General features: G+C 42.5%; 1 protein-coding gene across 10 annotated transcripts; it reads right to left on the bottom strand.

Annotated features, from left to right (window-relative positions):
* Positions 1 to 17,469: 17,469 nt before the first annotated feature.
* LOC308391305 (rab3 GTPase-activating protein catalytic subunit-like) lies at positions 17,470 to 71,442 on the bottom strand. 10 transcript variants are annotated; one of them, XM_080873886.1, is made up of 15 exons: positions 71,239 to 71,442; positions 70,373 to 70,500; positions 70,004 to 70,068; positions 51,573 to 51,702; positions 36,142 to 36,197; positions 34,096 to 34,174; positions 33,868 to 34,000; positions 32,822 to 32,900; positions 31,599 to 31,718; positions 28,302 to 28,446; positions 27,209 to 27,308; positions 24,937 to 25,018; positions 24,387 to 24,490; positions 20,864 to 20,979; positions 17,470 to 18,413 (listed from the first exon to the last, which is right to left on the bottom strand). In XM_080873886.1, exons 3-13 carry the CDS (start codon positions 70,021 to 70,023, stop codon positions 24,481 to 24,483), a joined length of 954 nt encoding a protein of 317 aa, XP_080730012.1. In that variant the 5' UTR covers positions 70,024 to 70,068; positions 70,373 to 70,500; positions 71,239 to 71,442; the 3' UTR covers positions 17,470 to 18,413; positions 20,864 to 20,979; positions 24,387 to 24,480. The 10 variants fall into 10 exon arrangements, with proteins under 10 accessions (XP_080730012.1, XP_080730013.1, XP_080730014.1 ...); XM_080873887.1 differs by having other exon boundaries at positions 70,437 to 70,500; XM_080873888.1 differs by lacking the exons at positions 70,004 to 70,068; positions 70,373 to 70,500; positions 71,239 to 71,442 and adding exons at positions 52,490 to 52,560; positions 52,866 to 52,998; positions 53,733 to 53,937.
* Positions 71,443 to 72,089: the final 647 nt, after the last annotated feature.

Here is a 72,089-nt window from a genome sequence, read left to right as displayed (position 1 = left end):
TGTTTATCCTGTCTGTCTCTATGTTTCCTTGTGATTGGCTGTCCAGGGTGTACCCAGCCTCTCACCTGTTGAAAGCTGGAGAGAGGCATCAGCCATGTTTTTGTTTTTAAGGAATTCAGTCTTAATGTAAGTAAATCACTCGACTTAGTCTTTTCACTAAATTGTATCTCCCTACAGACACAGAGCATTGAGAAGAAAAGGGATCTCCTTATCTGCTGCCTCATTAGCTACCTCGGGGAAAGACAAGAAGATCTTTTTCATGACTGCCAGGTTTGTCATATTGATAACAGTTCACTTATTAACTCAAGGGATCCTAATGTTCTTCTCTCCTATCCCCTGTTCTCCCCTTCTCTATCCATCGTGTCCACTCCCCTCTTCAGATCAACTGAAATATATTGAAAAAGCATCTTAAATAAAATAAAACATGTGTATGCTTTTTGTTTCTTTCTTTTTAACACGTAGGAATGTGAGGATTACACAGACAATATGATGAAGGTGATCGTGATCCACAACATCATGGCTGAGGAGGATCCATCAGATGTGTCCGTTGTGATTGAGGGAAACCAAGTGATGGAGGGATGTGGAAGCCGAGCAAAGGCATGTGTACTGCTGATATATGCCCTCAACCTCGAATATCCGAAGGAGCTGAAGAACACATCTGACACTTTTCAAAAACTGTTTTTGGAACTTGACGGGGCGAAACTACTGAAAAGGGTCCACGGCCTCAAAAATAAGCTTATGCAATGCACACACCTTTCCCCTCTTGTTCCCAGAGGACATAGCTTGGTGGAGCTGTAATTTTTCTTCTGACAGCAAGCACAGAAACTATTGCATGTTGGTGTTAGTGTTCTGTTCTATCTATCCATATGTTTGATAACGTACATGCACAGAAACAACTTGTAGAGTTTCTGTGCTTTTGGCTTTTAAAATGGACTGAGTGGCCTTTGAAAGTGTTGTCTGCATTAGCTGTTGTGTTGCACTTTATTCTGTATTTTTATGGAATAAAAACTTTGAGATGAGGAACCATTTGAATATATATATATATATATATATATATATATATATATATATATATATATATATATTTTTTTTTTTTTTTGGGGGGGGGGGGGGGGGGGGTGCATTTTACCTTATATGAATAGGTAATGTTTATCAACTGATAATAATTAAATTTTATTAGTAATTATCAGGTATTACCAACTAGCAAACAGGAGATAATTTTACCTAATTTCAATGAGTAAGTAGCTGTTGAATGTATACATAAATATGGGGTAAATTTTACCCAATTTAATTAAGTATTTCATAGCTTTTTATTGAAGTTATTTTATACACAATATATTGAACTAAATCTACCCCAAAAAAGTCAATGCAAATTGTTACCTCAGATTTATTGGGTAGATTCTATAGATGACTTCTTACAGTGCAGCCAGAAACATGTTTCCCCACTTTCACAATGCTGAGGTGTCAAATCCACAACCCCCAACAGATGATTTGTTACACGCGGGTGTGAAGGGCAAGCTTTACTTACACAGCCTCACACACAGTAGATTTTTAAAGTTTTTTGGGTGCAGTGGTTTAGCCACAGGTGCAACATCCACTTTTGATAAAGATCACTCCACCTGTTTATTTCTTAAGAAATGAAGCGTCTTTATTAAGCTCCTATTTATAAATGTCTACACAATAATAGACACCATGTGCTCTGTGACATTATAGTCTTCTACTTCTGCTTCCATCGGTTTGCATTTTAAACTCCCAACCTTTCAGGTTGTTATGAACGACTTATATTTCTAACATTTTGTGATGTAAAAGTGAACCATGTTTTTTTTTTATTTTCTGTGTGATGGAAGGATTAAGACACGAGTTATTTAAACAATTATAAATGACAGTGTGATGGCCATAGTACTTTATATGGGCCAAATGTGTTAAGGATAATGTTTATCAATGTAAAATTGCAAAGAACTTGTGGATAGAATATAACATTTTGTAAACAGTTACCTCAGAAGCTGTACTGTCAGCCCTATGTATGTAAGGTAAAACTTTCCACAGTACTTCCACTTAAGTAACTAAACACATAAAGTCACTCTTACCAATAATCCACTGCTCCTTGAAAAAAAGTAGCACAAACAGACAACTGACTGAGCAATGATAAGTAGAGCTACCCGAGGCCGATACTCAAGCAGAAGAAAATTAAAAGTTGTTGTTTTTGTGGCTCGAAAAATTAAAGAAAGTATGTTTAATAATTCAACAAGACCCGCACCTTCAACACATGTACATTCAAATTCTGGAACAGGCTCAACATTGCTGCTGTTCAATAGTTTTTATCCGTTCGAAAAAGTCATTTTACGGCTTTAATGTTTCCAGCTGATAAGGAGAATGAGTGCGTTTCAAATGTGCGTCCAAAGGCTTTAAACATCTGTGATAGGTTTGTAGCATAAACCTATTCGTTAAGGACAATTTAATTACACAGCAAAGCAAGACACGAGTAGGCAAAGTTCTTCCTGTTTCTCATGCACGGGAGAGAACCGGACAAACGCCGTTCCTTCGCTTGACCCCAGTTGCTCTCATCCGCTCCCCCGTAACACTGCTCTTTTATTGAGGTTACATGAATATGCATAGGTTCATTAACATATTACGTCTACATACAAACAAAGAGTACCTTGCCTGTGCGTTGTGTAAGTATGTGTGTGTGTGTGTGTGTGGGGTCAGAGTGTGACCCCATAAATGACTTCCCTAAACCTGCTGGTCTGGAAGTCCAACAGTTCATCTAAACAAAAGGCACTTAGACTAAAACAGATATAGCTACGTTTATCCTACCATAAAACAATAAGAGCAGGTACGACCTCTCCCATGCTCCCAGGATGTGGGCGTGAATGCCAGAGCACTCTGGAATGCACACAAAGCCTCTGCAGACTATTAAGGATCAAACCTCTACCAATCTACAACTAATTATAAAACTCTAAGCCTATATAAGTAGATATTTCTAAGCATAAATGACAATCAACAATACAAACCCTAACAATCTGCTTTGTCTGTAACGACAGTATCAAACTACAGAGCATTGTTTTTACTAAAATTCAACATTTTCAGATGAAAATTTGGCTGCTTTTTGTTTTTTTCACTGTAACACCCCCTCAATGCCATTTTTAGGATATTCTTGGTGATCCCATTTTTCATATTTATGCTTTTGGCACTGAGGGTATCTAATATACACATTGTCACTGTGTTTTGTACTACCAGCTGTGAGGACTCTGCTTTTGCTTTGAGCAGTCTGTTTTTATTTTGTCTCGTGAGTGTGTGTGTTTTTCAAACGAGATCCTCGTCAGTTTGATTTTGTTACCACAAACTTTGTCTGAAGTTCACAACAGAGGTGAAGAGATTTAAACACCCCAGTTTAAGGACGCAGCCAGGGGTTGGACCAGCTGCACAGGACAGGTGAAGCAGAGAGTGTCCGGGGAGATGTGCAACAGAAGCAGAGGGAACATTTTACAAGATGATAAATGGCAGATTTAGGTGATTAAGGATTTGTTGACAAGATTAAAAGACACGCCCGTCAGAGTTCAGATAAAACTGAGGTTATTGTAACGGGCGTAAAAATCTTAGAAACACTGTGGCTAACAAGATCCTTACTCTGGATGGCATCGTCTTGAGCCGCCTGTTGTAGTGATTTGGCACATTATAAGTAAAATTGAAACATACAATCCCATAGCACAACATCAACAAAAATAAAAATGCTTTTTACAGAAAAGAATTGTAACTTCACAATTCATCACCGGTTACGTGGGTACATAGGGTAAGTCCTCATCATTATCCCATAGCGGTTCCAGTAATCTCTCAGGGCCTTGGAAGGGTGGCCATGCCCGGTTTACCTCATCAATGTCGGGAGAGTCGCTGAAATACAAAAAAATATTCCTCGTTGTCAGTGTCCATAGTCCACAGTTGTGGTGGTGGAGCTCCACTCTGACACTGGTGAATACGGTGCATCTTCACTCCAATCTTCAAATGTAGGGTTCGTGGCTGGATCTTCAGAGACTAAAGATTGCTCAGGATCCCTGGTACCAAGTACCAGATATGTACCAAGTTCTGTCACTCTAACACTTAGAGTGTCAGAGTGACACTAACCACTAATCAACTGGTTAGTGACCCTAACCAGTTGATTGAGCAGAAGGGCTGGAAGATGCCATTTTCATGGAGAATTTCAAGCCCAACAGATGGGAATTACCGTTCTTTTCCAAAGTTGCAGCTGCTAGAGACACAGTGGCCAACTCTATGGTTTTTGAAAATTGCTGCCACTCCTACCAACACCCTTTAATAAGATCAACCCACTTCCAGATCACGCCCCCTTCTGTTATTTTATTTTGTATGAACTCAAAATCTTTAGAGTTTCATATTTATAAAGTATATCAAAGAATACATTTATACCATTGTATGAGCTACACTTCTTGTAAAAAAAGAAACTGATTGGAAATGCATTTGAGAAAAGCTCCTGCTGTGAGGGCACACACACACACACACACACACGGACACACACACACACACACACACACACACACACACACACACACACACACACACACACACGGACACGGACACACACACACACACACACGGACACGGACACACACACACGGACACACACACACACACACACACACACACGGACACGGACACACACACACACACACGGACACACACACACACACACACACACACACACAGAGAGAGAGGGGGGGGGAGATCATTAATACAAACGATTGGAGCTGGTTTTGGATTCTCACTTGTTGTTGGCTTTAATATGAACAGTCACATAAAATTCATTCCAGTTTTTTTGCCTTTGCTTCAATTAAGATGTTTCTTTAAATCTACAACAGCTTCCTTTTCAAAGAGTTTACTGACATAGTAAGGAAGTAGCTAGGGAACTCAGTAAGTATGAGCAACAATAGCTTAGGGACAGTTTCTCCAATAAAGAGGAATTCATCATCATCTGCAGTTCGTCAAAAAGTGGCGTATTAAAAACAATTCAGCAGACCCTCAGAGTGCGGATACAAACTGTTTTCAGCTGTAGAGGTAGAGGTACGCTTCATGTACTTATCAACATACAGTTCAGAGGCTTGCATTAGAGTGCTTTGGTGCTTGGGCCTCTTTTATTTAGCACGGTTATACCTTTGTGAATTTAGCTATCATATGTTTGACATGCAACTAAAAATTCGAAAATATATTTTTTAAATCAGTAACTTTGCAAATTTAGAGGAAATATTTTCGGACAACATATGTGTCACATTTTAAACAGGGTTTGAATAATCTGCGCTGACATACAGACATTTATGCCCTGGGTATAACAGACATGCTTACCTTGTGAAAGGCCCTCGGATTTCTTGGAGCAGAGAAACACGCTGTATTGTTGCTTTTCTCTATTGTATAAGCAGCGCCCGACTGTCAGAAACGCTCTGTACAGGTAGCAAAGTTGGCTCAATGCACATCCAGGAATTAAACTCTTATGAACAGCTATGAATTCTACCTCTCTGCTGATGTGTTCCAAACAAACTATGTTTTCTACATGGCAAAATTGTGTGCTAACTACCTCACACCGCTGTGTCTGGGATCTGAAAAAATAAAAAGTTACAACGATATACCTTGCGGCAGTTGTGAAGTGCTGAGGAAAATACTGTGTGTCTGATGGGGTGTTTTTATATAGGTGGACTTGGTTTCAGTTGGGCTCTGAGATGCAGATATAAAGAGCAGGTTGCAAAGAGAAAGGTGGAAAAACTATGGAGGTTCGGTTAGTCAATAGGAGGTGTAATTGTCAGCCTGCAGAGATAAAGGTGTGGGGTGTAAGAAGATGTGAAAAACCTTTGGAGGTTCAGTTGGACACGGTTTCAGTTGACCTCTGACATGATAAGATAAGATAATGGAACTGTGTCAATGGAAAATTGTACTGAGTAGTCAGTATAAGCTTTTAGTGATATAAGAGGGCTGCAGAGAGGATCATTGGTGTCTCTCTCCCTTCCCTCCAGGACATTTACAGCACCCGTCTCACTAAAAAAGCCCTTTGCATAGCGGCTGATCCCACGCACCCAATGCAAAGCTTCTTCAAGCTGCTGCCGTCAGGGAGGAGACTGCGGAGTCTCCAGGCCAGGACCAGCAGGCTGAAGGACAGCTTCATCCATCAGGCTGTCAGGAAGCTTAACTCCCTTCCGATTCTGCCCCTTCTCCCCTCCTCTCCTCCACGGTCTCACTGAACTCTGTCACACACACACACACACACACACACACACACACACACACACACACACACACACACACACACACACACACACACACACACACGTCACTGAACAAATGTATTAATTCCTGTTGTATAAATAAAGAAAGCAGACGGTGACAGAGCACAAGTCCGTGAGTGTCTCTTACGTGTAGGAGTGCTCTGTCACTTGTCCTCGCGAGTAAAAACGACTGCAGTGTTTGTGTTTTCTAACTCAAGTGTCTAAGCTGAAGAATTGCGGGGTGATTTAAAGAAATCCCCTGTCATTTAAATTGGTCCTTCGAGCTTAGCGATGGAAACAACAGACACATTTCTGTGACTCCAATCCAAGGTCTGACTGCCGTATCCTGGCGTCGTGGGAAGCCAGCACGGAAGTCTGTCGACAGCCCTCTCCAGGTAGAGGTGAAAGTAAAGGTGAAAGTAAAGGTGAAAGTCTAAAAACAATACATTTTATTTTCTAAAGTAACTTCTCAGTCAAGACGGTTTGTTTACATTTACGACGTCTTCCACCTTCCAGCAGGCGCCTCACTCGCTGTCTAATGCTGACGTTGCTGTCAGTGTTTGGATCCTGCATTATTACTGCATTATTACTGCATTATTACTGCATACTAGAATGATGGTCAGATCCCTTTGTTGGACTTCAATAGCTGCAGTGTCACATGACATGCAACGAAAACAAAAGCAAGAACGATGCTAACGATGTCGACTCAAGTTTCTCAATTATCAGATGCTAACATGCTAACAGCTAAACTACTGCCAGTTAACGTTTAAAGTGACCGTTTGTTGATGTTTGTTTGCATTCAGGTGTTGAAAGACGGTATGTTGGAGAATTTAACTCCTCAGCTTTATCTCGAAGTTAATAACCTAAAAATGACGGCACCATCAACCTGGACAGGTAAGTTAGAAGAGTGGCTCCTCCCTCTGTGTGTCACTGGGTACCATCATGAGCTGACCTCTGGATGTTTCCATCCCCTCTCTAGAGTAACAAGGAAACTGTGTCCAGAGCTCAGACACTTTGTGGCCTTCTCTTCAGTCAGCTGTGGCCGTGGCAACGCTGGCCAAAGTAATTATGGCTACGCAAACTCTGCGATGGAGCGCGTGTGTGAGAAGCGCCACTATGATGGCCTGCCTGGACTTGCAGTCCAGTGGGGTGCCATTGGTGATGTTGGGGTGGTTCTAGAGACCATGGGTGGGAATGACGTTGTGATCGGTGGCACCCTCCCGCAGCGCATGGCCTCCTGTCTGGAAGTGCTGGACTTCTTCCTGTGCCAGCAGCACCCAGTGGTGTCCAGCTTTGTGCTGGCGGAGAGGACGGTCGTAAAGAGTGAAGCAGGAAACCAGAAAGACTTGGGTGGACGCTGTAGCTCACATTCTAGGTAAGAGTCAGGTTATACCAAACTAGCGTTCATAAAGGTGTTATATAAGAAAAGACCGCCGTCCTGAGTCGCTTTGGTGATCTTTGAGGTTATTTTGTATCACAGACATCGACTCATTTCTTCGTTGTTTTTAACTTCTTCTCACTCACAGGTGTGCGGGATGTCAGCAGTCTGAATGCTGACACCTCATTGGCTGATTTGGGTCTGGACTCTTTGATGGGCGTTGAGGTTCGCCAGACTCTGGAACGCGACTATGACATCGTGAGGGATATCCGCCAGCTCACCATTAACAAGTTGCGAGAGCTGGCCAATAGCAAGCCAGAAGGACAAAGCGGTATGAAGAGCTGCTTTTTAAATGCAGAAAGATCTTTGAAAAGGTTTCAGGTTGTAAAAAAGCACTTATGTATTTGTTTAAATCGAGCTGTTAAGACTCTTGTTAATATGAAATGTGTTATCATGTGTACAAACATAACTGAGTACATCTCCACACACCCACCCACACACTGTGGGGGGGCCACAGCCCTGTCCTCCAGGGCATGGAGGAGATCAAGACTCCAGACATCCAGAGGCCCTCAGAACACAAGAGACCAAGGAAGACCAACAGAGGGGCAGCCGCGCCACTGTCCCAGTAAGAGCTGAGGAGAGTCCCAGATGAGGGCTCACTCAGCAGCCGCGGAGCAGAAGCCAGGGGGGGTTGCAGTGGCGCGCCCGTGAGCTCCGCCGGCAGCCAGCTGTGCCTGAGTGACCGAGCCCCAGGCCGAGAGGCGGAGGGCACCCCACCCCCCGAAGTGGCCCAAGCGAGCCCCAGGCTCCAGGCCCCGATAAGCGGCTGCCAAGGAGTGAGCTGCTGTGTACCTGGACGCCCATCCCCAGACACAAAGAACCACCAACGCACCGATGTCTGAGGGAGTCCGCCACTGGCAGGGGAAGTGGTGGTGGGGGGAGATAGGCCTCCAAACCTTGGAGGGCCTGAGATGTCCCCAGAGAGGTGGCGTCTGACACCCAACCTGACATATAGACACAGACATACAGGCACACACAGACACAAACATCCATTCCCACCCTCATGCTCTCACATGCACTTACTCCACACTCAACCAACGTGGAGACAGACATAAAGAGACGCTGTACACACGATCACACTCCCCAAGCGTACTCTACGAACCGGGTCTAGGTACCCTTGCCCCTGGAGGGGGGAACTGCACCCAGACCCAGGTGCTGTTACCCTTTTCCCTGCGGTGGGGGGAGGCAGACCGCCCCGACTCCGCAGCAGCAGGGAGGCCCCACACTCCAGACCGCAGTCGGACGGCCAACTCCTTCTCCTAGCCCCCCCGCTCCAGCAGGTCGCAGAGAATGGGGGTGAGAGAAGACTCCAAACCTCCCTCCACCCGCTCATTGTAGTGTTGATGCATGTGTGTTCTAAGGTGCATTTAAAACCCAGGAGGGCATGGAGCTACCTGCCAGAGAGCAGCAGGTAAGCGCATGGTCCCTCCTGCTAGCCCTCAATGTCTACGTGTATTTAAAATTGAGAGGTGGGCAATGACGCCAGGGGTGGGGTGAGGTTGTACACCCTGATGGTAATTTGGATTCCGTGCATCATGCCCACCCCCAAGATCCTATATGTATGTGTAATGAGAGTGTGAGTAATGTGAATGTCTAAGTTGTGGGATAAAATTGAGGCAGAGGCAGCCAGAAGGGGACCGGGGGGGGGGGGGGGGGGGGGGGGGGGGGTGTAGCCTCCTCTGCACCCTGGTGACATACCCCTACTCCAAGGCCCTGCATGTGTGGGTGATTGTGGTGGAGCGGGAAGAGGGAGGCAGCTGGAGATTGGGAGGGAAGGGAGGGAGGGGCAAGTGGCCCCTCCCTGGGGCCAGCTCCCCCACTGACCCCAGTAGGCACCCCCATACTCCACAACCCGCTTGGGAAAGGGGGCCCAGGCCCATCCAGACCAGGGCCCAGAACAGCAGCGCCGCCTGACCCCACCACAGAGAAAACTGCACCCACCCCACCATCCACTCATCTTCCAGACTACACAAGACAATAGACACCCAGGCTGAGATCTTCCTCCACTTCCCATATATCTCTCCCCACCTTCAGAGTGAGTTCCTGGAGAGAGGCGAGCTCCTGCAAGATGTAACAGCCTCCCCCACCAGTTGAAGAGCCCCCAGGTGGCTCGATGCACCAGTGGCACCCTGCGCCAGGGCTGTGGCCCCCCCACCCCCACTAGGTGATGGACCTCAGTGTGGATGTCCGGTGAATTGGTTTGGCAGTGTGAGCAGTTGTTGGTAGACGTAAAGCCCATCTTGAACATCCGATGACCTGTATAGTGCACTCTATGTAATATTTTGTATTGAATTAATTGAAGACTGGGATTTCTGATTAGATGAAAGGTTTTTAAGCAAATCTGAGACCAGAAGTTTAGGTCTAAGTTAACTGATAAATCCGCTTCCCATTTTGCAATAGGAAGTGATATTGATTCATCTGTTTTAGAAAGCATTCTGTATATTTTGGATAGTAATTTGGGGGTTTTAAGAGTAAGAAATTGAACCACACTTGGTGGTGTTTGTAGTTCAACTTGACCCGGTTTAAATTTCTTTTTTACTATGGATTTAATTTGTTGATATTCTAAAAATCTTTTCTTGTTGATCCCATATTGTGTAACTAGTCCGTCAAATGAAATAAATTCTGTTCCTTCTAGTATATGTTCTAAATATTTGATTAATTTACCACTCCAATCTGAAAAGTTTATCATATTATTGTTTTGTAATATGTCAGGGTTGTTCCAGATAGGTGTACGTTTGCATGGGATTAATGAAGACGCCGTCAATTTTAGAAACTCCCACCATGCTGTTAGAGAAGAGCTGATGCTGATGCTTTTGAAGCATTCATGTCGTTGGATGTTTGAGCTGATAAATGGTAGGTCTGAGATCTCTAGATTATTGCAAAGTGCTTGTTCTACATCTAGCCAAGGTTCATCTAAGAGGGTGTGTTTTAGCCATCCTGAGATAAACTGAAGCCTGTTGGCTAAGAAGTAGTGCTGAAAGTTAGGCAGTTCTAGTCCTCCTTTATCCTTGGTCTTTTGTAGTGTTTTTAAGCTTATACGTGGGGGTTTATTTTTCCAAAGGAATTTGGACATACATGAATCTAGAGATCTGAACCAATCTTGTGGCGGTTTAGTTGGGATCATTGAGAATAAATAATTTATTTTTGGTAAGACCATCATTTTTATAGCGGCAACCCTTCCCATGAGTGATATGGGTAGACATTTCCATCTAGCCAGATCATCTTCTACCTTCTTTAAAAGTGGGATATGGTTTAATTTAGTTAGATCTGCAAGCTTGGGAGAAACATTAATACCTAAATATTTTATATTTCCCGATTGCAGTGGTGTAGAAGAGGAATTATGGAGGGAGCAATTAATCGGTAGAACTGTAGATTTTGACCAGTTAATTGAGTAATCTGATATTCTTGCAAAAGAGTTTATCAATTCAATCACCCCAGAGATATTGGTTTGTGAATTTTGGAGAAAGAGTAACACATCATCCGCATAAAGGCTGATTTTATGTTCCACGTTCTTGCATTTTATGCCCTTAATTACTGAATTCTGTCTAATTGCTGCTGCTAGTGGTTCAATAAAAATTGCAAACAGTGAAGGGGAGAGTGGGCATCCCTGCCTGGTGCCCCTCAAGAGACAGAAGTTGGAGGATGTCTGGTCATTTGTTCTGACACAAGCTGTTGGGGAATTATATAATATTTTTAACCAGTTTATGAAAGAGGATCCAAAACCAAATTTGTGTAAAGTTGCAAACAGAAATTTCCAGTTAACTCTGTCAAATGCTTTTTCTGCATCTAAAGAAAATATTGTAGTTTCTAGGTTTTTACTGTATGAGTAGTCTATCAAATTAAGTAATCTACGTGTATTTGTTGATGAGTGCCTACCTTTTATGAAACCAGTTTGGTCAGGATGAATTAAGAGGGGGGTTATTTTCTCCAGTCTCTTTGAGAGAGCTTTGCAGATTATTTTAAGGTCTACATTTATAAGGGATATTGGACGATAGCTTGAGGGAAATAAAGGGTCTTTGTCTGGTTTTAGCAGGAGATTAATGTTTGCAGAATTCATATTTGATGGAAGTCTGCCCTTTTCTTTAATTTCCAACAACGTTCTGTAGAAAACTGGTGCTAGAATCGTCCAGAATTCTTTGTAGAATTCTGCAGGAAAGCCGTCTGGACCTGGAGCCTTATTATTGGGCATACTTATCAGGGCTTCCTGGAGTTCACCTGGTGTCAGTGGTGAATCCAGTGCCATTGCTTGAGTGTCCAATAATTTTGGAAGAGTTATGTTGTCCAAAAACTGATCAATTTCTTTTTTAGATGGGTTTATTTGTGGTGAATACAACGTTTTATAGAAATCCCTGAAAATGTTGTTTATTTGTATCGGATCATATATTGTGTTCCCAGATGAATCTTGAACAGCACATATAGTTGTTTTTTCTTTATTTATTTTTAGCTGGTTTGCTAGAAATTGACCGGATTTATTACCATGTTCATAATTTTGTAAGCGTAGTCTTTGTACTAAGAATTTTGTTTTTTTATTAATTATCTCATTTAATTCTAGTTTAGTTTTGCGTATTTTGTTCAGTGTTTCCTGATCTTGGTGGGACGCGTAGGCTTCTTCTAGTGATTTGATGTTTTTTTCTAATTCCTGAATATTTTTGTTTTCTTTTTTTTTTTTTTGTGATGAGAAAGAAATTATTTTACCTCTCATCACAGCTTTCCCTGCTTCCCATAGAACAGAAGCAGATATTCCGGGAGTGTCATTATAGTCTAAATATGAAGTCCACTCTTTTTTAAAATATTTAATAAAGTCTTCATCTTTAAGTAGCGATATATTAAATCTCCAGTTTTTACTTGGCGTAGTATTATTCTTGTGCATTAGTGTTAAAGATACAGGACCATGATCGCTGACAGCTATAGGGTGAATCTCAGTGTCTGAAATGTCGTTCAGCAGTGAGCTGCTGACCAAAAAATAATCCAGACGAGAGTAGGAGTGATGGACATGTGAGAAAAAAGTATATTCCTTACTGGTGGGGTGAAGGGAGCGCCATGCAAGTCGCTCATATACTGTTTGATTATATTTATGGACTGCCAATTACGCTGAGTTCCCGCTGTATTGAGCCTATCCATGTCTTCATTTAGTCCAAGGTTGAGGTCGCCTCCAAGAACAAGTGTGCCATCTAAGTGTTCAGAGAGTGCACTGAAAAAACCGTGAAAGAATGAGGGATCATCAACATCTGGACCATATACACTTGCAATACATAGCTTTTTATCAAGTATAGATAGTTTAATGATTAAGAATCTGCCCTCTGGATCTATAACTGTATCGAGTACTGTGAAATTAATATTTTTATGTATTAAAATTGCTACTCCCCTTTGTCTAGAATTATAACAAGCTGAGAACACATTAGGAAACTCAGGTGTTTTAAGTTCATTCGAACCTCTAAGAGGTCTGTGGGTCTCTTGTAAAAGGACAACATCTGCCTGTAGTTTTTTGAGTTGGTTAAATATTTTTAACCTATTTTCTCTGGAGCCAGCTCCATTTATATTCCATGTAATGAACCTCAGTGTACCCATAGATGTTTGTGTATAACTAGGGATGTATGCTGTGTGCGTCGCTTAGACAGGTGGAGAGAATACGTCACTTGTTCATAAATAAAGAGAAGGGGAGAGAGAAAAAATGTGTGGCGAGATGCTCCCTGAGTCTGACTATGTGTGTGCATATTTACTAATATGAGTAGGCTTGGCTTAAGTGTGTGTATCCTAAACGACTGTGTGCGCTGCGCTGTCTGACTGAAGTAAATGTGCTGCCGTTGAGCGCATGGTGCGTATGTGTTGAAATAAAGGATGTTGCTTGTGGATGAGTGTCGAAGCAGGTGATCGAGGCAGTGAAAGGAATAAAGAAAGAAACCAAGGACAGGGGTGAGCAGCATAAAACCGAGAGGGGGAAAAGAGAGGAAAAAAAAACGAGAAGAAAAAAACAAAAACAAAACGTAAACATTCCAATTAAATCACTGACGGAGAGTGACGGTGTTAATTCTGCTATGAAATCACACTTTAAGATGCGATTTGATACTGGTAAGTTAAACAGATGTTAATGCAAGTTAGTGTGAGTGGATAGGGAAAGGGTGTAGCTGATTCTTATCTGGTGTGAGGTTAATACAGCCACGGAGTGATGTTGGGGTCGCGGTGGAGCTGTCCGTCCACGTACAGCCGGTCCACAGCGATGACAGCGCGGGAGCCCTTCTGGATGAAGCCACGTCGGATTGGGAAGAGGACCCTGCGTCGTTCCAAGATCTCTTTGGGGAACTGGTCGTTCATGCTGAAGTCCGTAGGATCTTCTTCTTACAGTACAAAGAGCCTTTGCTGCAGCTGTTGTTGTGTTTTGGCGCCTCATGGATAACTTTTCATGTCGTTTGAGTTTCAGGCTCGTTGGTGTTGCTGAGCTGTGTGCATCGTCGTTGTGGGTTTATCAGCATAATGGGGCTCATATTAAAATGACTTTACAGTCACAGAGAAAAACTTTAAAGTACAAAATCAACACTTTGAACCATCGTCATCAAATGATGAGTGTGCGTCCTCACCAGGTGTCACAATCATGTGTATCAAAACGTGTGTAACTGTTAAACAGCAAAATGTGTTAAAGCTGAAAGTCTGACTGTTCAAAGGTGAAACTGCAAACACTTGTACATGTACAGCTCCCTCCATAGTGGCCTGAGGAAAACCAAAGACCTGATGTGATTTCATGTTTTCTTTGTTTCACAGTTTAAAAGTTTGTGGTTCTGTTCTCAGACCTTTGTCACTCACATGTTGTGCATCAGCTGTTTATGTCACTGTGCAGCCAGACTAACTCCCCTCATGTGTTTCCTTTGCAAATTTGGTCGCAAATGCGACCAAATTTTTCAGTGGTGCGACTAAAAAAAATATTTGGTTGCACCTGTGCGACCAACTGTTCGGGTAGCAGAAAAAAAAAAACTGCAACCTTCCCTGTGGTCAACAGACACACATTTTGCCCCTATCGTGGACTAAACCAATCAGAGATAGTAAGGGGCGGGACCTCTCTGATTGGCCGTGGTCCAGTTGAAAGTGCAGGTGGAAGTGGGAGGTGAGTAGCTTGAATAAAGCGATATCAATTCATTAAATCCTGACTTTTAAATATAACTGTGTTTTGCCAGAAATGCCAGATTCTCAGATTAAAGCTCACAAAACCATTTCAACAACAACCAAACAGCAAATGAGAGCAGGTACACGGACTCCACACAAAGACGTAAACACAGACCCGACGCATCAGAATCAGCTTTGTCTTTCTCGGCTTTCTCACCCGACGGCCCGCAGACGGACACGCTGTCGGAGCTCAGCGATTCTGATGCGTCCGGTCCGCGCTGTGTTTACGTCTTTTTGCGCTGATTCTGAGCTGCAGGTTTTGTCTCTCCAACCAAAATTCACCGAGCCAGCAGCAAAAGAAGCAGCAAACTGCGCTTCACATTTGATCAATGTCGTCATAAATTTTGCTGTTTTGCTTCCACGACTATTAAAATCACACTCCATGCACAGCTAGCTCTCTCCCTATCTCTCTCTGTACTTCAAGAACAGTTTCCCGTCTCCAATCTCTGTTTTCTGTATTATTCATTCGCTTATTACCCACCAGTCTACCGTTGTTTACAGCGCTGTGGCTGCTGTCTTTTTCTTTTTCACTTAAATGACCTGAGGGTGGGCAGGTGCTTCTCCAACAGCATCACCATCAACACAGGAGCACCTCAGGGATGTGTCCTCTCGCCACTGCTCTACTCCCTCTACACTTCAGACTGTGTGGCCACCCATGGCTCCAACACCATTGTGAAGTTTGCTGACGACACAGTGGAGTTGGGTGCCATCTCCAACAACGATGAGGCGGCCTACATGGATGAAGTGAAGAATCTGGCATCATGGTGCCAGGACAACCACCTCCAGCTGAACGTCGGCAAGACCAAGGAGCTGGTGGTGGACTTCAGAAGGAGTCAGCACAGAGACTACAAGCCCATTATCATCAATGGAGCTCCAGTGGAGAGGGTGCAGTCCTTCAAGTATCTTGGTGTCCACATCTCCTCAGACCTGACATGGGCTGCCCACATTCAGGTCCAGACCAAAAAGGCTAGGCAGCGCCTGTATCACCTACGACAACTGAGGAAGTTCAGGGTCTCTCCAAAGATCCTCAGGATTTTCTATACAGGCGCTGTGGAGAGCATCCTCACACAGAACATGACATCGTGGTTTGGGAACAGCTGTGTGAAGGACCAAAAAGCTCTCCAGAGAGTGATCCGTACAGCAGAACACTGCTGCAGGATTGCTCTCCCCCTGCTTCAGGACACCTACACCAGGAGATGCCGGACTAGAGCAGCGCAGATACTGAAGGACCCGTCCCATCCTGGCAACAAACTGTTCCAACTTCTGCAATCTGGTAGAAGGTTCCGCATCTTCCGGGCAAGGACAGAGAGACTCAAGAGGAGCTTCTATCCCCAAGCCATCCGTGCCCTAAACACACACACCCGCCCTCTCACATCATCTATAATTGACTGAGACAGGACTCTTCCAGACACTAAACCAAGGCACAATGTACATTTCAATTCCTTTAATTTTAAATATGTGTATATTGTCTATTCTGTAAAATAGTCAGATGTCTATTCATATTAATGTACAGAATTCACCTGCTTGCTGCTACTACTGCACATTCACCCAGTGTATATACTATATGTATGTATATATATATATAACACCCAGCACGCCCCTGCGGGCGGTTTATCCTTCAAGCTCGGGTCCTCTACCAGAGGCCTGGGAGCTTGAGGGTCCTGCGCAGTATCTTAGCTGTTCCCAGGACTGCGCTCTTCTGGACAGAGATCTCCGATGTTGTTCCCGGGATCTGCTGGAGCCACTCGCCTAGCTTGGGAGTGACCGCACCTAGTGCTCCGATTACCACGGGGACCACCGTTACCTTCACCCTCCACATCCTCTCGAGCTCTTCTCTGAGCCCTTGGTATTTCTCCAGCTTCTCGTGTTCCTTCTTCCTGATATTGCTGTCATTCGGAACGCTACATCGATCACTACGGCCGTCTTCTTCTGTTTGTCTACCACCACTATGTCCGGTTGGTTAGCTACCACCATTTTGTCCGTCTGTATCTGGAAGTCCCACAGGATCTTAGCTCGGTCATTCTCCACCACCCTTGGGGGCATCTCCCATTTTGACCTCGGGACTTCCAGGTTATACTCGGCACAGATGTTCCTGTACACTATGCCGGCCACTTGGTTATGGCGTTCCATGTATGCCTTGCCTGCTAGCATCTTGCACCCTGCTGTTATGTGCTGGATTGTCTCTGGGGCATCTTTACACAGCCTGCACCTGGGGTCTTGCCAGGTGGTAGTGGTGGTAGACAAACAGAAGAAGACAGCCGTAGTGATCGATGTAGCGGTTCCGAATGACAGCAATATCAGGAAGAAGGAACACGAGAAGCTGGAGAAATACCAAGGGCTCAGAGAAGAGCTCGAGAGGATGTGGAGGGTGAAGGTAACGGTGGTCCCCGTGGTAATCGGAGCACTAGGTGCGGTGACTCCCAAGCTAGGCGAGTGGCTCCAGCAGATCCCGGGAATAACATCGGAGATCTCTGTCCAGAAGAGCGCAGTCCTGGGAACAGCTAAGATACTGCGCAGGACCCTCAAGCTCCCAGGCCTCTGGTAGAGGACCCGAGCTTGAAGGATAAACCGCCCGCAGGGGCGTGCTGGGTGTTTTTTTTCCACCCCCCCCCCCCAATTTTTTTGCACATGTCGAGGAGCGTGTCAGGCTACATTTCACTGTGTGTTATACTTGTATAACTATGCATGTGACAAATAAAGAACCTTGAACCTTAAGATAAGATGGGGCCTGATTATTTAAGACCTTGAAGGAGCAGGATTTTGGATTCATGTTCCAGTTGATGCATCAGAGTCAATCTGGGATCCAGTGTGGCGCACATGGACACGTTTAAGGCTTAAAGAACAAACCGATGATTCGATTAGATACTCGGCTCCATCTCTGGAGTCACGGCCACCAAAGCTTTGTTTCTGCTAACACTGTAAACATATACAAATGCACATTAATAGTTGTTACAGCAGAAAGAGAAAAAGAAGCGTCAAAGACAGGAAGGAGATCTGCTCCACTGTGGAGAGAGCTGCACAACTTTGTTCCTGCAGAATTGTCACACAGTCAAACTGATAATTCTTCATTTTTCATTGATAGTTAAACAGACTGGTTCTTATAGCTCTGAACGTGCTTCACAGCACAGCAGCAGCAATTGTGTGTTTCAGGAAGAAACAACGTTACAATAGAGCAGACTCTCCTGACACTGACAGACAACACTGCGTCTTTACATCAGTGCTGACCACGTCCTTCCAGTTTCATCTACATGAAGTATATATAAATAAAACAGCGCTGACTTCATGTCTTGTTCTAGGACCGGGACACCGACCTATTCTTGATGCTGATATTGAATAAGTGGTTGACTGGTGTATGTGTGTACCTCTAAAGATGTCTCTATAGATGACAAATACATGACTGTATACATGAAACTGACAGCAAGACGTGGGAAGGACACGGAGGCAGAGTGAGAGTTACCCTCTGAGCACTGATGAAGAGTCTGTGGATTATACTGCCAGCCAGGCCCTGGCCTGCTCCTGTCACTACCACCTCTGGTTCCTCCAGCAGGGAGCTCACAAACCTAGAGACAACACACAATGTGGGAAATGTTACAATATTCCCACAAAACAAAACACTTAAATAAGAACATGTAAAACCTGAAGACACCAAAACTATAAATAAGACCACCAACATGAGCGAGAAAGAAACATCATCATCATCATCATTTATTTGTATAGCACTTTAAGAACACACCAGGCAGACCAAAGTGCTGAACAACACAGATCAAAACAACAACCAAATTAAAAATACCATAAAATCATTACATACAATAAAATAAATAAGAAGGTGTCAGTTTCCTACAGTTAAAAGCCAGGGAATAAAAATAGGTTTTCAATCTGGACTGAAAGACCTGCACTGATGACGCTTGTCTAATTTGGAGGGGAAGGTTATTCCAGAGCATCGGAGCCGCAATTGAAAAGGCACGGTCTCCTCTGCATTTCAGCCGCGACTTAGGGACCGACAGCAGCAGCTGCTCAGCTGAACGGAGCGAGCGAGGAGGAACATGTGGCTTCAGCAAGTCAGATAAGTACACAGGAGCCAGACCATTTAAAGATTTAAAAACCAATAAAAGGACCTTAAAACGAACCCTAAAATCAATGGGAAGCCAATGCAAGGAAGCCAGAACCGGAGTGATGTGATCGAATTTCCTTTTTTTTTTGTGGTTTTTTTTGTGTCCCGTTTGGATCTTTAGCCATCAGAATTGTTGTCTTAAGGCCAAGAAAGATGCCAAGCGGATTTATTTTACCAAGTGGATCATCATGGCCTTGCCATATTGGTCCATTTGATTGACCTTTATTATAATTATGAATTTATTTTATTTTCAGTTGCTACAAACGGGACAGACATGACTGGGGGATAGGACAGGGAGAAAGAATGAAAGAAAGAGAGGGAGAGAAAGGAAACCAAAGGGGAGAAGAGACGGTGAGAAGGGGGAGAAGAAAGAAAGAAAAACAAACAAAAAAAACAAAACACCTGGATCACCTGTATGGAGAAAAAAAACAGAAGAGAAAGCAAACAACAAAGAGCAACATAATAAAAAAAAACGGCACCATCACAATAAACTAGCTAGCAGTAGATATCAGTAGATACTAAATAATAAACGATATTGTGCAGCACGCAAGATAGACAGCGTACAATGTGCTTTGAGGCAGCAGCCAAGAAAGCTGTAGTCCGCGTCTGTGAATACCCGTGTGTACACCTGTGTGCATACCTGTGTGGATCAGCATGCTTGCATTCCAAAGGTTTCTCCATGTAACGATCTGCTAGGGAGTGTGGGGGGGGCCACAGCCCCGTCCTCCAGGGTATGAAGCAGGTATGGAGGAGATCAAAACTCCAGACATCCAGAGGCCCCCAGAACACAAGAGACCAAGGAAGACCAACAGAGGGGCAGCCGCGCCACTGTCCCAGAAAGAGCTGAGGAGAGTCCCAGATGAGGGCTCACTCAGCAGCCGCGGAGCAGAAGCCAGGGGGAGTTGCAGTGACGCGCCCGTGAGCTCCGCCGGCAGCCAGCTGTGCCTGAGTGACCGAGCCCCAGGCCGAGAGGCCGGGGGCACCCCACCTCCGAAGTGGCCCTAGCGAGCCCCAGGCTCCAGGCCCCGATAAGCGGCCGCCAAGGAGTGAGCCGGTGTGTACCCGGACGCCCACCCCCAGACACAAAGAACCACCAACGCACCGACACCTGAGGGAGTCCGCCACTGGCAGGGGAAGTGGTGGGTGGAGATAGGCCTCCAAACCTTGGAGGGCCTGAGATGTCCCCAGAGAGGTGGCGCCTGACACCCAACCTGACATATAGACACAGACATACAGGCACACACAGACACAAACATCCATTCCCACCCTCATGCTCTCATATGCACTTACTCCACACTCAACCAACGTGGAGACAGACATAAAGAGACGCTGTACACACGATCACACTCCCCAAGCGTACTCTACGAACCGGGTATAGGTACCCTTGCCCCTGGAGGGGGGAACTGCACCCAGACCCAGGTGCTGTTACCCTTTTCCCTGCGGTGGGGGGAGGCAGACCGCCCCGACTCCGCAGCAGCAGGGAGGCCCCACACTCCAGACCGCAGTCGGACGGCCAACTCCTTCTCCTAGCCCCCCCGCTCCAGCAGGTCGCAGAGAATGGGGGTGAGAGAAGACTCCAAACCTCCCTCCACCCGCTCATTGTAGTGTTGATGCATGTGTGTTCTAAGGTGCAATTAAAACCCAGATGTGATCGAATTTCCTACTACCGGTTAAAAATCGCGCCGTCGCGTTTTGCACTAACTGCAGGCGTGACAAGGTGAAAGGTGAAACGTGTGAACTGACTGTGATCCTTCAGACGGCGTCTTTGTGAAACGTTAACAGATTCATCGTGACAACCTGTTACTGACAAACTATCTATAGTGACGGTGAAGACGGTTACATGTTACCAACAGCACAAACAAAGCTGTCAGTGAGCGCAGCTCAAACTCTGCGACTCACTTCTTCAGTTCATCAGCAGCCTCTCCGCTGTCGTCCTCAGGAATGGAGAACTTGGCCTTGAGCGAGCGAGCTTGAGTGATGACTGTCTCCATGCTCAGCAGCTGGTTAATGAAATCCTGCACACAGGACAAGAACAACTGTCTGCTCAATCCTGACAGCATGAGACCCCAAGACTGTCACATTTATACACATACAGTGGGGCAAAAAAGTATTTAGTCAGCCACCGATTGTGCAAGTTCCCCCACTTAAAATGATGACAGAGGTCAGTAATTTGCACCAGAGGTACACTTCAACTGTGAGAGACAGAATGTGAAAAAAAAATCCATGAATCCACATGGTAGGATTTGTAAAGAATTTATTCGTAAATCAGGGTGGAAAATAAGTATTTGGTCACCTCAAACAAGGAAAATCTCTGGCTCTCACAGACCTGTAACGTCTTCTGTAAGAAGCTTTTCTGTCCCCCACTCGTTACCTGTATGAATGGCACCTGTTTGAACTCATCATCTGTATAAAAGACACCTGTCCACAGCCTCAAACAGTCAGACTCCAAACTCCGCCATGGCCAAGACCAAAGAGCTTTCGAAGGACACCAGGAAAAGTATTGTAGACCTGCACCAGACTGGGAAGAGTGAATCTACAATAGGCAAGCAGCTTGGTGTGAAAAAATCAACTGTGGGAGCAATCATCAGAAAATGGAAGACATACAAGACCACTGATAATCTCCCTCCATCTGGGGCTCCACGCAAGATCTCATCCCGTGGGGTCAAAATGATCATGAGAACGGTGAGCAAAGATCCCAGAACCACACGGGGGGACCTGGTGAATGACCTGCAGAGAGCTGGGACCAAAGTAACAAAGGTCACCATCAGTAACACACTACAACGGCAGGGAATCAAATCCCGCAGTGCCAGACGTGTTCCGCTGCTGAAGCCAGTGCATGTCCAGGCCCGTCTGAAGTTTGCCAGAGAGCACATGGATGATACAGCAGAGGATTGGGAGAATGTCATGTGGTCAGATGAAACCAAAGTAGAACTTTTTGGTATAAACTCAACTCGTCGTGTTTGGAGGACGAAGAATACTGAGTTGCATCCCAAGAACACCATACCTACTGTGAAGCATGGGGGTGGAAACATCATGCTATGGGGCTGTTTTTCTGCCAAGGGGACAGGACGACTGATCCGTGTTAAGGACAGAATGAATGGGGCCATGTATCGTGAGATTTTGAGCCAAAACCTCCTTCCATCAGTGAGAACTTTGAAGATGAAACGAGGCTGGGTCTTCCAACATGACAATGATCCAAAACACACCGCCCGGGCAACAAAGGAGTGGCTCCGTAAGAAGCATTTGAAAGTCCTGGAGTGGCCTAGCCAGTCTCCAGACCTCAACCCCATAGAAAATCTGTGGCAGGAGTTGAAAGTCCGTGTTGCTCGGCGACAGCCCCAAAACATCACTGCTCTCGAGAAGATCTGCATGGAGGAATGGGCCAAAATACCAGCTACTGTGTGTGCAAACCTGGTAAAGACCTATAGTAAACGTTTGACCTCTGTTATTGCCAACAAAGGTTATGTTACAAAGTATTGAGTTGTATTTTTGTTATTGACCAAATACTTATTTTCCACCCTGATTTACGAATAAATTCTTTACAAATCCTACCATGTGGATTCATGGATTTTTTTTTTCCACATTCTGTCTCTCACAGTTGAAGTGTACCTCTGGTGCAAATTACTGACCTCTGTCATCATTTTAGGTGGGGGAACTTGCACAATCGGTGGCTGACTAAATACTTCTTTGCCCCACTGTACATGGTTTTTCCTACGTGGAACGTTATAGGCTGAGTCTCGGGGTGTAAAAGGTGTGTTTGGAGTCACAGTGGATACATGGCATACTTAAATGTACTTTGAGAAAGCCAAGAATACTTTTACACAACAAGACTGTCCAATCAAGCAAAAATAACATGGTGGGGTTTAGCTGTGCAGCTGTACAGTGTTATTCAAAGAAAAGGGGCTGTATGGATACTGAGTGCTAGTGAGAAGAACATTTTTATATGTGAAGAAGTGATGATTGTTCTCAGACTTTAGGACAGTATTAAAGCAGGTGTTTAATGCACCTAACGTGTGATCAAACTCAATAATAACAATCTCAGTCTCTGTTTTCGATCACTGATAAACACATCCGATATCAGCAGAGTATAAAAGCTTTGAGCCAAGGTGGGAACAGCCGAAGGAATTACCTAGGTTTAGAAAAAAGTTAGCCATCACTGAGGAAGCACTGGAGTTTATTACTCCAGCTCCCACTACAATCCCACTGCACCACACCCCTGTTTTCATGGTTCAGCCATCAATGGCCATAATAATTATCAGCCAAGTTCTCAGCCATGGTGCACACTGTCCAATCACCTCATGTACAGCACATACTCAACTACAACTAGGGATGGGTATCGTTTAGGTTTTATCCAATACCGGTGCCAAACCGGTACTTTTGAAACGGTGCCGGTGCTTAAAGAATGGAGAACACAAAATTGGCCCAAAAACCTCTCGTGTTCAGCTGTTTTTTTTGTAAAAAGATAACAATGTTAGCCTTTTCTGCAGCTATGGGGCATATATGGTATCACTCTTGGCTGGAAGCAGTGCTTAAACAATGGAAAAACACAAACTTTGTCCAAAAACCTCTCATGTTTAACTGTTTTCCACTTTTTCTTTGGTCATTTTAGCCTTTTTGGCCAGGGTGAAGGGAGCATCTGCCATCAAACAAGAAGACAGCCGCATGTAACTATGATGATGTTTGCTAGTTCACCTTACGTACATTAATGTAATAACGTGGTTAGCCTACTCACGCAGAGAAGAACGGCTGCTGCTGCCATCATCATCTGTCATCATGTCTGCTAGACTGGCAGGGCTAGGGGCCAGGACTCTCCTCTTCGGGTTCTCGGGGGATGTTGCTAACTCCGGGTCCGATAACTGGCAACCCACCCACAGTAGATGTGCTCGGTGTGAGGTCTCGCAGCAAGCTATCATTTTAAAAAAAACGCTATGCGTCGCCAGGTGTTTCATCGGATTTGAGGTGCTACCTCCTTTGACAGTATCACAGTATCAGCTTAAAGCACTTGTTGCTGCTGAGTTTGCATCTTTTGCTGTGAAGTAGAGCCAGACTTTGACCGCTTCGCCTTGGGCATTTTGAATCTGTAGCTCTGCTCTAAAAGAACGTACGTACCTGGCCCCGCCTACTATCCTCGGAAACGTAAAATGATTGGCTAGAATCTAAAGTGTGTCACAGCTCAGGAAAAAAAAAAGCACCGAAATAAAGCACCGAAATGTGCGCTGCTTTTCGGTCTGGTTACTACCGTTTATGTCAGAACCGGTGCCATCATGGCACCGGACACCGGTACCCATCCCTAACTACAACACAAACACAGTTAACAATCAATTAATAATTTATTTAAAAACAAAACTTTTTTGGGTGAATCTAATGATACTTTCTTTTAAACTGAATTATTTGTGGAAAGTCCGGTCGAGTTTTCACTGACCTCTAACTTCTTGTAGTCCTGGTTGGGGGACTGCAGGAGCTTGCTCGCTTGAACTGTAGCTTCCTGAATGGTTTTTTGCACTGATGGAATATCTTCAGCAGACTCTGAAAGAGAAGAAATGACAGTGTTTCCAGAGTGACAGAAAGCTGTGATTAAAAGAAAGACCTGCCACGTTTGTAACCTCAATTACTGTTAACATGAGAAAAAGCCTAAAATCGAGTAAACCTGCAAACTATTATCTTACTAATACAGATCCTTTTGAAATAAACAAAACCTTCACAACATTTTATAATAATCTTTACAGAGATTAAAACATATCCACAAAGTCTTGATGGATTATTATTGGAGTTAATTATAATAATAATAACAATTATTATTATTATTATTACACAGTAACAGCAAACAAAGTAAGTCTTCCTCAGACCCACAGATAAGGATGATGATGAAGAGGCTCCGAGACCACGTGATAAGCAACAAAGCCGTCACACCGACTGCTCAGTGTGCAGAAAACATGTGACTGTAATTTTTAGAAAGTATCATCAGTTTTTACCTTATTGGCTCCTCACAGGCACCGAATGGAAACTTCCCAAACTCCACCCCCCCCACCTCGCCACCAAGGAGCGCATCAAAATCTGCCAGAAAAAACACAAAAAAACTGAATAATCGTTCAAACAGCAGAGCAGGCAGTCTGTCACCAGAGCCCACCCAGGGCTTCCTCACAGTCAGGGAGTTCAGTAACACAACCAACCTCTGTTTGTGACACACACACGTAAAACATATTGAACGCATCACCAATTGTCTACATATATTTCTAAAGGTGATGTTCACATGAAATTCTCACTAGATGTTGGTAACAACCCATCCAATCCACACATGCAGAGAAACAACTTTAAATCAAACAATATAACAAATAAACTCGATGTATTGTGAGTCTTTCTACGTACGATGGTGAAAATTCAAAATCCTGCTCCTCACATACAAGGTCTTAAATAAGGCTTTGCCAACTCCAGGCCTCGAGGGCTGGTGTCCTGCAGGTTTTAGATCTCACCCTGGGTCTACACACCTGAATCAAAGGATTAGTTCATTACCAGGCCTCTGGAGAACTTCAAGACATGTTGAGGAGGTGATTTAGCCGTTTAAATCATCTGTGTTGGATCAAGGACACATCTAAAACCTGCAGGACACCGGCCCTCGAGGCCTGGAGTTCGATGCCTGTGTCTTAAATAATCAGGCCCCATCTTATCTTAATGACCTTGTAGTACCATATCACCCTATTAGAGCACTTCGCTCTCGCTCTGCAGGCCTACTTGTTGTTCCTAGAGTATTTAAAAGTAGAATGGGAGGCAGAGCCTTCAGTTTTCAGGCCCCTCTTCTGTGGAACCAGCTTCCAGTTTGGATTCAGGAGACAGACACTATCTCTACTTTCAAGATTAGGCTTCAAACTTTCCTTTTTGCTAAAGCATATAGTTAGGGCTGGACCAGGTGACCCTGAACCCTCCCTTAGTTATGCTGCAATAGACGTAGGCTGCCGGGGGATTCCCATGATGCACTGGGTGTTTCTTCTTCACTCACTGTGTATTAACAGACCTCTCTGCATTGAATCATACCTGTTATTAACCTCTGTCTCTCTTCCACAGCAGGTCTTTATCCTGTCTTCCTTCTCTCACCCCAACCAATCACAGCAGATGGCCCCGCCCCTCCCTGAGCCTGGTTCTGCTGGAGGTTTCTTCCTGTTAAAAGGGAGTTTTTCCTTCCCACTGTCACCAAAGTGCTTGCTGATCGGGGGTAAAATGATTGTTGGGTTTTTCTCTGTATCTATTATTGTACGATACTGTGCAATATAAAGCACCTTGAGGCGACTGTTGTTGTGATTTGGTGCTGTATAAATAAAATGGAATTGAACAGGTAAAAATATGGCGACATCAGGAGTTTCAGACGGTGAGAGAATGAATCTCGCTGCAAAAGTAACGATGTTTTAAACCCTGCATGTCAACGTCTCCCTGCACACCAAGCAAACATTAAATAAACTGTTTTATAGTCACTGTCTCGACTTGTTTCTGTAATTTGATGTCATGCATTTTTTTTATTTTTGTCATTTTTATAAGAACAACAGAGCAGCTTTTTCATTTCAGTCGTTTTATTTTGACTCATGATTCTTTTCTTGACGTCGTTTTTTGTTGCTGTGATCTTTTGATGTTAAAGTCTAGTGTTGACCACAGAAAGAGACTTACTGTGATTATACTGTAATCAGTGAAAATCCTCTGTGTGCAGCTGATGGTTAAAAGAAAACATTTCAGTTCATTCAGATCATTTTTATGTTGACAATAGAAAACCATCCTGAATGGTCGGTTTGAATAAGTGCAAATTTATATGGTTTCACACAAGAAGCGTCTCATGATGGGTAAAACCAACAAGCTCTCTCAAGACCTTTGCACACTTAAGACTGATGGCATCGGCTACAGAAGAACTTCTAAGTTACTGAAGGTTCCAGTGAGCACTGTTGGGGCCATAAACCTGGCGTTGCCCCTGCAGGGTTTTTATTTATTTACGATAAACCAGCCACGACCAAGCGCTCCCCACACGATTTCAGACAGACGAGTGAAAAGACTTATCAGAAGAACGACCTGGAACCAGCAGGTACAATCGTTCCACAGGAAACAACAACATGACCTGCATCACACACACGACTCCTAAAAGCCACTGGCAGGGTTTCTGGATGTCAGCCACTTGCTGACATGTATTTAAAAAAATTTAATAATTTCTTAATAATAATATTACATTTTTTTTATTTGTGTATTAATACCATAACATGTACTGCCTACCTGGAGGCTGCTGTGGCCATGAATACTGCTGCCAGTCTTGGAGCACGTAGGTGAAGCGAATGGCGATGTTGACTGGAGGCAGAGGGAACAGGGAACAACCCTGATGACAACAGGAAGACATCAGCTCATGTTTATGGTAACAAGCTGCAGCATTAATCTCTCTGTACAGGCGTGGATTACACCTCGTCATTGTCGGCTGTTTCTGGGAACATACTGAACACATTTAACCCTCATGTGTGGATGATGACAACATCAATCAGGATTTTTATTCTTCTTTAGGAATGAATATAAGATTTTTGAACTTCATTTTTTAAATGTCCACTTAGGTGGACAACATCGGTTTTGACTTATGAAGGGTATGGAGACATCAGTGTGTAGTGTTTCTGTGCAAGTTTACCATCAACATCAACACAAATACAAGAAAACAGCCTTTGAATAGCTGCAGACCACTGTGCATGAAAGGGTTAAACAACGTGATGTCTGGGAATCCATTGTGTTTCCAGGAATAGGAATAAACAAAGTTCAAACAAACTGATCATTAAACCAACATCCACTTCCTAACAGTCTTTATTTTATTCACAAATTAATTTCACAAAAATCCAGAAACCGAATTTACACAGAATTAGACGTCTTCTTCTTCCTCTTCTGTTTTCCCAATGTTCACATAACTAAGCAGTGTGCTGTACTGTTATCAACCTGCTCGTTGATGAACTATTACAAGAATATATTCTTATTATAAGATAAGATGTTTGTGTTATTTTCAAGTTGAATACAGTTTTTGTGTGACTGTCAGAGCACAGCAGGAGGAGGAGGAGGAGGAGGAGAGACTGTACATGAGCAGGAAAAACCAGATGAATAAATGTTTTAGAAAATACATTTACATGCACTTCGTGGATGCTTTTATGATTATTAGTTGCATTTAACAGGATTCACATCGTCCTAAAATGGTCTGGAACAGGATGCTGAGGTGATACTTGTAGAACATGGGTACATGACGCTCTGTGGCTGCACAATTTTAATTTTTCTTTATTAAAAACAAACAAACAACCTTGAAATATGATCCATATAAAGATGTTTGTTCCAGAGCACTTACTATCTTAGATTTGAAGATGTCGAGCAGGCCGGACAGGTGGTTGTACTGCACGATCTCAAAGTCGGTGCGCACGCCTGGTCCTTTGCACTCTCCGGCATACATCCGCCTCCACTTCTGCTGGATCTGCACAAACATCGGCACCTGACTGAACACAAGATAAACAGCAGAAGGCATTACTAGCAGGATCTCTGGTACACGCCCGACATCCAGCTTCAGTTTCTCTCAACCAGCAACAATCCAGCTAAACTAAACAGTCCGACTGAAACACAGAGCAACAAGCTGCAGAACTGCATTGTACTGGCATGTATGTCAGCACTGTCACTGCACGGACCGCTGAGTGCTACACAGACTGGTTTTAATATGTTGTGTTCATTGGCGTAATCTGGGGCTGCAGCAATTCATCACTTCTAAAAAAAATCCTCCAAACCAATTCTTTGCTGCGATGCTGCGATGCTGCGATGCAGCGTGCTCTGTAGCACAGACTTGTTCAACGATGTAAACGTGTGTGAGGGATAGGTCAGTAGGTAGAGTGGCTGCCCCGGGATCAGAAGGTTGGGGGTTTGAATCAAGTGAAAAGCTAAGCTGAGGTACCCCTGAGCAAGGTCCCTACACACTCCCCAGGCGCTGCATTGGGTGAATGGGTTAAATGCAGAGTTATTTCGCTACGGCCTACGGGGACTAACACATATACATTATTCAGCCACATTTGTGAGTATAAACAGCCATGCAAACCAAACTTATTTAGGAGCAGCATGTGAATAAAAGGTCTGACAACATTAAGCCCACACATCCCCAGTGTTAAACAAAAACACTGATAACACAGCAGCAGTGATGATGACGCTGCAGTTTGACGTGGAGCTGAAGTTTACACACTGACAGGAGCAAAGAGGCGTTACTGAGACGGTGAGCTCAGGTAAAGTGAAAGAAAACTTCTTTCAGCAGCGCTGCTCTCGTGATCATCATTAAAACCTTTATTCTGAAAGAGCTCGTCCTCCATCACAGCAGGAAAGCTACAGAAGTCAGGCTACATTCAAATATGTTGATGAACTATTCATTTAGTCTGATACCATGTTTACATGTCACAGCCTGCAACCGTCGCATTTTACCTGCAGCAAACAGGGGTGAGTCTAAAGGGGGGGCATGGGGTGGATGAGACCATGTTAATTTAAAGGCTTTTTAACATTTTTCAGATTGATAGTGAAATAATATAAAAAATAAAAGCCAATCTAAATGTAAAACTCTTCTTCCAGTAGAATAACAATAATAATAATAAATTGTATTTATAAAGCGCCCTTCAAGACACCAAAGGACACTGTACAATAGATAAAAACACATAACAGAACACTGACACAATGAAGAGCAATAAAAACAAAAGTAAGAGATAAAATGAACAAACAGTGGATTCACAGTGAACATGCAGATTTGAACAGATGGGTTTTGAGTTGAGATTTGAACTGGGGGAGAACCAGTGTTTCTTATATGTGGGAGCAGAGAGCTCCACAGCCTGGGAGCAGAGCAGCTATAAGCTCTGCTTCCCATGGTGGTGAGGCGGAAGGGAAGCACAGAAAGCTGGATAGAAGAAGAAGATCGAAGTGAGCGGGCAGAACAGGTAGTGCTGAACAGGTCAGAAAGGTAAGGAGGAGCGAGGTTATGAATGGCCTTGAAGGTGAGCAGAAGTTTGTATATTATCTGGAACTCCACTGGGAGCCAGTGAAGTTCCTGAAGAACAGGTGATGTGCTGGTAGGAGGGGGTTCTGGTGATAATGCGAGCAGCAGAGTTCTGAACCAGTTGAAGCTTATGGAGGGATTTATGGGGGAGACCATGCAAAAGAGAATTGCAGTAGTCAATACAGGAGGTAACGAGACTGTGGACAAGAATGGACGAAGACTGGGTGGAGAGAGAAGGACGTAATCTGTTAACGCTGCATACCCCACCTCTCAACTTTAAATCCATGTAGACATTGAGGGTTCTCGGGAGGGGCCGTGCTAACACCTGCTGCTCTCTGGCAGCAGCACCATGCTCTCCCATGTTTTAAATGCACCTTAGAACAACACGCAGCAACACTACACATGAGCGAGAGGAGGGAGGTTTGGGGTCTTCACACACCCCCGTTCTCTGCTGGCCATCGGGGCCTCTTCCTGGGCAAAGGGGGCCCTCGGGCCTCCGGGCCTGCGGCTCGGTTCACTCTGGCACAGCTGGCTGCCGGCAGAGCCGGTGGGCACGCCACTGCAGCCCCCTCTGGCTTCTGCTCCGTGGCTACTGGGGTGACCCCTCGTCTGGGGCTCTCCTCAGCTCTTCCCAGGAGGGTGGCACGGATGCCCCTCCGGTGGTCCTCCTTGGGCTCTCACACTCTGGGGCCTCTGGATGTCTGGAGCCTGGATCTCCTCCATGCCTGCTTCATGCCCTGGAGAATGGGCTATGGCTCTCTACATCCTCTTGCAGACCGTTACATGGGGAAACCTTTTGAATACAAGCGCGCTGATCCACACAGGTGTGCACACGGGTGTTCACTGTTCATAGACATAAACTACACCTTTATTGGTGCTATTTCCAAGCACATTGTGCGCTGTCTGTCCTGCGTGCTGCACAACAACATTCAATATTTAGTATTTACTGCTGTTTACACTTAGCTAGATTAATGCGATGGTGTTGTGTTTAGTATGTTGCTTTGTTTTTTTTGCTTGTTTTCTTTTCTTTTTCTCTCAACAGGTGATCCAGAAGATTTTTTTCTCTTCTTTCTCTTTTTAAGTGCCCTCTCTCACTGTCCCTCTCCCCTTCTGTTTTTCTTTTCCTTCCTCTTTCTTTCTCCCTTTCCTATCCCTCAGTCATGTCTGTCCCGTCTGTAACAACTGAAAATAAAATAAAATAAATAATAACAACAACAAAGGTCGATCAAATGGACCAGTACGGCAATGCCACGATGATCCATTTGGCAAAGTAAATCCATTGGGTCTCCTTGTTGGTCTTCAGACAACAATTCTGACGGCTAAAGAACCAAATGGGACAGGCAAAAAAAACAAATGCTGCATAGATGGAAACAGGCAGAATAGGTGAAATTATTGATGTGAGATTTATAGGAAAGTGAACTGTCTAGGATGACACCAAAGCTCTTAACCTGAGGAGAAGGGAAAACTGTGGCGTTATCGATAGTGAGAGAGAAATGGTTCGCCTTCAAAGGGTGAACCATCACTCCTTCAGTTGCACACTTAAAACTCAAACATGAACACACATCACACCGTCAGGAGGCACTAATGTGCTCACAAAACCTTCCACGCAGTGCGATGACCGTAACTTACCAGCCACTGTTGGCCAGAGAGATGGAGATGGAGCTTAGAAGCAGGTTGCATTTCGACTCACTGATGACGGCCTCACAGTTCGTTCCAGGGCTGATGACCACAAACTCTCGTATGCCAAACCTACCAAGACATACAGCATCACAGCAGACATTTATCCACATAGGATGGAAGAAACATTTGCTTCATTCTGTATGCTGTTAGATCCCTTGGTAACAATAAAGACCATCACTAATCAATGGGATATTATTTTACTATTACACTCTGAAGAAAAATAAAATATTCAGAAATTGTCTGAATTACCTCTTTGTAGACGCATCTATGATTCTCTGCTTATATTTACGAAGTCTTTCTGGCAACTCAAAGCCAGAAACACTTGCACTTTCTGGACTTGCTCTCTTAAATGAAAGACACACTTAAACTATATGTTCATGTTGCACTTTATGCTATGCACTGTATCTAGCTCACATATCCATTTAACCTGTGGGATTATAATATTATTTTATGCCATGTTAGACCCCTAATTAAAGATTGTGAATTATTATGTAGTTTTAGTTTGCATTATTCTCCTGAATTAGACGAAGCTGATAACTATTGCATTTGTTAAACTGATTTGCATTACATTAGACTGCTGATTTACTGTGAATGAATGATATTGTTTTATGATGCATTATACTGCTGAGTTATAAGAAATAGTGTTCGCAGAAAGTCATCGCCTTATTTGTCTGATTAGAAGAGAACAGAACATACTGGAGAGGTTTTCTGCCCCATCTCAGCAGGAGCAGATAAACAGGGAGCCAAGGTCGTAGCTTAGGCGCCGTGTGAGGGAAAGAATGTGAATGTTTAGGCTTTATGATTAGGTGGGGGCCACTAGAGGCTATAAGAGTTTGATCAATGCTCCACCATTTTGAGATCTGATGCTGTCTGCGTACGGTGTCCATCTCCCACGCGTGTGATCATTAAAATCATCGTTTGACTCAACCCGGCTGGACCAGTGTTGTTATTTTGGTTTTTCCTCTTGTATCCATCCCCAATATTTGAATCCGTAACAAACCTAACATGCACATCTTTGCACTGTGGAGGAAACCTGCGCAGGCACAGTTACAGGATGCATCTCCACACAGATTTGATCCGGGACCTTCTCGCTGTGAGGCGTGCAGATAAATGACTCCACTCCACTTTGAGTGAAGCAGTTTTTTAGCATAAAAAGTAAAGACTAAACTTACCATCTGACCAGGCAGTGGGCTCGTGGAGGGAAATCATTGTTCATACAGAGAAGATCCTGCATTGCCAACGGTATAGCATCTGCCAATAGAAGAACTGTGTCAAAAACATTGTTCATTTTAAACACCATCTGAGGTGCATATGATTATTAAAGTGGGACATCTACCAAAATAACTGTACTGGGTTGACTTTCACAGATGCTCATTTCTGTTGCGGCCACAAGGTGGCAGTAATTTACTGTCCTGTACATCACTGGTGTCTCTAGTGATGTACAGGACAGACCCAGCTGACTTACAGGCCAATCTCCAACCTTCCTTTCATATCAAACATCCTTGAAAGAGTAGTTGTCAAACAGCTAACAGATCATCTGCAGAGGCTTATTTGAAGAGTTTCAGTCAGGTTTCAGAGCTCATCACAGCACAGAAACAGCTTTAGTGAAGGTTACAAATGATCTTCTTATGGCCTCTGACAGTGGACTCATCTCTGTGCTTGTCCTGCTAGACCTCAGTGCAGCGTTCAATTTCAAAGATGGAGCCTTGCTACCCTCCTCAGTGGACGCCCACTGCCATTCACAACCAAATAAGCAAGTATCCAGGTAACATTTCTGCTTTGCCTGCTTTTATTTGTACAAAGAAAAAAGGTGTTTATTCCTTTTTTTAAGCGGATACATCCAAACCTCGTGCTTTTTCCAAGGTTTACTTCATCAGTGTTTCAACAGTGGTGTGGGAGCAGGCTGTGGTACAAGCCAGAGTCAAAGCATGAAAACCAGAGGATGGAGGCCCACAGCTGTGCCCTGGGATGATGTTAATAATAATAAATATTTCTGCAAACCTGCAGGATAATAAAAACTAAAGCTACATAATAAAGGGTGTGGAGTCTGGATGTCAGCTTGTCATCGTTCTGATAACAAAATTCTGAAAACGTGACGGTCCTTCCACCACAGCCTGCATGTGCACTGAGCAGGACTGTCCAACACTGTCGACATCATTCACAACAAACAGTCAATGAAAAGCTGATGTTGATAATAGTGCAGACAAAGTGACTCTACCTTCCTCGAGGTTGTCCTTCCCATCATCCTCTTCACACTCTTGTTTCAGAAAGTAGTGGCTTATGTAGAACTTGAAGTCAGCAAAATTAATTTCCTGCGACTTCTCCGCCCAGGTTCCACTGGTGTATTCCCCCTGTGTTCAGATAATGCAGCATCATACGATGAAGGTGAGATACTTCCTTTCTGCATACTTCACACGCATGTAAAGATTTGATGAGTAAAAAATACCTTCTCTGGAGAAACCTTCCGTGCAGTGTTCCCTGTCAGCTTCCAATCATTAAGCACTTCCTCCACTCTGGACACAAAACTTCAGGCAGATGAACAGATTAGCCCAGCATACATGCACAGTGTCTGGTTCATGCTAAATAACCACTGAAACTAATCTTCAGAAATGAATTTCCCTCCAAGCACACTGTGCTTTAAATATTACATCTACAGTAAGCAATGAATATGACTGAATGCAAATGTTAACTGTGATTCGTTAAAGAGGCTGCAGCCATTTGAACTGCCTCTGCACACACGAGCTGCACCAACCAATGGATCAACATATTAGGACATGACAACGCAGTAATTTGCCGAGACAGTGCTTTGGTACAAACAACCATTTAGCCCCCCCCCCTCCCCCCTCCTCGTGACCTTTGGTTAGTGGCATTGTGATTTTGGAAGGAACCACTAAAACAAGAATCAATCTGATGCTAACATTGGCCAACCAGATCAGCTGCCTCAGTGTCTCAGAGTCCCTTGTTTTTTTTTCAGTGTGCGCTCGTGTTTCTCGTCATTTAATATATTTATTTAAGGGCTGGCTGTAGCTCAGGAGGTAGAGCAGGTCAGCTGCTGATCAGAGGGTTGGTGGTTCGATCCCCGGCTCCCCCAGTTTGCATGCCAAATATCCTTGAGCAAGATACTAACCCCGACTTGCTCTCCGATGCATCCATCAGAGTATAAATGCATATGTATGATAGTTAGAAAGCGCTCACCGTATAGATAATAGTGAGTGTGGCATGTTGTATAGACCACTTTGAGTACTCCAGGAGAGCAGGCAAGCGCTGTATAAGAACCAGTCCATTTATTTTATTACTGATTTTGAGGTTGAAAATTCCGACTTTTGACAGAGTGACTCTAATCTGTACCATCTAGCTATATTTAGTTTATTGTCACCTGACAAACACAAGGAGCCACAGCCTACTGGTTTACTGCTGTTTTGTTTAAAAAACAAAAACAAACAAACAACAAAAAACCCCAGCCTCCAACAGCACTGTAAACAACGGTAGACGGGTGCATAATAAGCAGCGAATAATGCAGAAAACAGACTTGAGATGGGAAACTTTTCTTGAAGCACACAGAGAGAGAGAGCTGTACAGGAAGTGTGATTTTATTGTGGTGGAAGCAAACCAGCCAAAGTATAAGAGATTTAATGACGATGAGTATCAAACGTGAAGCCTAGTCTGGATCTTCTTTTGCTGCTGGTTCAGTCAATTTTGGTCAGAGTGACAAAACCTGCAGCTCAGACTCTGTGAGCGGTCAGCTCATACGTCTGTGTACGTGCCGTCGGGTGAACGGTCCACGCTCTGTGTTTACGTCTTTGTGTGGAACCCGTGCAGCTGCTCTCATTTACTGTTTCAGCTGTTTGGTGATTGTTGAAATCGTTTTGTGAGGTTTAACCTGAGATTCTGGAGTTTCTGGCAAAATACATTTATATTTAAAATCGATTCAGGATTTAATGAATCAATATCACTTTATTCAAGCTAAAATCGATTTTAATTGGAATATCGATTATGGAAACCCACTCCTAGTTCAAACTTCTGGCTCAAGCCCTAACAAGCAGGTGAGTTCCTTATTGACAAATGTGTCTAATTACAGGTCAGTTCTTGGAAAATGCATTTTATTTAACGCACATTTTGTAATAATACATTTTAGTTGGCTATAGTTTGTTTGGTAATCAATATCCAGAAGATTATTTAAAAATGGCTCACACATATGGCATCAGTCTTCCTATTCATCTACACCGGAAGCACATCTATATCTGTGCAGTGTTATAGTTTTAGTGATGCTGGTGTGCGATATCAGAGTGGTGGTAAATGTATATGCACAGATACACAGCCTCACTCTTTAGCTTGACTATTTGAGGTTAGGTTCGCTGTAATATACAATCATGTTGTTATGTTTAGGCCTGAAGAAATAAATGCAGGTTCGTGTCTCCCGAGGGCGAGCTGTGCGGAACACGTAAAGCTGTGGACTAATCCTAGTTTTCAGAGTAATGACCAGCTGGCTTACCGCTCCCACTCGGACGCAGTGGTGAAGTCGGTGATCTCGAAAACCTCCGACTCGGGCTGCAAAACACAAACGTAAACGTAAAATCAGCTGTCGTATTGTTACAGCGCGCTTAACAACCACACTGACATGTTACAAAACAAACTCACATCGCTATCAGCAGCCATGTTGTTGCCTTTGGCTGCCTGATCGGTTCCGGAAACTAGGATGTTTTTCTACGCATGTGCGAAAAGGTGGTCGCTTCCTCTATAGTTCTTTCACAATAAAAGAAAACAAACAAATTCTAAATTCAGTTAAATTTTATTTGTGTAGCGCCAAATCACAACAACAGTCGTTGTGCAAAACTCATTCAGGCATTTAATGACAGGTTTCAAGATGTGAAGAATATCCAAAAGGAACTGGAGATGTTTGCTACGCCGTTTAATGTGCAACCATCTGTGCCAGACACTTTCCAAGTGGAAATAATTGGGCTGCAAAACAACTACGAGCTCAAAGCTAAGTATAACAGCCTCTCTCTGCTGGACTTTCACAAACTGTACGTTCATGCTGAGGCTTTTCCCATCCTGGCGAGACATGCCCTGAAATTTGCATCTCTGTTTGGGACAACGTACCACTTTGAACAGGTCTTTTCAAAACTGACTCTTGCAAAGAGGCGCTTCCACTCAAGACTAACTGAATCAAACTTGAAAAAGCAGCTTCGAGTGGCATCATCATCATCACTGCCAGCTGACATCAGACACCTCGCCAAAAAGAAACAGTTCCAGCCATCTCATTAGGTGAGTCTGATGAGCAGAAATGCAGCAGTAACACAGCAGCAGCCCAAGCAGAGAAGCCTCCTCCAGCTTGTCCGGGGAACGCCAACCCATTCTCAGACCAGCCAAGAGATGTTAATATAAGCAATTAGCAGGGTGTGTCAAAGAGTGAACAGAACATCGCCGAGTCAGCTGACAGCTCCATAAAATGTGTTTCCTACAGCAGCAAACAGGCTTCAAGAAGTGACAGTAAGGAGAGGTGTCAAGATCTGTGGGCCAGTCGGCCTCTTGTGTAAAGGACACAGTGATGCTGAAGTCATAGAGGCTGTGGTCAGGTCAGTCAGCCCAGGTTTCAGTATTCCTGACATGCCTGAGATAAAAGGACCTCACTCCCCGTTAGTTAAAGGAAATATTGAAAGCTCATCAAAAAACTGCTGACTTAACTCTTTGTGCTTGCATTTGCTCTCAGGAAGGCATCAGTGCAGCACCGTACCAGTGACAGTGAGGAAAGCTGCTCATCATTGGTTATGGCTCAAGAACTGCTCCAAAATCGAATTACCACCTCATTCCTGAACAGCAGGCAGTTTATGAAAGATTTTGAGAATATATCAGTGATTCTTGAGATAAGGGACAAAACATGTCCAAAGTTTCTGTCAACACCATCAGATTTTTTAAAAAGTACAAAAAAATCAGGAATTATTGTGGGTAACTTACACTGTGAGGACCCCTTTACCACTTCCTGTTTGATACACATGCCATGAGGTCACTGCTCTGGTGAGTTTTTTTTAATTTTTATTTCATTTATTGCATACCTTTCTGATAAAAAAAACTCTGTGTCACACCCATAGTGCATCAACACCACAGTAGAGGCCATAAGCAACTGATGAAAAACAAGATGGCGTCTGTCAGAAAAACGTGCTATGAGAGAAAGTAGGGTATTTTGTCAGCACCATCAGGATTTTTGCCTGACGGTGTTGACCCTTTTTCTAATGATTTTGGCAAATGTCACAAAAGTGTCCTATTCACTAATTATATTAAGTTATTTTTATTACTATTTCAGTCATATTACTTCCTGTGTATTTTACTGATATTTCTGCTTTACAGATGTGTTGAATATTATGGAATTTGCCTGATCTTGAATCTCATAGTTAATGTATACTTTATTAATCCTGTAGGAAAATGCTTAGTCCTCTGCATTTAACCCATTTACTCAGTGAAGCAGTGGGCAGCTACCAATCCATGACCCGGGGAGCAGTGTGTAGAGACGGTACCTTGCTCAAGGGTATCTCAGGATAGCCGCTGTTCAGTGGATTTGAACCCCCAACGATCATGGGGCAAACACTATCTACTGAGCTATCTCTGCCCCGAGAGCTGGTCTTTTAAGTGATGATGTATGAACCCTGCTTTCGGGTCCAAACTACTCTGTGTTTATTAAGGCTGTTGTGTTTTAACATGTTTTTATTCTTTTTTATCTTGTTCTATTTAATCTGAACAAGCCCCTAAAAACAGTCAGTGATCACTGTCAGCCTAACCATCGGGAACCCTCACGTTAACTTTTATCAAGTGGAAAAAAGTTTCACTGTGTTTATGTTACGCTAACATAGCTGTGTCGCTAGCAATCACGTAGCACATCATTATATACCAGCTAGTCCAACATCAGTAACCCTACAAACGCCAGTGCTGTTTAGTTTTGTCTTCATTTATGTTGGAAGTGATAGCAGAGCTGGTGTTAAGGTGGAAACCGGCGAGCTAACTTCTAACTCTGTTAAATTTCATATATTCTGTTTTCATGGATGCCTGGATGTTACACCTGGTAAAACAGCCACACTGATCATTTTATTAAAGATGAAAGAATTTAGACAGTTTGTAACTCTCAGTGATGCCGCAGAGTTCCTTTGACTTTGGGATCTGCAGCGGAGTTTGGACCTGGAAACGGCTAATGACATCAGACTTAAAGACCGGATAGCATTTCTGTTGCTTAATACATATTTGTGTTGTGAATATTCATCCTTAATATGTGTAAATGCATATGCTTCAGAAAAATTATAGCAATTACAAAATGGTACATTTCAGGCTAGAATAGCAAAGGGGAAGCTGTCAGTAGAGGAACAAAAGAGAAGGAACAGGGAGGATCAAAAAATAAGTAGAGAAAAAATTAACAGCCAGCCTGAGTTTCTCATAAAGGGAAAGATGGACAAATAGAGTGAAAGACGGAAAAATAAAGAACATCAGTGATCTGAAAGGAAGAGAAAAAAGGCAGAAGAGAAGGTTTTGGAAACTAGCACAGAGAGTCAAAAGGAGAGAAAGTCCAGCAGGGTCTAAACACACAACCACAGAGTACTTTAGGAATCAAGGAGTAGTAGGCAGCTACTTGCTGGTGAACTATTAAGATGTAGAACTTGACATGTGCAAAAACAGAATTGTTATGATGTGTCTTGTGATATTACAAAGGTTGTTAAGGTTTAATGGTCATTTTGAAAGAAATAATATCTTGCTTTCTACTCGTGTGTCACCACTTGTCAACTCCATAATATGGATTTTTTGTTTATTTTTCTGTTTTGAAGAACCATATATTTTCCTCCCTCATGATCTTCCAATAAAAATACGTAATTTTCTAAATAAATATGTAATTTTCATGCTGCTAAATATGATTGTTTCTTATGGAGATTAAATACAAGCTTCTGAAAATATGTATGACTGTAACTCTAATAATCCATCCATCCATTCATTCGCTTCCACTTATCCTTCTCAGGGTCGCGGGGAGCGCTGGAGCCTATCCCAGCTGTCATAGAGAGAGAGATGTTTCTCACCACATATCCAAACCGACATCATGACCAGCAGCTTTACAGCTGTGGCTCCAGCAAACATCAGCTGATACTAGAAAGTAATATTAAATAAATTCTAACAACAGCTGATCAAGCTTAAACGTGCTGCTGTTTTTTAGCTCGACAACCGCTGGCTTCCTCTTTCTGGCGCAAAGTGGGAGATAAACTAACGAGAGAGACGATCAGCTGATCATTGATCAGTTTCATGATTGAAGTAGCAACAGGAGAGGGAGGGTGAGAGAATGAGAGAAGAAGAGACAGCTGACAGTGTAAAGACACAGAATAACTCCAGCTTTGTGTCTTTTTCCATTGTAGCTGAAGTCCGGGACAAACTGTGCTCCTTTTCACCTCAATACGAAACGAGTAATATTTTCTCTGAATGCGGGACAATTCCGTTTTTTAGGGGACGGTTGGCAACTCTACTAACTAACCTTATGAATAAAATGAAGTTCACTATCAGTAACATCATAGCACCACCCAGCTGTAGAAACTCCATCATGCTGGCTAGTACGCAGTACGAGTTATTGTAACTGACTGTAAAAAGTCAGCACAACGAAAATAAACTCCACCTAAACTTGGTTTATATCTGACCCAGATAGACTGCAGGTCATAACTTCTTACCTGAAGTTCAGTTCACCTGACACTCGGACCGGCGGCCGCCTCGGGCCTCTGCTCCTCCTGCCTCACCTTTCCCTCATCCACCTGGCCTCTTGTGGCAGCTCCGCCATAGCCACCACCAAACAACTGTGAAAACGTAAAGTGGGCAGCATCTGACTGCATTTCAATGGAAGACTGCAAAGCTGAGTGCAGACTTGTTTTTATTTTCTGCTATTTTCCATTGTTTCAAACTTGTCCAGGCCTTAGACCTCAGGTGTGTTCTCCCAAGTAGTACTTAATGCATAAAAATACTATTTTCATGAAAACACTGAATAAAATGTTGCTTTGTTGAAAAAGAATATGTACATTTGAAAAATAACATAAAATCAAGTTATACAAAGTGTCTTTGAATGGCAGAGATGTGTGCACATACCACAGAGCCATGGCTCACTGTCTGAGTGTCTAAATGAGTTTCACAGGCATGAACGCTCGCTTGAAGTCGTTAATAATTCTTAACTTGTTGGATCTGCTGCTCACCACAAAGAAGCACAAGCATGAAATTTGGACTTTTAACCGTGTTTTTATAAGTTTTACAGCTTTTCCTAGTGATAAAAACCTCCTTTATTGCCATTCATGCTACACAAAGACATCAAGCAAATAACAATTAAATGACAGAAAAGTTTGTTTTTCACTTTTTACTACAGAAATCTCTGTTTTATATGACTACTGACAGGGGATTTTTAAAAATCACCCCGCAGTTCTTCAGCTGAGACACCTGAGTTAGAAAACACAAACACTGCAGTTGTGTTTACTCGTGAGGACGGTCACAGAGCGCTCGCACAGGAGACATTCATGGACTCGCGCTCTGTCACCGTCTGCTTTCTTTCTTTATACAACAGGAATTAATACATTCGTTCAGTGACATGAGCATGTTCATGTGTGTGTGTGTGTGTGCATGTGTGCGTGTGTGTGTGTGTGTGTGTGCGCGCGATGTCAGAACTGCTTGTTCAACTTCTTACTATCGCTGTGGAAAGATTCAGATACGAATATCAGAACACGTTTCATAAAGAACAATCAGTTCTGAGCAATGAAGAGATCATCATGCAGCATTCTATCACGAATAAACTTATATCATTAAAAGCTTATACTGACTAAACAAATACAATTTTCTATTGACATTCCCTCCTGTTGTCAGTATAACCTTTATACGGTTAATTTATGCGGTTAATCAATTTTCTATTGACAACTACAGTTTAAAAAACGAAAGGAAAAACTGTGCAGTTTGGGCAATGAGCTGTCAGGGCTTTTTTCTGTAATCTTACACGTTTATTTCTTACGATTTAAGTACAAAGAGCCGTGCCGACAGATTTCTGTCTTTGTCACATCAGCTTTTTCTTTATCATGTAGAAAAACAGTTAAATATGTCATCTTTACACTGACAGAAAGGAGAATTTCACTGGTCCAGCATACAGGGAGTGCAGAATTATTAGGCAAATGAGTATTTTGTCCACATCATCCTCTTCATGCATGTTGTCTTACTCCAAGCTGTATAGGCTCGAAAGCCTACTACCAATTAAGCATATTAGGTGATGTGCATCTCTGTAATGAGAAGGGGTGTGGTCTAATGACATCAACACCCTATATCAGGTGTGCATAATTATTAGGCAACATCCTTTCCTTTGGCAAAATGGGTCAAAAGAAGGACTTGACAGGCTCAGAAAAGTCAAAAATAGTGAGATATCTTGCAGAGGGATGCAGCAGTCTCAAAATTGCAAAGCTTCTGAAGCGTGATCATCGAACAATCAAGCGTCTCATTCAAAATAGTCAACAGGGTCGCAAGAAGCGTGTGGAAAAACCAAGGCGCAAAATAACTGCCCATGAACTGAGAAAAGTCAAGCGTGCAGCTGCCAAGATGCCACTTGCCACCAGTTTGGCCATATTTCAGAGCTGCAACATCACTGGAGTGCCCAAAAGCACAAGGTGTGCAATACTCAGAGACATGGCCAAGGTAAGAAAGGCTGAAAGACGACCACCACTGAACAAGACACACAAGCTGAAACGTCAAGACTGGGCCAAGAAATATCTCAAGACTGGTTTTTCTAAGGTTTTATGGACTGATGAAATGAAAGTGAGTCTTGATGGGCCAGATGGATGGGCCCGTGGCTGGATTGGTAAAGGGCAGAGAGCTCCAGTCCGACTCAGACGCCAGCAAGGTGGAGGTGGAGTACTGGTTTGGGCTGGTATCATCAAAGATGAGCTTGTGGGGCCTTTTCGGGTTGAGGATGGAGTCAAGCTCAACTCCCAGTCCTACTGCCAGTTTCTGGAAGACACCTTCTTCAAGCAGTGATACAGGAAGAAGTCTGCATCCTTCAAGAAAAACATGATTTTCATGCAGGACAATGCTCCATCACACGCGTCCAAGTACTCCACAGCGTGGCTGCAAGAAAGGGTATAAAAGAAGAAAAACTAATGACATGGCCTCCTTGTTCACCTGATCTGAACCCCATTGAGAACCTGTGGTCCATCATCAAATGTGAGATTTACAAGGAGGGAAAACAGTACACCTCTCTGAACAGTGTCTGGGAGGCTGTGGTTGCTGCTGCACGCAATGTTGATGGTGAACAGATCAAAACACTGACAGAATCCATGGATGGCAGGCTTTTGAGTGTCCTTGCAAAGAAAGGTGGCTATATTGGTCGCTGATTTGTTTTTGTTTTGTTTTTGAATGTCAGAAATGTATATTTGTGAATGTGGAGATGTTATATTGGTTTCACTGGTAAAAATAAATAATTGAAATGGGTATATATTTGTTTTTTGTTAAGTTGCCTAATAATTATGCACAGTAATAGTCACCTGCACACACAGATATCCCCCTAAAATAGCTAAAACTGAAAACAAACTAAAAACTACTTCCACAAACATTCAGCTTTGATATTAATGAGTTTTTTGGGTTCATTGAGAACATGGTTGTTGTTCAATAATAAAATTATTCCTCAAAAATACAACTTGCCTAATAATTCTGCACTCCCTGTACAGTGAGCCACAGCCGCCCTATTTTGAAACTTCTTACATTTTCTCGTTACTTTTGGTTCAACAAATTTACAGGGAGTTATTGTTTCTGTCACTCTGAGCCTTCATTTAAAATAATCACCAGGGGACGTCACATAAAAAGAGATGACGTGTGCCATAGTAAAGGGTCCAAGTGGGCCGCTGTGTGGTTTTGATTTTTTGGCACAGCTCTGGAACGACTGCAGGTGTCCATAAGTTGTGGCCGCGGTACTTCAGCATCTAATGAGCCCTACAGAAGACGATCAAGCATAAAGGGAGTAACATGTCGTGGCAGGTAATTTCAAATGCAACGTTTCTATCAGCTGTGGAGATCAGGGAAATTATTTCACTGCTATGGTTCATGGTCATCATCATTACCATTGCAGTAATGACATTAATAACATAATCTACAGCATTGATATTGTATTCAGATGTTTAAACATATTGGTAGCCAATTAGCCTTTATTACAGGTGCAGTTATAACCACGTTAAACTGTTGAGTTAAATCTATAATCTTAAATGCTTTTGAATGCTTGTTATAATCTTAAATGTGTATGTGCTGATTCTGTTGCATTATAAAAGAAAGGCCTAACTCTGAGTACACTCTGTGTTAAAGTAGACAGGAAGCACAGGCTTTTGCAGAGCGTGCTTGTCAAAGTGAAAGTGACTTTGAGGAGCTGTGTGGATGCTATTTGAATAACCAGGTTATTCATTATTGTCTTTTATTCATTTATATCTTTTGATTAGGTTATTATGCACATGAGAATTGGCCTCTCTTCTCATAAGACAAAGTTCGTGTGAGGTCGAGCCACACACACACACACACACACACACACACACACACACACACACACACACACACACACACACACCTGCACACACTGTAGGTAGGCTTATGTTCTAGGTGAGAGTTCAGATATATTTTCTTGCAACGGCATTTTTGTGCGTGCAGAATTGCTAGTTTGTTGCAGAGCATGGCCCGAGGTTTTGGAGAAGCGAGAGTCAGAAGATGGACCTGGCATGGAGACGAGGCGATGTTCTTTTCAAACTGTGTTAAAAGTCATTGTGGTTTTGATTTGACGTATGCATGTATTGTATCTGATGACGCATGAGGGGGCGTTAACCCTGATGAATCAAAAGCAATCTGAAGTGTCTTTTTGGGCGGAGATCTACAGCTGATGTTTTGCGTGTACATCTCACCACGCTGCGTGTGGTCATTAAAATCAATTGTTTGACCAAGCTCTTCTGGACCATGGTTGTTTTTACTCTCCTCCTAAATATTGAACCCTTAACACAGCTCAACAAACATCAGCAAACACACAAACTGTTTTTGTGCAGTTTGTTTCACAGTGTGTTGCAGCTAAAAGCTGCTGTATTTCACAGAGACAGAAACGAGTTTGAGATAACTTCACTCAGAGATGGAGGGAAAATACTCTGTGGCCTGTTGAACTATCTCTGCTGCTCGTCTGCAGAAGTGACGAGTATCTCAGCCTTCCACACAGTGAGCCTTGTCTCTTCCTTCAGATTGTATCATGGACTTAAGATCTGTGGTTTGATCTCTCCTGGTTTATTTCTCAATGATCTCACTTGCTACAGTGACTACAATAAAAACATCCCGTTTGTGGAACAGCACATATGTGTCTGATCACTCTGCACTGCACGCTCAATACAAATCCCACCGCCAGTAAGGACCTCAGTCACAAAGAGAAAACCTCAACACATGCACAATACATGAATCCCAGCTGTCATAATGTGCACCAAAAAGGGATTAATACTGTTTTTTCTGCCCTTGCAGCGCTTTCTGTCATCTAGAGCCAGTTAATGTTTCCAGACCAGCCCTAAAGAAGTGAAAATGAATCCACTGTGTGTGCACACATGTCATTGTTTTTAAGCCCCACAGATACAATCATAGTTTAACTGTACAATGCAATGTAGTCCAAATAATCCAGCACATATACAGCAGTGTTAGGGTTCAAATATCAAGGAGGGATACAGGAGGTAATCCAAAAAAATAACAACACTGATCCGGCCGGGTGAAGTCAAATGATGATTTTAATGACACGCGTGGAGAGACGACCGCTGTACGCAGACAGCATCGATCTCTAACTAACAATGCACAAGCAGATGTTTTATACCATTAGGGCTTAAATTTAATGACGCCCCTTCAACGTCAAACAGATACAATAGATACGTAGGTTTCACAACCAAAAAAGTTTCATTAACGATTTTAAAAAAAGTTCAAAAGAGCATCTTATTCGCCTCCGCGCCAGGTGTCTTCCGGTGGCTGTCTCCCCTCGCTTCTCCAAAACCTCGAACCATGCTCTGCAACAAACTAGCAATTCTGCACGCACAAAAATGCAGTGACCAGCAAATATTTGAACTCCTTGAACTCTTTCAAAATGCTATATTTTAGGTTTTACCTTTGGTAGAATCACACTTTTACTTTTCTGTGTTCGTGTATTTGAAGTGAAATTAAAGCTAATTATGGTTCAATGGCAAGAAAGTGAAAGTGGAAAGTGCTAAAAATAGAGAATTATCCTTTTAAGTGAATCTAAATATTTTCCTTCCTCTGTCTAAAAAAAAAGATTCATCTCCTCTCTCTGTTTATACCAACTCTACTGTCTGACTGGCTTTTGGAGACTCAGATTTGAAGCCAAACAGAAAAATCTATTTTGTTTTCACTGAATGTTTTCTAACAGTAAATATTTTTCTAACATTTGTTTCCAGTTTCTGTCTTTTCATGTGTTGTCCCTTAATCTGAACTGGAACCAAATGAAGCAGAGTGTAATCACCTACGAGCCATCCCGTCACAGTGAGTGGAAGCTACAGTATCATATACTGGCTCTTTGTGATTTACAATGTGAGCTATTCATGGTGGCCTAAAACAAACTGTGTGCATGCTCCTGTTGTTAAAGGGAATCCTCCTGCAAAGCCACAAGTCAGCGTCACCTCTGTTTCCTGGGCCCTATTTCAGGAAGCCGGTTTAGTGCAAACTCTGAGTAAGTATACCCTGAGTTAACGAAAACTCTGGGTTTTCGGTTTCACAAAGCGAGTTTAGATTAATTCTGAGTGAGTTACTATGACGACACACTCCGTGAAGCTAACCTGCCCCCTAGCAGGTTTACTTCAACTAACCCTGACGTTCTCCGCCTCTTTGTCAGAAACCTGACTGTAGGAAGTGTCAGACATGGCGTGTCCCTTCCTTGAAGAGCCAGTAGATGTTGAAGCCCAAATTCTCCGCAGAGCTCTCCGCCGGGAGAGAGTGATTAGAGCGCGTTCGGACATTTTATCATTTCCTGATGATTTTCTGTGTGAACGTTACCGTTTTTCAGCACAATCTATAATTTATTTGAATAACATCCTCAGGCCTAATATTGCTCATGTGACACATCGCGGACATCCTCTCTGTACATATTATTTGTATCGCACTTCGGTTTTTGCAAACGGGAGCTTTCTGTATAATATTGGTGACGCTGAGCACGTTTCCAAGGCTACCGTCTGTCGGGCAGTCAGGAATGTTACAGTTGCACTGAAACGTCTCCTGTACTCGTTTGTGGTGTTCCCCGGTCATAGACCCACAAGATTTATCAAAGAGGGATGCCACAAAATTGCAGGTATCAGGATGAACGAAACTTAATACATGATGTGGTGATACTTGAACTACTACTTAAATTTTACATTTATTCTCACGGTTCCCAGGCGTGATTGGCTGTATAGATGGCACTCACATTCCAATCATTGCTCCTTCAGTAAATGAAGGAGACTATGTGAACAGGAAGTCTTTCCACAGCATTAATGTACAGGTACATAGTTCCCTGTAGCATTTCAAACTAACAAATTATTTCATTATAGTAATGGATGCTAATTTGTGTTCTCTGCACTGTGAAGATCATATGTGATGCTGCCAACATTATCACAAATGTGGAAGCCAACTGCTCAGCCTCTGTGAGTGGTGGTGGTGGAGGACCCCCACCTGTTTTTCGGGCCTCCGCTTTTTTTCTGTTGGCTATAACGGGTCACATTTGAGCATACAGAGTAAGCAAATATGTACTTGTAATGTGCTCAGATAATTTCAATAAGTGCTTACAGAAAGAAAATTAATGTAGCCTCTAACTGCAATTGATTTACATGGGACAAACAGACCAAGCACTATGGCTCATAATACAATTACACCTTACCTGTTTGGACTATATTTTTATATTTCATTTTTACTTGCTGCCAGGAACGTTTGGGGCCTGTTGGGTTGCACCTGCGCTCACATCACATCACAAAATCAAATGTATGAAATAAAAAATAAAATAAAATATAATAAGATAACGTGTTAAATGGGTGGAAATCCCTAGATCAATGTTTAAATTAACACTCACGCATTGACTCTGTCGGCTATGTTTTGCCATGCATGCTCCCTTTCTTTTGCAGCTGAGGCTGTGTTACTTTTTTCCCGCAAAATTTGCATGTTATCAGCATATACTGCCATCAGAATTTCGGCCTGAAGCGCTGTAAAATACATTGACCGCGCCTTCTTTCCCTCCGTCTCCATGGTGACTCGCTTAATCTGTGCTCCACTAATCAGGGCTTTATGTATCCTCGTGCGCGCGCTTAACTTGGGGTTAAAGCAACTCCGCGTTGATTGAACTAATTGTTATCAGCCTTTCTGAAACCGAATATTCCGAGTTGGACAGTTCGGGGTTACTCAACCCTGCGTATCGTTTTTCACTCTGAGTTTTCTAAACCGGCTTCCTGAAATAGGGCCCTGCTTGTCCAAAGTGAACCGTGATGAAAAGATCAATTCATACAGAAGTGAAGCAGGAGTATCAGTCATGGACGCACGAGTTTGTTTGTTTTGTGGAACCACAAGGGAGCCTGGAGTGACTGGAGCTCCACTGGATCATCACCAGTAGGAAGAAAAAAAAACCCACCACGTGGAACTTTTTTGTAGAATCGTTGCAAATTTTCCAGCACACAGTGGATGTGATCTGGGAATGCAGTTTCTTGCAACGTGTACTCAGATATTTATGCAATACTTATGTAAGAATGCTGTTTGTTGACTTCAGCTCAGCATTCAGTACAGGCATTCCCTCCAAGCTGATCACCAAACTTGTGGATTTTGGACTCAGCAACTCCAGGCGACCATGGTTCAGGGGATTGGGAAGCTCATCTATAACTGGAAGGTTGCCGGTTTGATCCCCCTGGTCGTTGTGTCCTTAGACAAGACGCTATATAAATGTAATCCATTATTATTATTATTATTATCTGTACCTGGATCATGGACTTTCTGACCAACAGACCCTGGCATGTAAGGTCAGGCCATAACTGCTCTACCACCATCACACTCAACACTGGCACTCCACAGGGCTGTGTGCTGAGCCCGTTCCTCTATGACTGCAGACCTCGGTCCGGATCCAACTCCATCATCCAGTCTGCAGATGACACCGCGGTGACTGTCTCATCAGAGACAATGATGAGTCTGCTACAGGGAAGAGTAAAGCACCTAGCTGTGTGGTGCTGACAATAACCTGCTCCTGAATACCAGCAAAACCAAAGAGCTCATTGTGGACTTCAGGAGGGAGAACAGAGACCCCCATGTCCCCATCTACATAAATGGCACAGCTGTTGAACGGGTCTCCAGCTTCAAGTTCTTGGGGACCCACATCTCTGAGAATCTGTCCTGGTCAACTGACACCTCCAGCCTGGTCAAGAAGGCCCATCAGCACCTTTTTTTCCTTGAGGACACTGAAGAAGAACCACCTGTCTACTGACATACTGGTTAACTTCTACCACTATGTGATAGAGAGCATCCTGACCAACTGTGTCACACTCTGGTATGGGAACTGTTGCTGGCCACAAGGCACTGCAGCGGGTTGGGCAGTTTTCACCACAGGGACTCCACTTCCTGCCATTGAGGATGTCCACAAGAAGAGATGTCTATGCCGAGCACGCATCATTCTCAGGGACTCCTCTCATCCTGCCAATAAACTCCTCCAGCTCCTCCCCCCCAGAAGGTGCTACAGGAGCCTTCAGACTAAAACCAGCAGGTTTAGGAACAGCTCCTCCCCCACAGCTGTCACCCTACTGAACTCAGCCCCCGCTGAACCTTTCCATCCACACTCACTGAACCCTTCTACACTCCTCCTCCCAGTGACCATGATTTCATTCTCAACATTGTTACGTTCTAAGTCTAGGCGTGTCTTGAACGCAACACAACATTGGCCCACCACACTCCACCCAAAACAAGAACCCAAACAATAGTATCTTTTAAAATGCTAAGCAGCCATTTATTTGCTTCAGCAGTGAGCAGTGCCGAAAATAAACAAAACTCCCTAATGGTCCCTACGCTTTCCTACCCAAAATGAAAAACCAAACAAAAGACAATTCACTTACCTAACTCGCTACATGAAAAACAGGAGAAAACTTAATCAACAAAAATGGCTTCTCACGCCTACTAGGCTGCTGCAGTGAACAATATATAAATCAAATTCAAATTCAAATTTTATTTGTCACACACACACAACCATACACAGTATGACATGGGGGTGAAATGCTTGTAGCTGTACAATGCCCGACCATTAAATGACAGAAGAAAAGTTTTACAATATTTACAATTTACTACAAAAATTTACAAATTAACTTAGGAATTTACAGTAAAGAATGTGCAAATAGCAGAAGAGATTATAAAGATAAGGATTATAAATTATAGGAATTATAGAATTATAGGAAATGTGTGGTGGTGCGTGTGGTGACGTGTGTGAGAGTCCAGTCTTATAGTGACGTGTTTGGGAGAGTGGTGGAAAAAAGGTGGAAAAAATACAAGGTGGAAAAAAAAAATACTCAATTGCTACTTTACAAATCTATTTACAGCTATATACAAAACTACGATACCAACACCACAATGATCACGACGCATGACAAACTGAAACACAGGGCTTAAATACATAGAGGGAGCAATCAGGGAACGGACAACAGGAGGGAAACACAGCTGGGCAAATCAGAACTGACGAGACAAGGAAGCGTAACCTGAACACACTGAGATAAGACAGACCTTCAAAGTAAAACAGGAAACACATAACAGTCACGCCTAACACAAAACACTGACAACATTGGATCGTAACAACATTCACCACATGCTCACATTGGTTACTGCTATAGTTTTACGACACTGACAGAGTCTCTGTTATAGTGCCTACACTGTTCACTGTTACAGTCTGTTCAGAGAGCTACGCTTCCACTGCTGTAGATATATTCATAGCACTCTGTAGATCTGTTTACCTCACACCGATACATCTGCATATATGTAGCACATCTGTATATTTGTTCACAGTACACCTGTATATCTCCCCATCTGTACAGCAATACAGAACATCTGTATGCTACACCATCTGTATATCTGTACATATGTATACAACAGTACATCTGTATATCTGCTCTCTACTGAACTTATACATAATCTGCTCTTATTGCACTTACTGATTAGATGCAAACTGTATTTTGTTACCCTGTATTTAGACATGTGTAATGACAAACGTTGAATTCTAAATGCTATCCTAAACATTTAAACAGCTACAGGAGAAGTTTTTAGAAGACCAGTAAAGAGAGCATGGAGGCAGATGGAGGATGCCAAGTCCACTGTATCTACACACTTCCTGTTTCCACCTCATCCTTCCAGTGCTTTACTACTATGGGCTCAATTGTGGTCATAAATATTTTGTACTTGTAAATCAGGATTTGTGTGTGTAAAAAAGATTTGTGTGTGGACTTATCCAAAAAATATGTGTGAAAGTCTGCACTAAACTTTCAAGTTACAAGTACGAATTTTGACCCTATTTTTCTTCCTCTCATCTGATTGGCCAATGTCATGTCAATCACAAATTTAACTATCCAATCAGAGAACACGATTGCGTGTCCCGCGAAAAATTGGCAACACAAAAAAAGAGAAATGAAATGACTATTTAGTGTATATCAATGTGTGTGTCTCCTATATGATATATGCAAGTGACATTTTTTACTGTAACAGCGATTCATACAGGAAAATAATGACCAATGACCGCAGCCGCGTTGTACATTTTTTTCAGTTTCAATATTTTTTTCGGTTTCATGTCAAGGTGGCATCGTTCTGATCCCATACACACACAAATCCTGATTTACAAGTACAAAATATTTATGACCACAATTTGAGCCCATATACTCTCTCTACCACAGCTGCCTTTGAACTTGCCTGGGCCAGGTCTGAGTCCAGCTTTGCTACTCCTGCCAGGTCACATGACACAGGGGTGTGGTCTGATGTCAGCAGGCAGGTCAGTGGAGCCCTCTGGTGATGGATATATGGCAGTGAAGCAGGAGGAGGCCTGAGAACAGACAGCAGGCTTAACTAGCAGGACAAAGTAGCATGTAGTACTTGAAGGAGTCATCACAGCCAATCAGCTCTCAGGAAAATGGAACATCACATAAATATTTCTCTTCTTTGATTTTCCATCAATGTATTTCCTTTGATAGATTTTCCGTCAACACTTCTGCTTGATCAGAAGCTCATAGGCAGTTCCTGTCACTCTACAATAACACAATGTAAAGGCTGCGCTCTCTGCCCTCCCACTAGCTGACACAAGTAAACTGTGCTAAGATGCCCTACATGGACTAAGGTTCTTGGCCACACACATATAGATTTGCTTGGCTGTAGAAATCCATGCCATGAAGCTCCCAGCGCACATTTTTGATGCTTCTGTCTGTGGAAGAGCAGGTTTGGAGCTCTGCAGAGCCTTGGTGACTTTTACTGACTATGCACCCCTACCCATTTATTATGAACTAACAGCACAACGGTTTGTGCTTTTTTCTATAATACACATGTATGATTTAGATTTGTACTTATGTGGCAGCTATTCACTGACCTGACAAAGTTATTTTCCATAAAAACTAAAAGTGTTGAAATTCTCAGAAAATGAATGAGACGTGCATGCAATTTGACATATTTTATTGTTTTCTGTGTGTGTTTGTCTGTGTGAAGTTTTGATGTGTATGTGAAAAACACAATTTTGAAAACACAGGAAAAAGACCTCAAGACATGTTTTCCTTTACTTTCTATGAAACAAAAATTCCCACCAAGGCTTTTCAGTGTGAAATTTAGTGTATAGAAAATACCTGTGCCAGGTTGTCTCCATCTAGTGGTGAACATGGCCTCACCACTACACCACCATCAGGTGAGCTTTTCACTGTGCACAGTGACACAAAAGTCATTTAACAATTTTTAAAAAAAGCAATGTTACAGATTCAGTAAGAACTGAAGTTTATCATAATCCTTCAAGTTTCACTCAGTAACAGCAGCTTTTTAATATTATTGGCTATAGTTTAGAGTCACATTTATATGAAATGTCAAACAATCACAGAGTGACACTGAACTAAACAATCAATGCCATGTGAGTTGTTCTTGTTTGTTCTTTATCTCAGATTTATTGTAAGCAGCGGGAGTAGAAGCTAAAGAAAAATAGTAAAGATATGAATGAATCTCTGCTCTTACAGCTTTTATTGTGCCATAATGTCTGCTTTGAAACTGTCCTCTTGCTCGTCTCTTGGATGCTCACCTCTTCTTCATCTTTCCTGTTCCTTTCACCAAACTGCTGCACTCTCGTTCTCTCCTCTCGCCTCCTCTTCTGGTTATAATTAGGATGCAGTCAGCATGTGCCAAACAAACTCCCCCCAAATCGATCATGTTTGATATGATGATGACGTTTTTAACATCTTATTTATGCACTTGTTGGGTGGGAAAGAGTAAACAAAGATGGGGCATAGAAGCAGAACTGATACGTGTGGAGGGACAGTAACTGTGTGTGTATGTGTAAGCATTTAAACACTGCAGAGAGTCAAATTAACAGTAACACTATTTTGTCTAAGTCCGCCATTGTAGAAATTCATTTCACCGAAACAATAACATGGCGCACAATGTGACAATAAACGTATAAAACACAAATTCTTACCTAGCAGGAGAATAAATAATCAGTATTTTAAGGCTACTGCATGTATAGATGTCACTGCTGGCTCACATAAGCTAGCTCTGAGACCCGCCAGAGTTTACGCCACAGTTGACTGTCGCGAAAGAGTCGTAAATCACCGGCATTGTAAAACTTAAAATGATTCCAGGGCATGTTATAAAACACCCAATAGATGTACTGGATATTAAACGGTATCAAACGACTAAATGAACACAGGGTTACAATTACATGCTCACATCGTCACATCGAGAGTTTATTCATTAATCATCAGAGTTCAACAATGTTACATCCAGTTGAAAACAGCTTCACTAACGCCAGCAAAACAGGCTAACAGTATATAAGAGCACAGAAACAGCCGTGCTTATCAACAGCTCGACATATCCTCAACAACTCACCTCAGTATGTGTAACCCGTTCATGTGTTACGCCTGTTGTTCTTGCGTTGTGTTCTGGCGTGAAAGTAAGAGGCAGGAGACAGTACTGGGTCTTTGGCTCTTTACTGCACATCTGCAACACAGAAACATGTGTCTGATCTGTGTGTGTCACGCGACTGCCAGTACACCTCTCCTCCGGCCATGCTGAAAGCAGCTGTGTCTGCAGCTTCATTAACACTACAATAATATAATGAATCAAATACAACAAATTGTTTTAAAACATTAACTTAAGCTCTCAAAAACAAAAAGCACAAAATAAATAATATGTCACTGAAAAAACATCAAAAACAACTTATAAGAACAATAAACAAAATAATTCAAAAACAAATAAACAGTCAGATAAATACAATTCAATAACCAGGACCCAATATTCTGGTACTTATAGTTCAAACATTATACTTCAGTACAATTATATTAATAACCGCCATCTAACAGGCAGTACAACACTGTACTTATAAAAACAATGAATGAAAGACTGCATCTCCAAAACAGAAGAACATCTCCATACCTGCAACACAGAAACATGTGTCTGATCTGTGTGTGTCACGCGACTGCCAGTACACCTCTCCTGACGAAGGAAAAAAGAGTGCATGCTGTTAAAAAAAGACTGCCGCGAGTAGCCGCTAGCAATCAGGCTAACTTAGCATGCTAGCATTTTAGCTGCGTTCTCGGCTAAAACTCATAAGCGTATATTAGTGAACTCCGCCCTCCACAAAACTTATCCCGAATGAGTCTCTTAATGACAAACAAAAACGCGGCGGTTTGGCTGTATTCACATTGCAGCTTGGGATCTGAACAAACTTTAATTAGCTGCGAGCAAAGTGGCAGTGACTTACCTCCGGCCATGCTGAAAGGAGCCGTGACCGGGGCACACATGCACGCGCCTACGTCACCACGCAGCGCACACACACATGAACGCACTATACACATATGCAGCATATTTATATTACTTGGTTTTAGAGTTGGAGTATTTACATATTGATCTTAAATATTTTGCTGCTGAGCAGCAGAGCTCCAAAGCGTCCCCCTGTAACCATGGTTACGCAGATGCATTCCGACTGTCACGTCACCGAGGAGAACCTGTTTCAAATGTATACCTGGATCAACCTGCAATCAGTTTGAAAAGTTTTCTGCTGAGATCCGCAGCTCGACTTCCTGGCACCCCGGGATAAGATGAGTTGCTGTGTTTTTCACGGAGAAAAAATAACGTCAGTGTTAGATGAAAAAAAAAAGATGCAAGCAGAAGAGGACAGCAGATTGAGAAGAGATTTCTTCAAACGGTAAGGAGCTTCTAACAAGTGATATCTGATAAGCTTAAAACTTAAATCTTAAATCTAATGTCCAGATTCATGCTAAACTTTTCTGATTACTCCGTGAATCTGCACTGTTAGACTTTTCATCGCCACTTTACGGTAACATACTGGCCTCACTGCTGCCAGCGTCATATCGTGACGCCGTGTTACGGTAGCTTACCTTTCTGCAGGATGATACCGTTTTTTGCTGGTGTGGTATAATACTCTTGGACAAATTATGGTAACGCACCGTAGCCTTTTTTACGGTATCTCACTGGCGACAGTTATGTCAGTGAGATACCGTTATGTCGTTATGTCGTAAATTACGTCAACAAAGTAACATCATACTGTGATTAATAAATTGGTATACTACCGTTTATTCACGGTATGTCACTGTAAGCCCGCTGCAAGGTAATAAACTGCAATATATTAACCAGTAACTTACCGTTGGTACGCATCATCAGTACCAAAAATATTCATCTCTGCTAGAGGACACCGTGTCCTAACAGGCGGTCATTTACTCTTTTAACAGGTCGTAATTTACCGTAATTTCAGTTAACAGTAACATACTGTAAGAGACTGGAGGGTTCCAAAAAAGTTGGATGGATGGACACACACACACACACACACACACACACACACACACACACACACACAAAATATAATTCATGTGCTTTACACCACTTTATTTCAATTCTGATTCTTCCCTGCTGAAATGCACATTTCCAAAATCAAAAACTGAAAAGAACTGAAAACATATTTTCATTGAGGAAGCACTTGTTTTTACTAAACCATGTAATCCATTATTTTCTCAGATGGTTGTACAAACAATAACAATATTATGTCATATCCATATCATGGCAGACAACACATGCTCAAGTGTTGGGTTTCCTTACTTATATTTTGTAGGGTCTCAAACCTACAATGTGAAGTGTCTTGGCATTCATTTTGTTGGCACCATACAAACAAACTGAATTGTAATGGATATAATATCAAGCCCCACACGTCTCCCTTTATATACACTTTGTCCAAAATACTGGCTCACACGACCAAATCATTGCACAAAACAGGGTCCACAAGGACATGGATGAGCGTGTGTGGTGTGAAGGAACTTGACTGACCTGCACTGAACCCTGATCTTGCTTTGTGGACTGAGTTCATTGATTTGTAGGGTGAGCCAATACATGTGACAATTAAAGTGTAAGTAGCTGAAATAATTTTTAACAAACGGGTAAAAGAAGGTTAGCACTGTTGCCACACAGCAAGAAGGTCCTGAGTTCAATTCCACCATCAGGTCTTTCTGTGTGGAGTTTGCATGTTCTCCCCGTGTTTGCGTGGGTTCTCTCCGGGTACTCCGGCTTCCTCCCACCGTCCAAAGACATGCAGCTTGTGGGGATAGGTTAATTGGATAATACAAATTGCCACTAGGTGTGAATGTGCGAGTGAATGTGAGTGTGAATGGTTGTCTGTCTCTGTGTGTTGGCCCTGCGACAGACTGGCGACCTGTCCAGGGTGTACCCCGCCTTTCGCCCTATGACAGCTGGGATAGGCTCCAGCGCCCCCCGCGACCCTGAAAAAGGATAAGCGGAAGTGAATGGATGGATGGATGGGTAAAAGAAGGGAAAAAAATCAAAACTGTTGCACTCAAAAAAACCTATTGGACAGAGACAGCGTCTTGCAAGATGGCGAGAGAGCTTGTCTTCATTGTTGCTCGTCTTGTGTAAATGTCCAGAAAGCATGGGCCATGGATCATCTGTGGAGACATGGGTAACAACACATTGGTCACTTAAATTATACAAGAAATTTACTAATTTCCCTAATTTGAAGTTCTCCACTCAAATTCAGTAAGCCACTGGAGGAAAGTTGTGACATGAGGTTTAATGTGAACAACCTTTCGCTTCACAGTGGTCCCAGTCTTCCTGCTTGTCCCAACCTTGGAGGTACATTTTGTTCCCTCTTCAGGGTTTATCCTTACAAAAAACCTTGCACCCGCTGACTCCTGGTATTCCAGGTTCAATACATAGAATGAACCAAAGAAGACTGACATTGCATCAGCACAGGTGTTCTCTTTGTCCAGCTCAACAATTACACGCCCCTCTGCACTCACCATCCAGCAGGTGGCGGTCATTGAACTTTGTCCTTAAATGTATAGGGGCAACATGTTGTCATTATGCAACATAAAATAATTTCAATACTTCACTTCTTCACACTGTCTAGATAGTCATAAAGCAAATACCTACGTACAGTTAATTATTAATGGCCTTGTGTACATAAGTCCATTTTAACATATTATAATTGTATATAATTGGGAATTATTCTGCACATTAAACACACCTAACAAAGAGTCAGCCCAGTTAAAGTACCGGAGGTGAATCAACTGTATGGTTATTTTGGAGTTTATAGTTTGTGCTGCTGTTAAACTTTACAGTATTGACTTCAGTATTTCTGCTGTTGGTGTAGCTAGACTACTGTTGATCAGTAATATGTAATGTGAAATTTGATATTGTTACTTTGCTGGATTCACTGAGACACATGTCCAACAACCTTGGTTTATAAAGGAAATTACAGAAATTTGAGCTAACAAAACAGAGACTGGATACCTGTGTCCACGAAAAGCTCCTGTGCCAAACAGAAATTTTAATATGGTCTAATCAGCTCTATGTCATAAATGACTTCTTACCAAGCATAATCAGCCTTGGGGTGCTTGGCAGGCTTTTAACATGCAAACTGAACAATATAAATTTGTGTGCACTGAAGCCACAAAATTTAGAAATACACAGTTGCAAAAACTTCAGTGACCAATTACCTTTCCTGAATGACATATTCAATGCAAAAAATAAGAGTATTGTCAATAGGGACCAATTCCCAGTTTTTACATGATCAAAATTATTCACAAAAGGCTTCAATAAACAGAAAATGTGTGCCAACAAGAGAACAGTGCACAAAAATGAAAAGATATTTGAGCTCGACGCTTTAATGGGTTTAACATGACTTAGTCAGCACTCCGCACCGTACAGGTAGTACAAGCACACCTGAAAACACTGACCAGCTAACAGCTTTAAGCATTTGGGCGCAACCTCGGTAGTTCACCGATTCACCTGTTGCAAACGTCCAAGTTTCTATCAAGTCTCATAAATCCATCGGCAAATTACCTAACTAGTCTTTTGAGTCTCCACATTCAGAGATATTGACAATTTGTCTTTAAATGAAAATATCCTGGTAGGGTAGCTTAAAAGTCAAAACAAACAGTACTAAGAACGCATTTCGGACTTCTCTCGAATAAGTGAAAAAAACACTTACCTTCAGACTGATTAGCAGGTTCCGATCCAACTTTAATGTGTCCCATGTCAGTCCGTTTTAGGGAAAAAGTGTTAAGTGGTTTCATTTAATTTTGAGATACTCCCGCATGGACGAGCAGCAATTTGGAGTCTAGCAGAGTTACCACGAATAGCATACGATCTTCAGATATAATCCAATCAACCTTGCATTTAACCCGATTGAACATCCAGTTACCTCTGACTACTTCTAAGTTGCACATGTTAACGGTCTCATCATCACTCTGTGCTGCAGCGAACTGTATCTGTGGCACAGAATATTTGATGGCCATGTCGTTCTCCTGCTTTGCAGCTTTTTTTGAGTCTGAATTGCGGCTTAAACGTGCAAAACTAAGAGAAGCAGATCAATATTTTCTTCTTGTTGTTATTTAATGGTGGTTGGCAACCAGCGAAAGGAGCATTAACCACCTCGAGCACTATTTTCTATCCCCAGTGTTGTTTTGAAAGTGAATACCCAACGTGTGCGTCATACGTCACGTTGTACGTCAGGTGAAGGTGTGGTGTCGGCTATCGCACCTGTCGCATTACAAAGCTTTAAAAACGTAACAATCCAACACAACCCAACGCGCTAAACTGTGATAATGTGTTACATTATCACTGAAGGAAACGGCTTCCAGGGCCTAATCCGTGGATCGGCTTCCTCCGAGGCGTGGACGTCTATCAGCAGAGAATGTACCTTAGTCTGTAACACAGTCAAATATATTCTCAAGTAATATTCAAGCATGCCATTCAGCGTGTTAGTACGAGCTCGGGAGCAGCTTGGGAGAACAAGAAAACAGAGACTGCTTCAGGTTGTCTTCCCAAATTGACTCAACTTTATTCACAAGTACAACAGTTTATATAGAGGGACAAATTCATGAGTCAGCAGATTCTCAGTTTAAACCAGTACAGACCAAGATAAGGGAGCGTCTTTCTGCCCTTGGGTGAAGAAGCATCCTTTGTATAGTGTATCAGTTCAGCTACAATTGTGATTATCTCAGCGACATATTTTCAAGGCACGAAATAAAGAGTTCTTTCATTAGTGAATTCTGAAACAAACCATCTGGCCTTCAACAGGCGTCTCCTAAAAGATTAAGAAACTAATGTAGCTGAGGGAGTGATCTCTGTGGTATTTCAACCTTGTACCAGCCTGTGATTCTCACACATCAATTCTTGGGTCAAAGAGAAAAATAACTAAAACAAAGGGGCCTTATTGAATGACAGAGTTTTCCTGCATAATGTCACTATAAAACAATATCCAGTAAATGCTCCCATGGTACTAAAATACCTAACAGTTCCCCTCTTTTATTATTTTTTTAAAATAATAACTCAAATAGAAAGGAAAAATCACAAATGTAATAACATAATATAAAAAGCAAATCATAAAATGTAATAGTTCACAGCCTAATGTTCAATATACACACCAGGATCATCATTGGTAACATCTGGCACATCCTCAGGATCAATTTGTGCTAATTGCAAATACATTGAAGTAGCTGTACTAGGTGGGTGTCTTGCCAAGTGGAGCATGAGGTATTGTCAGCAAAATGTGGCTTGTAGAAATGTGAACAGGGTTGCAGTTTACAATACAAAATAGTAAATAAAAATCCTAAGGTTAATGCAGTAGATATGATTAATAATCTAAATATATAAAAAAACACAGTTCTTCAGTCGTCTCCTGGCCTGGTCCCAGGTTCGAGAGACCTAAGCGTCGTGTGATGACAATGGGCATTTCATTTTTTCCATTATCAGGATGAAACGAGTCTATCTTTATCAGGTTAGACATTGTGTGGTACTCTAGGCTTTCTGTTCCTGCTGGATGTTCGAGTACCTTGTTGTTGTTCAGGTGGGGGATCAAAGGGCTTTCTGAGTCTTGGCTCTTTCAGGCGTTGTGTGTTAATCAGCGATTGTGCGTGTGTAGGTGTATTGAATCCGGGCGCTGGCTCGCCTGAGTCGTCATCTACTTGATCCGACGCCTTAGGTGGTTTGGTGGGGCTGGTCTTAACCCTGCTGGCATGAATCCACTGAGGTTGTCCGTCTGTTAGGATGCTGGTTCTCGTCACTGCAAGTACAGTCTGGGGGCTGGAACACGCGGCCTCCCTGAGTGCCCTTGGTTTTAGCGACTTCACCAACACCGCATCTCCTGGTTTCCACGGATGGGTTGGATCTGTGGAAGGGAGAGGCTGAGAGAGACAAACTTTCTGATAGTTATTATTCAGTGTTTCTACCAGGTTATGAACATAGTCAGACAATGCAGTGTCTATGTCCCCTTCCAATAGCGGTGCCCCTCTGGAGGCTGACCATGGTGTTGGAAACGGTCTTCCCATGATTATTTCAAATGGAGATAATTTGGTTGCTGCGGATGGAGTCATTCTAATCTCGCAGAGGATTTGAGGAAGTAGTTTGATCCAGGTCATTCCTGTTTCTATCATTGCTTTAGTCAGGCGATTTTTTATGGTCCTATTCATTCTTTCTACAACTCCTGAACTCTGAGGATGGTATGGCACATGATATTTCCAGTCTATTCCTAGAGTTTTAGCACACTTTTGAATTACTTCTGATGTGAATGAAGGTCCTCTATCACTGTTAATTTGGTGAGGTATTCCAAATCTGGGTATTATTTCATTGCACAACTTTTGACAGACTACTTCTGCAGTTTCTTTTGATGTTGGATAAGCTTCTACCCATTTACTAAATTGGTCCACTATTACCAGTAAGTACTTGATGCTTCCTTGTGCTGGCATGTGTGTAAAATCAATTTGTAATGTATGAAATGGGAAATCTGGTTGTGGTAAATGCTGATGTTTTGCTTTTGAGCTACCTACATTAGTTCGTGCACATGTTAGACAGGTTGCTAATATGCGTTTTACTGCGTGTGATGTTTTCTCGATTACAAATCTTGATTTTATTGCTCCTATTACCCCTCTTTGTCCGACATGACTCACACCGTGAAAATGGCGGACAAGGATTGGCAGTAGTGAAGATGGGAGGGCAATCAAACCCTCAAGGTTTTTGTATAAGCCGTCTCTGTTATCTAAGGTACAATCATTACTTTCCCAGTAAGTGTAATCTAAGGCAGAGGCTTGCTCTTGTATGAATTTTAGGTCAACATTTGTTTCTAAATAGTCTGGGAGTGCGACAAGTGGCAGCTGTAAAGGCAAAGATAATACTTCCTTTCTGGGTGGTTGCTGTGAGGCAGCAGCTGCTTTCGCGGTTACGTCTGCAAGAGCATTTCCCACTGCTTCGTCTGTGTCAGCCGTGCTGTGCCCCTTCGTTTTAACAACTGCAATTGCCGATGGCAGCTGTATAGCCTGCAAAAGTCTTTGAACAAGATCAGAATTAGCGATCGATTTTCCATCAGCAGATGTGAAGCCTCTCTGTCTCCACAATGTGCCAAAGTCATGCACCACACCGAATGCATAACGGCTATCAGTGTAAATTGTTACCCGCTTATCCACATGTAACTCACAGGTGCGTATTAAAGCCATGAGCTCTGCTTTTTGTGCTGAGTGAAATGGTAATGAGTGAGCCTCTAGTATGATGTCAGGCAATGTCACCACCGAATAGCCACAAAGAAATGAGTTGTCATTTGGTTTTGAACAGGACCCGTCCACATAAACAATGACTGAGTCTGGTATTGGTGTCTGCTCTAAGTCTGGGCGTGGTGCTGTGGATTCCTGTATACGTGTCATACAATCATGATCGTCAGGGTCGTCTGAACCATCCTGTCGGTCAGAGGAACACAGCATACGAATGAGTAAGTGTGCTGGCGAATTGGGTGTGCTGTTTGCTTTTATAGTGAGATTTGCTGTTGAAGTCAGTGTAGCTTCATAACCTGAGCGACGTTGTGCGGTCATATGTTGTGTAGTTATGTTTGCTAGAATGGTCGTGACCTGGTGATTGGTGTGTAGAATAGTGTCATGTGAGAGTGTGAGCTTCTCGCAGTCCCTTATCATGATAGAGCAAGCTGCTACTGCTCTCAGGCAGGCCGGCATCCCCTGAACTACTGCTGGCAGCACCTTTGAGTAGAAGGCTACTGGACAGTAGCCACAGCCATGCTCTTGGGCCAATACGCCTGCACAGGTTGTGCCGTTCTCTGTGACGTACAGGTGGAACGGTAAGTGGTAGTCAGGCAGACCCAAACAAGGGGCAGAGGTCAGCGCTCCCTGTAATGCATTGAAAGAGGCAGTCATTTCTGTTGACCACAGTATTCGAGGAGGCTTGTCTTTTTTGCAGCATTCACGCAGAATGTGGTCATGAAAAGAACAGTCTGGTATCCACTGTCTGCAATAGTTCACCATGCCTAGGAAAGACAGCATTTCCTTCTGTGTAGTGGGCTTAGGGACAGAGGTCACAGCTTTGACCCTGTCTGTAGTCATGGAACGTTGTCCGTGAGACAGTGTAAATCCCAAATATTGAACAGAAGTCTGACAGTACTGCATTTTCTTTGCTGATGCTTTGTGGCCAGTCTGTTGGAGGTGCTGGAGTAGCATATGTGTGGCAGTTTGACATAGTTTTTCACTTTCAGCACAGAGGAGGAGATCATCCACGTACTGGATCAAGGTACAGCCCTCTGGAGGAATGAAGCCGTCCAGGGTAGCACGTACCACCATTGAGAAAGCCGCAGGGCTGTCTACCATGCCTTGGGGTAAGCGAGTCCATGTGTACTGCTTATCTCTATGTGTAAAAGCAAATATCGGCTGTGTGTCCTCATGCACAGGTACTGAGAAAAAGGCGGAGCACAAATCCACCACAGTAAAATGTGTGGCTGTTGCTGGAATAGATGTCAGTATGCTGGGAACATCTGGGACAAGAGGTGGCAGAGGCATAATGACTGCATTAATTTGCCTTAAGTCTTGTGTGAAACGCCATACGCCAGGTTTGTTAGGCTTTGGCACAGGATTGACAGGAGTGTTATATGGAGATACTGTGGGCTTTATTACTCCAGCTGTCAATAAATCTCCTATGATGATGTCTAAGGCTGCGGCTTTTTCAGCGGAAATGGGATATTGCTTGACATATACCGGCTTGTTGTTTTTCAGCTGAGCATGATAAGGTGTACAGTCGATAAATCCTACATCATTCTCACCTCTTGACCATAATGTCATGTTTTGATATTCAGCTGGCAATGTGACAGCAAAGATAGTACAGTGTATGGGGTAGGTTAGATCTATGTGTCGACATGGTGCAGTAATGTCATAGCCTATGTCTGAGTTATGCGACAAAACCACTGTTTGGCCTTCACTGGTGTGAGCAGTTATCATGTTGTTGAACAGTGTGAGAGAAACAAATATGTGGCTTCCAGGCATGGGGTTACCTGGTAGTGGTGTCTGTACACGTGTTTGGCACAGTGTGTGACGTGGGATACCAGTCAGATGGATATTGAGTTCATTCTCCGCTGAGGCGTCCAGCTGACACAGAGGCTGTTCCTTCTCCATGGTGTCGGTGCATAGGGCAGAGAAAACATAGCTGTTATCAGTGTCTGCAAACATTTCACCCTTTGTGTTAAATGAAATACACAAGTTCATTTTTGCCATTAAATCTCTGCCTAATAGATTCACAGGCGAGTTTGGAATAATTATGAATGGATGATATGTAATTTCGTCTGGTTTTGGGCCCCAGCGTGTTTTTAGAGAATGAGTTTTGGGGCATTGCACTAGAGTTCCGTTTATTCCCATGGTGTTGATGCACACAGAGGAAACAGGCCCACTATAGAATTTTCCAGACAGTGAACTTTTAGTGGCTCCACTGTCAACTAAAAAGGAATAAATCTTTTCACCTATTTCTATATCTAACGTGGGCAAGCTTTCTGTGTTACGGGACAATTGCAAATGCAGCATCGTGTGTAGTGCTTCACACTGTCCCTCGTCTTCACCTGGGCCTCCCTATTGTCGGTCCAGTCTTTCGTTATCATATGGGTGGGGATTAAAATGTGGATTATAAGGTTGCTGCCTAAGTGCAAAAGGGCCATTATTTTGATGTGATTCCTGTCTGCGTTGCCAGTTACCTTGTCTGGAAGAGCTCTGCTGACGCCTAGTGGCAGGAGCTGGTCCTGTGTTTTGTGGTTGAGACCTACGTGCTGCTGATTTGCATTCCCTCCTCCAGTGTCCTATTTTTCCACAATAAAAACATGCGTCTCCACTCCTATCTCTCCTTCTGAAATCTCCCTGCTGCGCTTGTTGAGGGGGCGGGGCCCCTGCATACATCATTTTTTCACTTTCCTCTGAGCCTTCAACATCAAAATTCAACATCATCTTAACACTTTTAGCCTTCGTGCTGTTGGGGAAAAGATCTGCACCAGCTTTTGTTTTGACAAGTGTGATAAAGTTCTTTATCTTCATGTCATAGAGATTATCAGTGGCAGTCAGCTTCAATAGTTGTGAACATTCTGGATGAATATTGTTTAAGAATGTTGTTATGAAAATCTGATCATTTCCTCCTTCAGGCATGCATGCCTCATTAGTCCAGCAGTGTGTGAAACGTTTGATTTTATCTCTAGACATTGTGAGCAGAAATTTCTTTAGATTTTGAAAAAAGGCTGTGATTTTGTCATCGTTTATCCACAAAAACGAGGTGGTGTTGGCTGCTTGGTCATCTTTAGGGTCTAGTTCCTCTACTTCTTCAATAAGCTGAGATTCAGTCACACCTGGAATTCGTTGACATAATATATATCTATAATCAGGCCCACCCAAGTGGTGGTATCTGGTTTTACAGTTAATTTTGATTTTTTATCGGACCCGTCTAAGGTCTTTGAATTATTCTGACCCATGGTCAGTGATTTCCAGAGGGGTTTAGACGCTTGAAGGATTTAAGTTAGTTTTTATTTTGCTGTGGCACACCTGAGGTTACTTGATTTTTTGCTAGCAATTTTATCTTTTTAGTGAGCAACTTCTCACTTTTTAACGAGCAACTTCTCGTTTTATGACCCCAGGCAACTTCCTGTGTCCTTTCTGCTGGTGAGCAACTTCTTAGTTTATGACAACAGGCAACTTCCTGTGTCCTTTCTGCTTTAATTTACAAAACAACAGGCAACTTCCTGTGTTTCTATGTGGGCCACTAAAGAAGGCTCCTCAGCGTATCCCACTTGTTACTATGTGGGCCACTGAAGAAGGCCTCGTCAGCGTATCCCGTTTCTATGTGGATCACTGAGAAAGGCATAACACAGTCTTATAAAATAAAAGACGAGTGCCTACCTTCGTCAGGATCCCACTTCTGACACCAAAATTGAAGGAAACGGCTTCCAGGGCCTAATCCGTGGATCGGCTTCCTCCGAGGCGTGGACGTCTATCAGCAGAGAATGTACCTTAGTCTGTAACACAGTCAAATATATTCTCAAGTAATATTCAAGCATGCCATTCAGCGTGTTAGTACGAGCTCGGGAGCAGCTTGGGAGAACAAGAAAACAGAGACTGCTTCAGGTTGTCTTCCCAAATTGACTCAACTTTATTCACAAGTACAACAGTTTATATAGAGGGACAAATTCATGAGTCAGCAGATTCTCAGTTTAAACCAGTACAGACCAAGATAAGGGAGCGTCTTTCTGCCCTTGGGTGAAGAAGCATCCTTTGTATAGTGTATCAGTTCAGCTACAATTGTGATTATCTCAGCGACATATTTTCAAGGCACGAAATAAAGAGTTCTTTCATTAGTGAATTCTGAAACAAACCATCTGGCCTTCAACAGGCGTCTCCTAAAAGATTAAGAAACTAATGTAGCTGAGGGAGTGATCTCTGTGGTATTTCAACCTTGTACCAGCCTGTGATTCTCACACATCAATTCTTGGGTCAAAGAGAAAAATAACTAAAACAAAGGGGCCTTATTGAATGACAGAGTTTTCCTGCATAATGTCACTATAAAACAATATCCAGTAAATGCTCCCATGGTACTAAAATACCTAACAATCACGTATATCAGGACATCTCTTCTGAACCAAGACGAAGTGGTGCTACAAAGGAATTATTTCTTTAGGAGAGCATTTAATAGCAGTCTGGCCTGCAACAAAATGCACCGCTAAAAATACAGTTTCTGCTTGTCCCAGAATTTATTAATTTTGAGAGTGAAGTTGTAGGACTGATGCTGGTTAGTGGTGTAGGTTTCATGGATGTGACACCTTGTGTAAAATGACGACCAGAGCATATTATTAGGTCAGTTCACTGTAGTTAGGCAGAGGTGTCTTAAAAAGTACCACCTTATACAAAACAAATGAAGGTCCAGTATAAGAAAGAATAAGAAGAGAAAAAAAGCAACATCCTGCTAAATGAAGTCATTTTTAAACATTACTCTAAATGTAGCCATTAGTTTTTGTTGCTGGCCATACAAAAATAAGTATACTTCAATTATATTTCCCAAGTATATCTTACCTAGTACGTATACTAATAATGCTTCTTGGGACTATATTGGCCCCCGTTTTAGTACATAACAGTATTCTTGAAATTAACTTTTAGATGTACTTTTTGTTCACCATAATTGTACTAGCATAATGTCATAATGTCTACAAGAGTATAATTAAATATACTCGACTCTATCACAATACTAACCTTACAAGTATACTATTAATTAATAGTATTACTAATGTTTCACATTGTTTGACTAAACAAATGCATTTATTAATATATGAGGTTCCATTCAGTTCAAGGAATTAAATTTTAGTGTGGCTGCAACTTACTCCTTAAGTTAAAAATTATGCTGTATATTGTAGTTTATATGTTATACTGCTTTCACAGTGAATCACATTTTATAGTAATACACTCTGAATGAGGATTTTTTTTTCTCAAAGATATTTTTATTGAGTTGAAGCAACAAAGAAAAGCAAATACACGCAGAATTGTCAAACGCCAAACAAGCAAGTTTCACAGTGACTGTTAAAACTGAAATATCAGAATACAGATTAATGACACACTCACATGTCTTATAGTTGCTTCCAGCAGTTTATCCCCTACCCACAACACTTAGAACCCCTATCCCTCAGACCAGGAAGGAAAAAACCCAACAAACAAAGCAAGAAAAAAGAAGCAAACAAATAAAAACAACTGAATGAGGATTTAAGTAATTACTCTTAGATCTACAGTAGAAAACAACAGAAATCCGGATGGTGTAATAGTATAATCTCAGTAACATCACCAATTGTTACATTTGCTGTATTTTACAGCTGTTTCCATGAGTACGGTGAGTTACCGTAAAAATAGTGTAATCTCATGGAATTTTCCCACAATTACATGCAAATTACAGTACTAAACTGCTAACATCCTTTAGAGTTTTTTACTGTTGATTTTGCAGTACTAAGCTATGGAAATTACTGCAAAGGCTAACAGTGTTCATGTTTTGAATCGGGTAATTTCATGGTGAGAAATGTCTTTGACAAAAAAAATGCAGGATTAATTAATAGCTGTATATGACTGCTAGGTTAGGACGTGGTTAGGTGCAAATACTTAAGAGAGAGAGATTTTGCTCTATTAATATTTAATGGAAATCTTTTCCTCCATAAGATTGTGGGCAAAGTCAATAAATTGTCTCCTGGCTTTCAGGTCCCCCTGAGCCAAATTTACAGTTTTTGCAATTAAGAAAAGAAAAATAGATTTAAGGTGAAACAAATTTTTTCAATTCATGGAATGATGACATTATCACTCATTCCATATTGTTCCTAAAGTTTGCAGTCTTTTTTTTAGTTAAAAGTTAAAGCAGAGCTTGTTTTTTTAGCTTCTTTGATAATGTAACTCTGCATATGTGTACATGCATGTGCACTGATGTGTGCATGGGGGGTGATTTAACATTACAGTCCCTTGAAATAGCATTCATAGTCCTTGAACTTGTGCACATTTTGTCACCTTACAACCACAAACAAAAGATGTTTTTATTGACAGTTTCAATGGTAGATTAACACAAAGTAGCACATAATTGTGAAGTGGCATGAAAATAATACATGGTTGTCAAAATTCTAAGCAAATGAAATTTGGAAAAGTGTGTCATTCTTTTCTATTCACCCCCTGCTCTTCATAGAGCCACATTTTGCTCCAGTTACACCTGCAGGTCTTTTGGAGTACGTCTCTACCAGCTTTGCACATCTAGAGACTGAATTATTTGCCCATTCTTCACTGTAAAACAGCTCAAACTTAGACAGATTGGATGGAAAGCGTCTCTGAGTCTGTATGACTATGTTTACTGTTTTGTCTATTTCAAACAGATGCCTGTCCTCACCTCTGCAGTGCTGCCGTCTCCTCTAACCCGGCATGTTTCTAAGGTATGTTTTCTTTCTTTTGGATGTTGTTCTTGTGGTTTTTCTTCAGAGATGAGGTTTGCAGTGTCTGTGTGGTGCAGCCGGTCTAGTCTAGGGGTAATAACAGAGATTGAAACTTTACTGATAAATTGTCCAACTAAAAAAATACCGGGGTCCACAAATGTCATGTGACAACTAGGGATGGGTACCGGTATCCGGTGCCGTTATGGTACCGGTTCTGACATAAACGGTAGTAAACAGACCGAAAAGCAGCGCACATTTCGGTGCTTTATTTCGGTGCTTTTTTTCCCCTGAGATATCATACACTTTGGATTCTAGCCAATCATTTTACCTTTCCGAGGATAGTAGGCGGGCCCAGGTACGTACGTTCTTTTAGAGCAGAGCTACAGATTAAAAATGCCCAAGGCGAAGCGGTCAAAGTCTGGCTGTATTTCACAGCAAAAGATGCAAACTCAGCAGCAACAAGTGCTTTAAGGTGATACTGTGCAAAGGAGGTAACACCTCGAATCTGACGACGAACCTGGCGACGCATAGCGTTTTTTTAAAAGCCGAGAAATGCACCATATTTGATAGCTTGCTGCAAGACCTCACACCAAGCACATCTACTGCGGCTGTGGTGCCTGTTATCAGACCCGGAGTTAGCAACATCCCCCAAGAACCCGAAGACGAGAGTCCTGGCCCCTAGCCCTGCCAGTGTAGCGGAAATGATGACGGATGATGATGCAGCAGCAGCCGTTCTTCTCTGGGCGAGGAGCTTAATGTTGTTCGTGTGTAATTTACGTTGAGTAGGCTAACCACGTTATTACATTAATGCATGTAAGGTGAAGTAGCAAACACCGTCGTAGTTACATGCAGCTGTCTTCTTGTTTGATGGCAGATGCTCCCTTCATCCTGGCCAAAAAAGCTAAAATGACAAAAGAAAAAGTGGAAAACAGCTGAACATGAGAGGTTTTTGGACAAAGTTTGTGTTTTTTCCATTGTTTAAGCACTGCTAACCTAACCTAAACGATACCCATCCCTAGTGACAACCTAATTGGCTTACGGGATGATGACGTCCAGAGATGGGCAGTAACGCGTTACTGTAATCCGATTACTTTTTTTCAAATAACGAGTAAAGTAAGGGATTACTATTGCAAAAACGGTAATTAGATTACTGTTACTTTCCCGTAGGAACGCTGCGTTACTGCGTTACTAAAACCGTGATTTTTTTTTGCGAGAATGTCTCATGACAGTGACGTAAGCGAGTGCCACATTTGTGACAACAGCTGCGTGCAGATCAACAATGGATCATATATCGAGTGCGGGAGAGAGTATGAGCGTTTTCCTTTACTTTCTATGAAACAAAAATTCCCACCAAGGCTTTTCAGTGTGAAATTTAGTGTATAGAAAATACCTGTGCCAGGTTGTCTCCATCTAGTGGTGAACATGGCCTCACCACTACATCAAGTGAGCTTTTCACTGTGCACAGTGACACAAAAGTCATTTAACAATTTAAAAAAAAGCAATGTTACAGATTCAGTAAGAACTGAAGTTTATCATAATCCTTCAAGTTTCACTCAGTAACAGCAGCTTTTTAATATTATTGACTATATTTTAGAGTCACATTTATATGAAATGTCAAACAATCACAGAGTGACACTGAACTAAACAATCAATGCCATGTGAGTTGTTCTTGTTTGTTCTTTATCTCGGATTTATTGTAAGCAGCGGGAGTAGAAGCTAAAGAAAAATAGTAAAGATATGAATGAATCTCTGCTCTTACAGCTTTTATTGTGCCATAATGTCTGCTTTGAAACTGTCCTCTTGCTCGTCTCTTGGATGCTCACCTCTTCTTCACCTGTTCCTTTGACCAAACTGCTGCACTCTCGTTCTCTGCTCTCGCCTCCTCTTCTGGTTATAATTAGGATGCAGTCAGCATGTGCCAAACAAACTCCCCCCAAATCGATCATGTTTGATATGATGATGACGTTTTTAACATCTTATTTATGCACTTGTTGGGTGGGAAAGAGTAAACAAAGATGGGGCATAGAAGCAGAACTGAGTCCTACGTGTGGAGGGACAGTAACTGTGTGTGTATGTGTAAGCATTTAAACACTGCAGAGAGTCAAATTAACAGTAACACTATTTTGTCTAAGTCCGCCATTGTAGAAATTCATTTCACCGAAACAATAACATGGCGCACAATGTGACAATAAACGTATAAAACACAAATTCTTACCTAGCAGGAGAATAAATAATCAGTATTTTAAGGCTACTGCATGTATAGATGTCACTGCTGGCTCACATAAGCTAGCTCTGAGACCCGCCAGAGTTTACGCCACAGTTGACTGTCGCGAAAGAGTCGTAAATCACCGGCATTGTAAAACTTAAAATGATTCCAGGGCATGTTATAAAACACCCAATAGATGTGCTGGATATTAAACGGTATCAAACGACTAAATGAACACAGGGTTACAATTACATGCTCACGTCGTCACATCGAGAGTTTATTCATTAATCATCAGAGTTCAACAATGTTACATCCAGTTGAAAACAGCTTCACTAACGCCAGCAAAACAGGCTAACAGTATATAAGAGCACAGAAACAGCCGTGCTTATCAACAGCTCGACATATCCTCAACAACTCACCTCAGTATGTGTAACCCGTTCATGTGTTACGCCTGTTGTTCTTGCGTTGTGTTCTGGCGTGAAAGTAAGAGGCAGGAGACAGTACTGGGTCTTTGGCTCTTTACTGCACATCTGCAACACAGAAACATGTGTCTGATCTGTGTGTGTCACGCGACTGCCAGTACACCTCTCCTCCGGCCATGCTGAAAGCAGCTGTGTCTGCAGCTTCATTAACACTACAATAATATAATGAATCAAATACAACAAATTGTTTTAAAACATTAACTTAAGCTCTCAAAAACAAAAAGCACAAAATAAATAATATGTCACTGAAAAAAACATCAAAAACAACTTATAAGAACAATAAACAAAATAATTCAAAAACAAATAAACAGTCAGATAAATACAATTCAATAACCAGGACCCAATATTCTGGTACTTATAGTTCAAACATTATACTTCAGTACAATTATATTAATAACCGCCATCTAACAGGCAGTACAACACTGTACTTATAAAAACAATGAATGAAAGACTGCATCTCCAAAACATAAGAACATCTCCATACCTGCAACACAGAAATATGTGTCTGATCTGTGTGTGTCACGCGACTGCCAGTACACCTCTCCTGACGAAGGAAAAAAGAGTGCATGCTGTTAAAAAAAGACTGCCGCGAGTAGCCGCTAGCAATCAGGCTAACTTAGCATGCTAGCATTTTAGCTGCGTTCTCGGCTAAAACTCATAAGCGTATATTAGTGAACTCCGCCCTCCACAAAACTTATCCCGAATGAGTCTCTTAATGACAAATAAAAACGCGGCGGTTTGGCTGTATTCACATTGCAGCTTGGGATCTGAACAAACTTTAATTAGCT

Source organism: Rhamphochromis sp. 'chilingali', assembly GCF_963969265.1.
Source record: "Rhamphochromis sp. 'chilingali' genome assembly, chromosome: 22".
Lineage (NCBI taxonomy): Eukaryota > Metazoa > Chordata > Actinopteri > Cichliformes > Cichlidae > Rhamphochromis > Rhamphochromis sp. 'chilingali'.
Note: the sequence above shows the minus strand (reverse complement) of the source record. Positions and strands in the feature narration are given on the sequence as shown.

Bases quoted from the DNA above. Each gene is read 5' to 3' on its own strand.
- LOC308391305 (XM_080873883.1), bottom strand. From the start codon at position 53,755: ATGAACGGGTTACACATACTGAG. The intron at 27,309-28,301 runs GTAAGTGCTCTG...TGTTGTCATCAG, and splicing joins ACATCTTCAAATCTAAGATA to GGTTGTTCCCTGTTCCCTCT. The intron at 25,019-27,208 runs GTAGGCAGTACA...TTTTTCTGGCAG, and splicing joins ATGGCCACAGCAGCCTCCAG to ATTTTGATGCGCTCCTTGGT.